A 72,089-nucleotide genomic window follows, 5' to 3' on the forward strand; every position below is an offset into this window, starting at 1 on the left:
GCATTTCAATCACAGATCTAGAAAACCCATTTCCTTTTTTTAATTATTATTATTTTATTTGACAAAGTTAGACCATGAGAGAGAGAGAGACAGAGAGAAAGGCCTTAATTCCATTGGTTGATCCCCCAAAATGGCTGTTATGGCCGGAGCTGTGCTGATCTGAAGCCAGGAGCCAGGTGCTTCCTCCCGGTCTCCCATGCAGGTACAGGGCCTCACTGCCCTCCTGGGCCACAGCAGGGAGCTGGACTGGAAGAGAAGCAACCAGGACTAGAATCTGGCACCCATACAGGATGCCAGCGCCACAGGCAGAGAATTAACTGAGTGAGCCACAGCGCCAGTCCCATAGAAAAGCCATCTCCAAACTAAGTGTAAAATTTTACATTGTTTTGGTATTACACATGCTATTAACATGCTGTCTTTGGCACATTGGATTCAATGGTATATCCTGATTAGGCTGCCATTTTTGATGCTATTTTTCTTTAAAGTTTTGTCTAGCATAGTAAATTATTTTGAGACATTAAAATAATTCTGCTGAAAATAATGTAATATAACAAAACTTCTCTGACCTTGCTCCACTGTGATAGATTTTAGTGAAACTGCAGTGACCAAGTTACAAAATGTTCAACCAAGTTGTTTTTGTGAGAATTATGATCGCATATTAACTCATACAAAAATTCAAGATAGTGTAATAGAAACAATAGTTGAACATTGTGGCTGTATGCATCTCCCTTTATACTATGTATTTAGAAACTGTTAAAAAATCTAAGGTACTAGCAGTTGTGGCAAAACTAGGCAAACTTTGTAGTTGAACCATTGAAAAGGCCCTTCTTACAAGATAGTTACATGACCTTTTCAGGAGTGTGCTTTTAATTAAAGAGATTAATAAAGTGAATAGCTGTTAAAAAATCCAGAAAAGCCCAAATTTTACATTGTGGCTAACTGCATTTATACATCAAGGTTAATGATATCTAGTCCCTGTCTGCATAGATTTAATTTAATTATCCATACTGCATATTGCTTTAATAGCCATGTTAAAAAAAAAACCTACTCTTTACTAAGTAGGGTCAGTTATTGTAACTTAAAAATTAATTTTTAGGGGCTGGTGTTGTGGCATAGTGGGCTAAGCCTCTGCCTGTAGCACTGGAATCCCTTTTGGGTGCCGGTTCAAGTCCTGACTGTTCTACTTCTGATCCAGCTCTCTGCTATGGCCTGGGAAAGCAGTGGAAGATGGCCCAAATCCTTGGGCTCCTGCACCCATATGGGAGACCCAGAAGAAGCTCATGGATCCTGGCTTTGGATTGACATTGCAGCCAGTTGGGGAGTGAACCAGAAGAATTGCAGACCTCTCTCTCTGCCTCTCCTTTTCTCTCTGTGTAACTCTGTCTTTCAAATAAATAAACAAATCTTTTTTTTTCCTAAGGGTAAGGGTTTATTGGGGAAAACCCAGGAGACTAGAGGGAAGGGGTGAAGAAGGACAAAGAAAGTAATAGAGAGAAGAGAGGGGAGCAGGAGAGAGGAGAGAGAGAGGGAGAGAGACAGCAGGGATGAGAAGAGCTGAGAGAGAGAGAGAGAGAGAGAGGAAAGAGTGAGAGAGAGAGAGAAGGGAGAAGAGAGCAATAAGCAAATCTGGAAAAAAAGAAGAAGAAGAAGATGATGATGACAGAAGTATTTCGATACTGCCACCCACATGGGAGTCCCAGATGGAATTTGTTGGTCTTGGGTTTAGACTAGCACAGCCCTGGCTGTTGCAAGCTTTTGGGAAATGATCCAGAGGATGGAAGACAGCTCTCTTTGTTGCTCTGACTTTCAAATAAACAAATAAAAAATATTTTTTAAGGGTTCATAAATAAAATTAAATATATGATTTTATTTTGGTACAGTAAATATTTGGAATTCATAAAATGCATTTTTAGCTTACACACTTTGCATATATTAAAAAAATGTCTTTTTTGCCAAAAAACTATACCAAAGTAAACTCATACTTTTAAGTCTCTTTCCATGTACTTTCCAAATCTCCCCATGTTTCACCCACTGCAATGTAGGGCAGCCACAACTGATGTTCCCATCCAGGCAGTAGACTTACATTCTGAGTATTTATGGAGCCTGAAAATAAATTTTGATGCAATTTTAATTTAGAACCAGAGTGAAAAGTTTGGAATACAGTGAGAGTGGACATGCGTTTTAAGTACTCTTTTTCTTTAGTTTTTTTTTTTTTTTTTGACAGGCAGAGTGGACAGAGAGTGCTTCCTCCTGGTCTCCTATGTGGGTGCGGGGCCCAAGCACTTGGGCCATCCTCCACTGAACACCCGGGCCATAGCAGAGAGCTGGCCTAGAAGAGGGGCAACCGGGACAGAATCTGGCACCCCGACCAGGACTAGAACGTGGTGTGCTGGCACCGCAGGTGGAGGATTAGCCTATTGAGCCACGGTGCTGGCTTCTTCAGGGTTTTAAGCTAGTTGACTGAATAATAAAAACGTATTTAGACAAATATTTCTTCTTAAGTGTTTTTATTGAGTTTTAGAAATCCTGATTAAAACCACTTGCTAGTTAAATATCTTCATTGTCCCAACTTGGAGAAATGAATGTCTAGGTTATACTCCCATGCAGTGTTGGTTAATAGTTTCTGTAATGCCTTTCAAAAAGATTATTGACTACATTTTGCCCTATTTGAAAAATTAAATCAATGAAAATGAAAGATAAATTATGTATGTGGGGATTATCCATAAGAACACCTGTAAAATTTATGATCTGCAATCTCAGTGTGCAAAGTTTTCCTCATTTAGACTGTTTAGCCTTGGCTTTCTTTCCCCTTTATTATGATACATCAGTGTGAATCTTAGAGATTGTCATGCTTTCTCTTGTCCAATGAAAGCTGGGTTAGATTAGCACTTCTCTACATAAGATTCTAGATTCCTGAGTGCTTATTAAGCTAGTTATGGGGGTCTGTGTGCTTGAGTCACAATTTGAAAGAAAATAATTGGTAACTAAAATGTTAACATTATTGTCATTAGCAGTATTACTAAGTATTTTCTTTTTATCTTATTGTTCATTTTATTCTTATTGGCTTATGATATTTTGAAAATTTACAGCATAAAACTGGGAAACTATGGACTGTTGTGCATTTGAAGGTCTATATATTTATTTTAAATTTTATGTCAGTGAACAGTGCTAGTATTTCCTTTGCTTTGTTTTTAAGTACAATCAAATCACACAGGGAAGTGACAGCTCGCAATACATGTACCTGAGTGTAGACAGGCAATCTAAACAGTAAAGTTGGGCACTCTGGGTTTATTGGTAAACAGTGCCAAGTCTATGAGGGAATGGATAACAAGCATCTTTAGCTTCCAATCAGTGAAATTTCTGTTTAAAAGTCCAAAATTTGGGGATTGGCATAGCGGTGTGGTGGTTAATGTTGCTGCTTGTAATGCTGGCATCCCATATGGGCACTGGGTTGAATCCCAGCTGCTCCACTTCTGATCCAGCTCCCTGCTAATAGACCTAGGAAAGTGGTGGAAGATTGCTTAAGTACTTGATCCCCTGCATCCACATGGGAGACCCAGAAGCCTCTGGCTCCTGGCTTCAGATTAGCCCATTTCCAGCCATTATGACCATTTGGGAGTGAACCAGTAGATGGAAGATATCTCTCTCTCTCTTCTTCTCTACCTTTGCCTTTCAAATAAATAAATACATCTTCAGGGAAAAAAGTCTGGAAATGAACAAGTGCAGATGTGTTGTGTTATTTATTTTTAGTCATAATGTACAACCTTAAAATAAGTAAGAAAGGACTCTGAATCCTGGATGGTACAGAAAGAACATGGGATTCATAGGAGATTGCTTAGCCTGAACAAGGGCACATTGAGAAGATTTTGGAAATATGGAATTAAAAGATAAGTATTCTTGCAAAAATATTTAAATCCAGGTATAGTTTTTACAGTCCATATTTTCTATCAATTTTTAAGACTCATCATGTCATCCTAGAGCTCCTCATGAAAACACAGTATTATATTTTTCTAATATAAGAATATTCTATGAGCATCACAGTTACCTGATTTCATGAATATTTATTGTAATTTTTCCACATGTCAGACATGTCCTAGAAACAAAGTGGGGAAGTGACTGGGTCTTTTCTTTGCCCATTCCTTTCATTTAGTCTTGCGCACTCCCTTTAATATTTCATTGACCTACTGGAAACAAAGGCCAGTTGCCCCAAACTCACCTCATTGTCATCTTTTTCTCTGGATTCTCTTATGTTGTCCTTGAATGTTTTACTCTAGAGCCTGAAAATCCTTCAGAAATGTAGTTTTAAAGCTAAGTTTTACAGGCTTCAGTTAAACATGTTTCACTGGAAGATAATATATCTATGCAGTATGTGAATCACATACTGCATTGCTAGAAGAGTGGGTCTGGCAGATAAAATGCAAGACACACTAACACTGTGTGGAACATCATCAAACCAAAAATAACATTGCTTAGCAGAAATTCAAATTTAACTATGGGCTTCATCTTTCTAAATCTGACCACTTTGTTCAAACGACATATAAAAGCTTTTCAAATTAACTAATGAATTGATGACAAACTGCTGCTTATACTGTATCATGATTAGTCCCCTTTTAACCTAGGGTGTGAGGATATTTTGATATTTGCACTTCCATCAACCAGTTATCTATCAGTCCAATTAGTTATACTTACTATTGTGAAGTCTATATATGTATAGGCTTCACAAAATACTTTTTAAATACAGTTCTATCTGTATTACAGTAACATTTTAGGGAAGAGAAAAACTTCCCTTGTCAGCTGTGGCTATTAGTAATTTCAAACTATAGTTTCTAGTTGAAAGACAGGCTCAATGCTTCTATAACTATAATCACTTCTTTATCTTTTCTTGAGTGGCCACAGCTCAAGCACCATGATTCCAAAGGGTAGGATTCCTTGTGTGATGAGACTAGATTGATCACACTATTTGACAAAGTAATTTCATTTCTAGAAGTTTATTCTAAGGAAACAAAAGGAATAGACCACAAAGACATCTACACAGGATGTTATTTACAGTGTTTCTTGTAATAGCAATCAATCAACAAATAAATAGAAAAACAGAGGACAACATTCACAATGCCATCAGAAATGATTAGCTAAGTCAGTGATGGCACATCCAACCAGATTTGTCTCCTAACTAGATCTTACCATTTATTCTTATGCAGCTACTATCCAGTCTCAACAAGATAAATGAACTTTCTAAAACAGCAGAGACTAACAAGAGACCTTAGGGCTTAAAAAATAGTATAGAATTATGTAATATGTGGAAACATTCTTATTATCAGTATTAAAAACCCCACAGAGAAATGAGTCAGAAATGTGAAGAAAATGTAAAACACCAAAGCCAATAAATAGCCATTACACTCTCCCTCATCCTAAGCAGGTGGCTGCAGCCTCCAGGTGGGATTCTCCCAGGAAGACCTGTGGGGAGGCAGGAGGGTCCCAGCAGGTGGCAGGATCCCACTGGTGAAAGGGTGCAGCCCTGGAGGAGGCCCTTGGCACCTGTACCCAGACCTCACCTCTCTGCCTATCTGGAGCAGCCTGGAGTTCCGTCCCTGCTGTAAAGATGCTGATTTGTTGCGTCTTCTGGGTCCTGTGTGCTGACGGCTATGTGAGCTGTCCAATCAGGCGCGGTGACATCACTGCCACATAATCACACTGGATTGTGACACCACAGAGTTCCAAATTCCTGGAGGAGAGAGGTTCAAGGAGGAGCCTCTGCCGCTTGGAGACTCAGGAGCTAGTGTGGCATCCATTGTTCTCTGACCTTTTCCACCCAACACAGCCCATCTCATATGCCTGGGAATGGTGAGTGTGTGGGGCCAGGTGTCCAGAGTGGGGGAAGGGGAAGCTGGTGGTACCTGCTGGCAGGATGTGGGCTCCAAGAGGGCATCCCTGGAACCAGTGGGCCCGATCTCGCTGTACCCATAGCACACTCCTGGGTTCCTTGTGGTCTAGAAGATGCAGTCTGCCCTGGTAGGCTCCTTCCCTGTTCAAAGAGATGTCTAAGCCTCAGAGCCCTCTGTGAGGAGCTGTTTCATGGCAGCCCCACGTCTCCCCCAATCATGCAACGGGGGCAGGGCGTAACCATGGAGAAACAGTGCTGTGTGTATGGTGTGCATGCAGTTGAGGAGTTGTCATTTATAGGATTGTCAGTTCCTCTGTTCTTTGTGTGTGGGAAGCAGGATCTCAGTTTCTAGGACCCAGCCTTCTTGCGTAGCTTTCCAGGAAATACCCCATTAGTGTAAATATGTGGTTTTACTAAGGAGAAACAGTGTAGTGGGGGCAGGGCTGTGGTGTAGAGGGTAAGCTGCACCTGCAGTGCCGGTATCCAATATGGGTGCCAGTGTGAGTCCTGCTGCTCCACTTCTGATCCTGCCCTCTGCTATGGCCTGGGAAAGCAGAAGATGGCCCAAGTTCTTGGGCCCCTGCACCTGTGTGGGAGACCTGGAAGAATCTCCTGGCTTCTGGCTTCGGATCTACCAAGTTCAGTCCATTGCAGCCCTTTGGGGAGTGAACCAGTGGATGGAAGACCTCTGTCTCTCCCTCTCTGCCTTTGCCTCTCTGTAACTCTGCCAACATTGTAGAATGCCTAATGATTTCTAAAATTTACAAGGAGGTGGAAACTCTTTCAGTTTGTTAAAAGCTTTCCTGTGAGACTGTCAATAAATCTTGAGAAAAGTTCCACTTCATTACATAAAATTAATCCATTTTAAGGATTATATAAATTGGTTGTTATATATATATCAAGTAAGTAGCAAACATAGTAGAAAAATGTCTTGAAAAAAATTTACTCAGCTCATGAACAAGTATTCAAAGAAATTTTCCTCTGTCACAAAACAGCAAGTACTAATTTTCCAACCTTAATTTTTCAGAAAGTATAATCTTTAACCCTAGAAGGAGTATAACAATCAGGATGGCTAACTCTATATAGAATTACCACTGTGACATGACCTAAAACAACTCACTTTACTTCTCTGGGACTTAACACTTAGCATCCTCATGTGCAGAATGAGATTGGATAAGACAAGTTGTACTCAAGATAGACATGAAGGATCTCTCAGATTCAATAGACATCAAGGCTCCCTCAGGCTCCAAAGTGGCACTTTAAGGTATCGGTGAAAATGTCAATCAAAGCTTGCATTCTTATACACACATATATTTTAAACTATTTCTGCAAATTCAAATGTGTACCATACCACTGTTCAACACTTGGGGATAATTAATGCATTAACTCATGATGCTAAGTTGAGTTTGGTGCAGCCTTCTTTTCTTAACAGGTCCAGTAATTCACGCTTTTAGCAAATCTATACCAGATTAAAATGGTTAGGTTTATACAAACCTTTGTTTTAATGCAAGCAATGCCTAAATTTTCATGAAAAATTGAGAGTAGATACATCATGAGAGCAGGTGCTAGTCAAATGACTCAGTTGAAAAACTTAGCAAAACCTAGTAGTTAAGCAGTGGTACTATTACATATTTTCCCAATATCATGTTGTAGATAAGATTGGTACTTCTTTGAATTTGTGGTTTATTCTTCTCTGACAACCTGAGTGAGTTTAATTTGTCAGTAGAGAAGTGAAACTGTTGTAAACAGAATTATTGAAGTAATATTAATAATTAGATGAATTTAATTTATCACAGTTTGATACCAAAATATCAGTCTTTTTATAATGTCATTATTAATATCATGTCAATTTCCATTTAAAAGCATTTTTTTGTAAACTAACGATGGATTTCTTAAAAAATAATTTATTTGAGAAGTAGAATCATTGAGAGAGAGAGAGAAAGATCCTCCATCTACTGGTCCACTGCCCAAATGGCTGCAGGTGCCTGGTCCCAGCCAGGGCAAAGCCAAGAGCATGAGGCTCCATCAGATTCTCTTGTGTAGGTGGCTCAGATCAAGTACTTAGGCCATCACCATCAGGAAGCTGGGCCAGAAGTGGAGCTGCTGGCCTCTAACTGGCTCTGATTGGATACCAGTATCACATGCAGTGGCTTAACCTGCTGAGCCAGAGGCTAGCCCCAAACTACAAGGAATTTTATCTAAATTGAACTTTTTAAATTATAAAGAATCTGTTAATACTGTGTCTCCCTGTCACCCTGAAAAAAAAAATGAGGCCAGTGTTGTAGCACCGAAGTGTAAGCCACCACCTGCAAGTCCCAGATGCTCCATTTCCATTTCAACTCTATGCTACTATACTGGGAAAAGCAGTGGCAGATGGCTCAAGTACCTGGGTCCCCGCCACCACATGGGTGACCCAGGTCATCGAGTTCCTGACTCCTGGATTCAGCCAGGTCCAGCCCTGGCTGTTACAGCCATTTGAGAATATTTAAACCATAAAGATGAGAGACCTTACAGTTCATGGAAAAGAAGTATGCTTGTATTTCAAGAAAATTTTGCACCACAATTAACCTACCATTCATTCAATATTTCTTGTTTGCTATTGCCTAATTCAAACTAACTCCATATACATGTAAAGAAATACTTTCTTTTTCTAATGTGAAACAATTTAAGATATATTACTCACCAATTTATGCAATGTACTGCTTCCTAATAGCTCCACTTGGCATTTCAAAATGTCAATTCAGGTATTTCTGGATTATAGTTGTATTAATAAACTACGTTCAAAGATCATAATATTAGTTGTGATACTAATTTAAATATTTTAATATCCCTTAACCTTATACTACAAGTAAGATGGTGTTTTGAGTTTTTTTTTTATAATTAGATCTATCTATGTATCTATGTATGTATGTATGTATGTATCTATCTATCTATCTATGGATTACAGTGTGAGATTTTAGTCCCTGGCTACAATATGTACCGATCAAATCAGAGTAAACAACATTCTCCCTTCTATGACACCACACTTCATGATCAGAGCCTTGAAACACCTTTCTTCCATTTGCTAATAAAGTATGGAATACATTACTCTGGGGGTATAGTCAACCCATCAAGCTATGTAACATTGAAACTCATTCTCATAATCTAACTCTGATTTTGTAGAATTACTCCAAGTGGATTTGACAGATTTTTAATTAATTACTTTGAATGAAAAGGAGACACACAGAAAGATGGAAAGGAAGAATGTGCCCACCCACTGGTTCACTTCACAAATGCCTAATAAAGGTGTGGCTGAGTCAGACCTCAACAACAGTTTAGACATGACACCCCATGCACAAGTGACAAAAACAGAAATAAGGAAGTAGGGCTGCAAAAAGCTAAATAAACAAATTCTGCATACTAAAGAAAAACTGAAAAGAGAAGGTAAGGAATGGGAGAAAATATTGGCAAACCTACTTTTATTAAGGGAGTAATGCAAAGAACATGCAGAACTCAAAAGCAAATATAATTTAAAAATTGACAAGAATCTGATCATTTTTTTCCAATGAAGATATGCAAGCAGCCAACAGGTATTTGAAAAGGAGTTCAGCACTGCTAAACAAGACCACAATGATTATCACCTCAGATATGTAAAAATGGTTATTAACAAAAAGTAAAAAAAAAGATAACAAGTATAAATTAGATGTGGAAAAAAGAGAACACATAAGTTGTGGAACTGAAAATTGGTATTTGCATTAATGAAAACACTCTGGACAGGCCGGTGTTGTGGCTTAGCTGGTAAAGCCGCTGCCTGCAGTGCTGGTACCCCATTTGGGCATCAATTCTCAACATGTAATCTAACTATTCATGTGATTGTCGTCTTCTTCTTCTTCTTCTTCTTCTTCTTCTTCTTCTTCTTCTCCTTTTTTACCAACCTGGATGACTTGTCTGTATATCTTAACCTATCTTACCTGTTTTATTATATCTTGCTGTTATTGATATATTTTCTTTTTTTTAAAGATTTATTTTTTATTTATTTGAAATACAGAGTTACAGAGAGAGGTAGAGACAGAGAGAGAGGTCTTCCATCTGCTGGTTCACTCCCCAGAAGGCCACAACAGCTGAAGCTGAGCTAATTTGAAGCCAGGAGCCAGGAGCTTCTTCTGGGTCTCCCACGTGTGTGCAGGGGCCCAAGGACCCGGGCCATCTTCTGCTTTCCCAGGCCATAGCAGAGAGCTGGATTGGAAGAGGAGCAGCCAGGTCTAGAACCAGTGTCCATATGGGATGCCAGCGCTTCAGGCCAGGGCTTTAATCCACTGAGCCACAGCACTGGCCCCATTGATATATTTTCTTAAGAATTTTTTTTTGACAGGCAGAGTGGATAGTGAGAGAGAAAGACACAGAGAAAGGTCTTCCTTTCTGCCATTGGTTCACCCTCCAATGGCTGCCGTGGCTGGCACTCTGCGGCCTGCGCACTGTGCTGATCTGAACGCAGGAGCCAGGTGCTTCCTCCTGGTCTCCCATGGGGTGCAGGGCCCAAGGACTTGGACCATCCTCCACTGCCTTCCCTGGCCACAGCAGAGAGCTGGCCTGGAAGAGAGGCAACCAGGAAAGAATCTGGCGCTCCGACCGGGACTAGAACCCCGTGTGCCAGTGCCGCTAGGTGGAGGATTAGCCTAATGAGCTGCGGTGCCGGCCCCTTATGTAATTTCATTTGTTATATTAAGCCTTACTTGGGATACTTTCATCTCTGCTTATGAATAGGATACTTCTAAAAAACTTAAATTTTTATTTTAAGTCCTTGTCCCCTGTATCATCATCAAAGTAATGCTGATTTTCCAAAAGAAATTTAAAAAGCACTATGTTCCTAAATTTGTATATGTGAAATGCATGAATTATGTATACCTAACATAAACAGTTTCTAGGTAAAAATAAAAAAAAGTTAAAGAATAATAACAATAAAAATGTTCTCTATTTCACTTTAGTAGATCTGATAAACATAGTTTTGCTTTTTATTCCTTAAAATTTGTACCATTCTGTAAATCCAGACCCAAAATTTTGAGTATGTGACTTTCTTCTTGGGTGATTTCTTGGAATTTTTAAAAAGTGATTCAGCTTTTTTGGATTCTATAGGAATTTTCATATTTTATGTTATATTTGTTTTTTGGATACTTAATTTTTAAAACATAGTAGATTTTGTTCTCTATAGTCAAATTTTTATTCCTCAGAATTTCAGGGGTTTGGTAGTGCAGTAGGTTAAAGCTCCAGCCTGCAGAGCTGGGATTCCACATGGGCAACAATTTGTGTCCTGGCTGCTCCACTTCCAGTCCAGCTCTCTGCTATGGCCTGGGAAAGGAGTCAAAGATGGCCCAAGTCCTTGGGTCCCTGCATCCATGTGGGAGACCCGGAAGAAGCTCCTGGCTCCTGGCTTTGGATCAGCTCAGCTCTGGCTGTTGCAGTCATTTGGGGAGTGAACCACAGGTTGGAAGTTCTCTTTCTGGCTCTACCTCTCTCTGTAACCCTAAAAAATAAAATAAATATTAAAAAAATAGAATTTCACGCATTTCTCTTAGTATCTTTGTAAAAGCTATAACATCTACAAAAAAATTAATTCTATTTTTCCCAGAAACCTTTGATTTAAGGAATATAAACTGCATACATTTCATAATTACAACTTTAGGAACATGGTGATTCTTCCCACTGTAACCACCCTCCCACCCACACTCCCTACCTTCTTCCTCCTTCCTCTTCTCTTGACGCGGAATGCCTTATATAGCAAGGGTGAACATTTAACCTGTTTGGCCCTAGCTGGTTTCTGTTCAAACACTTCAACTCTGTGTAATTATTAATATGCCCTTTTTATGATCAAACCTGTGTCAGAACAGCAAATTATATCTTCACCTAATAGTGACAGTCATGAAATAAATTTCTATTTCCTTGTCTCCTCTATTAGGCTGTAGTTGGAGGGTAGAAATATTATTTATTTACTTTGTTTATCCTCATTTACTCATTCAACTAAAAGACTGACTCTGTCAAGATGCTGAGTTTTAGTGTCAAAGCAAATACGTTCCTTGCCCCCATAAAGTTTACAGTCTGGCAAGAAAGAGCAATTTACCCAAAGAATATTGTCTGACATAGTAAATACTGGTGTGAAGTCAGTGGATAAAGATTTAAGCATTCCTAATCCAGCACGAACGCTAATCAGAAACAGAAGTCCATGTTACCCAGTTATCCACTTGCATTTCTGCTTAAAAAATAAAACATACCAAACAACACACAAATACCTAGGAATGCATAATATTTATATGCTATATCTTGATATTAAAAATAAGAAAAATAACCATGAAATAATAGCAACTTTGAATCTCCTTTCTTTTCTAGACACGTTGTAATCCTACGTGTTTTTCTATAGTGTAAATTATTTTTGTAGGTACTCTTTGTCTCTCTCACATTTTTTTCTCTATGAGAAATCTGAGATTTTAGAAACTGAGCCACAAGACAAAAGAACAATTTCTTAAACCAGTATTATATTTTCATTTGTTTTTTATAAAAGATTTATTTATTTATTTGAAAGTCAGAGATACACAGAATAGGAGAGGCAGAGAGAAAGAGAGAGAGAGAGAGAGATCTTCCATCTTTTGGTTCACTCCCAAATTGGCTGTAAGGGCTGGAGCTGTTCCCATCTGAAGCCAGGAGCCGGAGCTTCTTCCAGGTCTCCCACACAAGTGCAGGGGTCAAAGGACTTGGACATCTTCCACCACTTTCCCAGGCCATAGCAGAGAGCTGGATCAGAAGTAGAGCATCCAGGATTCAAACTGGCACCCAATATGGAGTGCTGGCACTGCAGGCGGTGGTTTTACCTATTATGCCACAGCACTGGCCCCTTGATTTTTTTTTTTTTTTTTGACAAGCAGAGTGGACAGTGAGAGAGAGAGACAGAGAGAAAGGTCTTCCTTTTGCCATTGGTTTACCCTCCAATGGCTGCTGTGGCTGGCGCGCTGCAGCCGGTGCACCGCGCTGATCCGAAGGCAGGAGCCAGGTGCTTCTCCTGGTCTCCCATAGGGTGCAGGGCCCAAGGACTTGGGCCATTGTCCACTGCACTCCCAGGCCATAGCAGAGAGCTGGCCTGGAAGAGGGGCAACCAGGATAGAATCCGGCGCCCTGACCGGGACTAGAACCCAGTGTGCGGGCGCTGCTAGGCAGAGGATTAGCCTATTTCTATTGAGCCATGGCACCAGCCTCCTTGATTGGTTTTTAGCTTAGACTTTTAAATGATATTGCTATGGGAAATTTTTCTAAACACTTTGCACCAGTTTTTGCTATGTAAACTCCATACAATACTATTCCCAGAATTAAATAAGGTATAAATGATATGATGTAAGGCATTTAGCCCCTTAACCTGCCTCCCTGAATACTCAGCTCTGTTAGCTCTGTGTCCCATTCCTTTTTTGTCTCTGTACTTGGTGAATTAAAAGACTGTGTAAAGTGATTTGAAAACAACTCAAAGGGGTCAGCACTGTGGCACTGCTGCCAATTGGGGAGTGAACCAGCAGGTGGATGACCTCACTTTCTACTTCTCCTTCTCTGTGTAACTCTAACGTCCAAATAAATAAATAAATATTAAACAAAAGAACTGTAAACATCAATAAAACACAAATAAAAAAGGAATTCTCAAAACTGGATGTTAAACCATGCCTTCTACACCTCTGTTAAAAGTTACATTGTATTCATAGTCATCCATGATTTGGGAGAAGTTTCCAGGAACAAGGCTGTAAATAAGATTTTTCTGGAAGAGACAGAGGTTATGAGGGAGCCAGGATTTGGGGTAGGAAGCAGCAGTGGGTGTCACTCTATAAATTCTAATTCAGGAAAGGAAGAACAGCAACTGATCCTTGAGATTTTGGGGTGGGAAGGACAGGAAGGAGGGACTTAACAAAAGCCAACGCCCTCTGGTGGTGGGCACCCACCCCAGCCTGTAGCCCTTGGGGAGGGCCAGCTGGTGTCTCTGGGATGCTGCGGCCTGGACTCCATTTCCCAGAGTCCCCAGGAGCTCTGACGTAATCTGCGTTCCAAATGCCTGTGCGCATGCGCATTCTAGTGCCCGCCTGTGGGGCTCTGAGTTGGACCAGAGGGAGTTCATTCCCAAATCAGGGTCAGCCCTGAGGGCTGTGCTGCTCCTTCTCGGGCATTTACTGCATCTCCTGCTCTGCACGTGCGGTCCCAGGCAGTTTCCGAGCGCTCACCCCGAGCCTGCCTCCTGCTGCTGCTTCCCTCTTCATCATCCGCCTGTGAGTCCCACGTGCAGGGACTCTCTGCCCCGCACTCCCCGCTTCGCTCCCCGTGGGTCCAGAAGAAAGGGTACCTGCTCCCGGGACTTGCTGCAGCAGGTTTGGGGTACAGGAAGGGGTGGGGATACGTGTGTGGGAGGATGGGTGCTAGGGCGGCTGGCGACCCCCAGTGAGGCTCACTTCTCAGTGATCATGGCAGCTTTCCCTGAGGTCAGGACTGGAATGCTCTAGGGATGCTGCGGCCTGGACTCCATTTCCCAGAGTCCCCAGGAGATCTGGCGTAATCTGCATTCTGAATGCCTGTGGGCAAGGGTGCACTTGTTCCCGCCAGGGCTGTTCTGTCTCCCACCTCTGCTTCCCAGGCTCCCAGCGCCCAGCCTGTCCCCTGCAGAACATCACTGAAACTGTTCCTAAGGTGCTTTATTTAGTGGTTACAGGAGAGAGAGGGCAGCAGTCTGGAAACCTGCACACCCAGGGCATCTGAGAGCACAGGGAAGCAAGGCAGGGAGACTTCCACTCTCCAGTTAAATAAGCCCGGTTTGTACTGCACTCGGTCTCAGAATGCAGTCTGAGCCGGGCCTCCTGCTGTTTCCTGGGCTGGTTCCTGCGGGGTGGGGCTGCATGGCCTTCAGCTGAGAGCCTGGGGCAGCGGGGGGTGGGGGTGGGAAGGAGGGTCTGACTAGGCTCTGCCCCACTGCTCTCATCCTGCACCTCATCTTCCTGGTGGGGGTCCCTGTGGACACAGCTGCTGGGTGTGGCCCTGAGTGTTCAGCTTTCTCCCAGAGGGAGCTGTGTGAAGCGTGTGCAGTAGCTTTGTGCATTGATCCCATTTCTGTATTTAATTATCAGATTTTCCAATCTGGAATTTGAGGCTGTTACAGAAACCTGGGGTGGGAAACTCCCTTCTTTCAAACAGGCACAAAGAGAGTGGAGGACCCAAGGGGTTTATATTGATGGCCCTGGGCTCAGCTGGAATGATTTCCTGAGAATTAAGCCTAAATTCAACTTTTACAATATTTATAGAATCATCAGCATCATACCTCAGCTGTTACAGCATTGGTGGGTTTAAATGCAGCCTACATGACTTAGGACCACATTTCCAATGGTCGGTGGGTCCAGTATGTTTATAAAAGAGATGCCAGGAACAGATTTATGAGGACAGATTTATGACTGGAGTTTACAGAAGCAGAACTTAGGGTATCTTCCCTCCCTAGACAAGATTTCAGTGGGCAGCTGTTTCACTCGTTAATTGTGAGCATCCACTTTTCAAGGTTTGTGTTGGATGGGGACCACTGCTCTTTCTTTGTCTCAGGTTGTGGCTGTATTTCTTCTAGAAGGCCATGGAATCATAGCTGATGATTTCTTTGGCTGCTTTTCATTTTCTGTCCTCAGCTTTTTTTTTCCCCTGTTAGCAAGGCTGTCAACTGTTTTACCTGCCCAGATCCCTTTGTAAAGTGACGAGTGAACTAAAATTAATGCAAGTCTACTCTGTGGGTCAATAACTGGAGATATGTTTTTAAAGAATTATTTATTCATTTGGAAGTCAGAGTTAAAAAGAGAGAAGAGAGGCAGAGAGAGAGAGACATCTTCCATCCAGTGGTTCACTTCCCAGTTGGCAGTAACAGCCGGTGCTGTGCTGATCTGAAACCAGTAGCCAGGAGGTTTTTCTGGGATGGAGCTATTTTTTAAAATAATTATTTATTTGAAAGGTAGAGTTACAGAATAGCAGAAGCAGAGATAGATGGCTGGAGCTGTTTTGATCCAAAACTAGGAGTCAGGAGCTTTGTCCAGGTGCTTTAAGTGGGTGCAGGAGATGAGGGATTTGGGCCATCTTCCCAGGCCACAGCAGAGAGCTGGATGGGAATAGGAGCAGCCAGGATCCCAACTGGCACCCCTGCTGACACTGCAGACAATAGCTTTACCCACTATGCAACAGTGCTGCCCACTAACTGGAGCTCTTTTTTTTTTTTTTTTTTGACAGGCAGAGTGGACAGAGAGAGACAGAGAGAAAGGTCTTCCTTTTGCCGTTGGATCACCCTCCAATGACCGCTGTGGCTGGTGCGCTGGGGCCAGCGCATCGTGTTGATCCGAAGGTAGGAGCCAGGTGCTTTCTCCTGGTCTCCCATGGGGTGCAGGGCCCAAGGACTTGGGCCATCCTCCACTGCACTCCCTGGCCACAGCAGAGAGCTGGCCTGGAAGAGGGGCAACCGGGATAGAATCTGGCGCCCGGACCGGGACTAGAACCTGGTGTGCTGGCGCTGCTAGGCGGCAGATTAACCTATTGAGCCATGGTGCCAACTTAACTGGAGCTCTTTTAATCTGAGGTTGTATAAAGTGGGGAATTGCAGCATCATGAATACAGATTAGTAACAGTTTTCCTCTGCCCAGTACTTTACAGTTCCCCAGTGATCCACTGAGAATCTTATATTCCACACTGTGTAATTAAGAAGGCCAGTTACTTGTCTTATTTTGGGTTCTGTGTTTAAACCCATGACATTTTTGACATGGGAGGATATTAGTTCTATATTTTCATAGAGACTGGTCTGTGGAAGCATCTATAGAAGTTATAACTGTGAGAGTGGTAAGAAAGAAGAGGGGAAGAAATAAGTACCCCTTACCCCCCACAGAGATGTCCACATAGTAGAGTAGAAGATGTGCCCTTGAAAACTGTTGCTGACTTTATGTGACAAACTGTGTTGGAGTGCTTCACATGTTCTGATAGAAAGGTATTGCCACCAGGCTGCTACTTTATTTATTTATTTTTTGGATTTATTTATTTATATGAAAATCAGATTTACACAGAGAGAGAAGGAGAGGTAGAGAGAGAGAGAGAGAGAGAGAGACCTTCCATAGGATTCATTCCCCCAATGGCTTCATTGTTGTGAACTTTGCTCAGTTCCTGGCCTATACCTTTCCTTTAACGTAGTACTTTGCCATATAGTAGCCCATGAAAAGTGCAGACTGCATAAATGAATGAATATTTTGAGGATGGTGATTTTTTAGAGGAACACCATGAAACAGAAGGAATAAAACAAAACAAAAGTATCCTCAGTATATAGAAGGTATACTGTTTTTGGAAGCCACAGAGAAGAGGGAGAAGAAGGAAAGTAGTGAGACTGGAAAGTTTGTGGCAAAGGTAATAGGCACTGGTCAAGAATTTAACAAGCTCATCAGGAAAACATTAAGGTTTCCTTACTTTCATGTAGACTCTGCCCTCTAGTGGTGAACAGGGTCCTCTAAACCCACTTGTTGCACAAATGAAAACCCAAGGATTGTCTTCTCCCAGAGATGGAGTCTGCTATTGGTTTTGATTTACATTTCCCTAATGGCTAGCAACATTGGGCATATTCACATGTGTCTTGACCATTTAGATTTCTTCTTCTGAGAAACATCTATTCTGATCATTGCCCATTTCTTAACTGTACATTTTGCTTCTTGTTTGGGGATTTTACAGTTCTGTATATGTAAGTTCTGCCTATCAATCTTTTGTCATATTCAGAGTTTTCAATGTTGTCTGCCATTCTGTTCATTGTATCTTCACTCTGATGATTACTTTGTTGTGAAGATGTATCTTAATTTGATAGTCTGTGTAGTTATAAGATTTTCAATTTTCTAAAATTACATAAATATTCTAAAAGAACTGTGAGCAGAAAAAGAAGTCACATCATAGACTGTTTTAAAGTAGGTCTTTCCAAGCTCTAGTTGATACATATTCATATTCTGAGTAAAGTAATGGAACAATTTGGATAGGAAATAAAAGTTGAAAAACAGATGCATTATAAAGTATTCTACTCAGCCGTTAACTCTGTTAGAAAACTTCAAGAATATTGAGCAAATTTACAAAGAATAAAGCTAAATATCTTTCATAACTCATCAGATCCTGTGCTATTTCCCGAGGGCTGCTTTAACGACAGCACAAACTGAGTAACTTCCACAGCAGAAATGTGTTGTCTCATTGTTCGAGAGGCCAGAAGTCCAAATTTGTATGTTTTTATTTTTGTTACTTGTGCTTTTGGAATCTTACCCAAAACTGTTGTCTATGCTAATGCTTTACAGTTTCTCCTATGATTACTTAGTTTTGGTTTTATATTTAGACTTTTAATTCACCTTGAGTTGCTTTTACATAGTATATGAGGTGTTGGGGTATATTTTCAGGCTTCTACATATGGATAACCACTTTCCTCTAGACCATTTGCTAAAGGGATTCTTCTTTCTCCTGTCTGTTTTATTTCCTTTGTTAAATGTGAGTTGCCTGTAGAAACGTCGGTTTATTTTGGCTACCTATTTTCCATTGAACTATGTGTCTGTTTTTACAACAGTGTTAACACTGCTTCTATTTTTTTAAAATTTATTTATTTATTTGAAAGGCCAGACACTTCTTCCAAGTCTTTCATGTGGGTGCCAGCACCCAAGAACATGGGCCATCTTCCACCAATTTCCTAGGTGCATTAGTAGGGAGCTGGATTGGAAGTGGAGCACCTGGTCTCCTAGCAGCACCATATGGGATGTATTCACAGCAGGTCAAGGCATTAACCCATTGTACCACAGCACCAGCCCCTTCCTTATTTATTTCTGCAGTGATCTTTCATTATTCATATTTTTCTACTGCCCTGCCCATTCTTGTTTTTTTCTGGGTCCTGGGGAATGATGGTAGGTTGCTTCTGGGATGTTTGTTTACGTTAGTAGATACTTGGTAATCTAAAGTCATAGTTTTTAGTTTCCATATGTCTCTGCTAATCATGAGGACCTTCTAGATGACTGCAGAAAATGCTGGCAGAAATGAGGATGTATTAATTTGCTAACAAAATACCACAGATAATGTGATTTAAATCATGGAATTTTACTTCTGAGGGTTGTGGAGGTTGAAACTACAAAATCAAGGTCCTAATAGCCTTGATTTTTCCAGAAGCCTATAAGCAGATATTAAAAAGAGAATTAGAAAGAATGACAACAAAATCTGCAGGTACCTATATTTATGTATATATGTATGATATTCAATATTAATAGTTGCTAAAAGAATACTGATGTGTGGGAAATAAAAGCTAAACTTTCCCTTACAATATTGCAGCCTAGACTACATGAAAGATGTCTTTCTAAAATCTTTCACTGGCCCACTCTGTGGCATAGTAGATTAAACCTCCACCTGCAGCACCAGCATCCCATGTGGGCACCAGTTTGAGTCCCTGCTTCTGCATTTCCAATCCAGCTCTTTGTGAATGGCCTAGGAAAGCAGTGGAATATGGCCTGAATGCTTGGGCCCCTGAACCCACATGGGAGACCTGGAGGAAGCTGCTGACTCCTGGCTTCTGGCACCTGGCTTCAGATTGGCCCAGCTCCAGCTATTGTGGCCACTTAAGGGGTGAACCAGTGGATAGAAGATGTCTCTTTCTCTTCCTCTCTATATCTGTAACTCTGCCTCACAATAAATTAATAAATTTTTCAAAAACCTTTCACATTTTAAATTTCTTACTTTTAAAATATTTATGTATTTGAGCCGGCGCCGTGGCTCACTAGGCTAATCCTCCGCCTAGCAGCGCCGGCACACCGGGTTCTAGTCCCGGTCGGGCGCCAGATTCTGTCCCGGTTGCCCCTCTTCCAGGCCAGCTCTCTGCTGTGGCCAGGGAGTGCAGTGGAGGATGGCCCAAGTGCTTGGGCCCTGCACCGCATTGGAGACCAGGAAAAGCACCTGGCTCCTGGCTCCTGCCATCAGATTAGCGCGGTGCACCGGCCGCAGCGCGCCGACCGCGGCGGCCATTGGAGGGTGAACCAACGGCAAAAGGAAGACCTTTCTCTCTGTCTCTCTCTCTCTCTCACTGTCCACTCTGCCTGTCAAAAAATAAAAAAAAAAATATTTATGTATTTGAAAGTCATAGTTGCACAGAAAGTGGAGAGATTGGTCTTCCATCTGACGTTGACTCCCTAATTGGTCACAACTGCTGGAGCTGTGCCTATCCAAAGCCAGGAGCCAGGAGCTTCTTCTGGGTCTCCCACATGTATTCAGGAACCCAAGGACTTGGGCTACCTTCTATTGCTTTCCCAGGCCCTAGCAGAAAGCTGGGTCAGAAGTGGAGCAGCTGGGACTTGAACTGGCACCCATATGGGTTGCCAGCACTGCAGGCAGCAGCTTTACCTGTTATGCCAAAGTGCCGGTCCCACATTGCATCTTTTTAAGATGATACGGGTGTAAGTTCATGAGAAATTATTAGCATAGTAGGAGCCAACAGATATAGATGATTCAGGATGCCTTATTAGGAATGGTGATGCTAATTTTCTTATAAAATAAATAAATATAAAATCAAATATGGTCAGACATAAATGAAGACTAAATTTTATTAGTGGTGATCCAGAAAACACTGATCAGGTCTTTTCCTTCTAGTGTTAAGTTTATATTTTAAAATTCATGTTAAGTGAACAAATTTCATGTAATTTATATATATAGATTTAAGACCAAAATGATACATCCTACTCTATCTTCCTTTGCCTCATACTTCCAATTCCCTCCTTGTTTTATTTTCTTTTAATTTTTACAACTGCATGCTTTGAGTTTATTTTAGAATCACAAGCTTTAACCTTCTACAAAATAAAAAAATTCAGCAAGTAGTAGCAGAAATATCAATGAGTATATTTTCTATACTCTATCAAAGAGTACAGAAGAGGGCTATGAACAATACTCAAATCTCAAAATATCAATTTAACTCAGATGCTACTTTTTGTTGTCTATATATTACCACTAATCAGAGAAAACATATGGTATTTGTCTTTTGGGGACTGGCTTCTTTCACGAAGCATAATTGTTTCCAGTTGCATCCATTTAGTTGCAAAAGATAGGATTTCATTCTCAATTATGGCTGAATAGTATTTTACACTGTATATATAGCTCATATTCTTTTTCCAGTCACCAGCTGATGGACAGCTGGGTTGATTCCATGTTAGCTATTGTGAACTGAGCTGTCATAAACATGAGGGTAAAGATAATGCATGCATATTTGATTTCATTTCATTTGGATAAATTCCCAGGAGTGGGATGGCAGGATCATTATGGTATATCTGTTTTCAGATTTCTGAGGAACTTTTATACTGCCTTCCATAATGTCTGTACTAGCTTCATTCCCACCAACAGTGGGTTAGGGTACTTTTTCTCTACCTCTCCACCAGCCTTTATTGTTTGTTGACTTTTTCAAAAGAATTCTTTATTTGAAAGGTGGAGTTACAGAGAGGGAGAGGCAGAGGCAGAGAGACATATGTATTTTATCTGCTAGTTTATTCTCCATATGGCCCAACAGGTGGTGCTGGTCCAATCTGAAGCCAGAGTTAGAAGCATCTCCCTGGTCACCCAAGTGGGTGCAGGGGCCCAGGCACTTGGGCCATCTTCTACTGCCTTCCCAAGCACATTAGCAGGGAGCTGGATCAGAAGTGGAGCAGCCAGAACTCAAAATGGCATTCATGTGGGATTCTAGTACTGCAGGCAGCAGCTTAACCTGCTGCACAAAACCTCCCTCCCCTGACTTTTGGTTTCTGTATGAGAGCCATTCTAACTGGGTGAGGCAAAAGGTCATTGTGGCTTTTATTTGCAGTCCTCTGGTGGCTATTGTTCCTGAGCATGTTTTCATGTGTCTGCTTGCTAATTGAAATCCATCCTTGGGAAAATGCCGATTTATATCCTTTGCCTATTTCTTGACTGGATTGTTTGTTGTTGAGTCTTGAGCTCTTTCTAGATTCTAGATATTATTCCTTTTTTCAGTTGCCTAGTTTGCAAATATTTTCTTCCATTCTGTCAGTTGCTTCATCTTGTTGAATGTTTACTTTGCAGTTCAGAAGGTTCTTATCTTGATGTAATGCCATTTGAGTATTTATACTTTTCTTCTGTGCTTCTGGGAGCTTTTTCCAAGAAGGCTTTGGTGATGCCAATATCTTGCAGAGTTTCCCTCTAGGAATTTGATGGTATCACATCATAGATTTAGATCATTGATCCATTTACACTGTATTTTATATAAGTTGTAAGGTAGAGAGCTTGTTTCATTTTTCTGCATCAGAAGGTTAAATTTTCCCAGCACCATTTTTGAAGGTTGTTCTTTGTCCAGGGATTTCTTTTAGATCATTTGTCACAAATTAGTTGGTTATGGATTTGTGGATTTATTTCTGGGGATTTTACTCTGCTTCATTCATCTACATGACTTTTTGGTGCCAGTACCAGGCTGTTTTGATTCTAGCTGTCATGTAATAGGTCTTCAAGTTTGGTATTGTGAGGCTTCCAACTTTGTTTTTGTTGTTTAAGATTCCTCTAGCTATTGGGTGTCTCTTGCATTTTCATACCAATTTTAGCATTATTTTCTCTAGATCTCAGAAGAGTGTTGTTGGTATTTTGATTGGGATCATATTGAATCTGTAATTGCTTTTGGGGTCTGGTGCTGTGGTGTACTAGATTGAGCCTCTGCCCCCCACACTGGCATATCACATGGGCATCAGTTTGTATCCTGGCTGCTCCTCTAATGATCCAGCTCTCTGTGAATGGGCTGGGAAGTCAGTGGAAAATGGTTCAAGTACTTTGGCCTCTGCACCCACATGGGAAACCCTGGAGAAACTCCTGGCTCCTTGCTTCAGATCAGCCCAGCTCCAGGTATTGTGGTCATTTGGATTCAATTAGCAATGTTTTTTATGAGGATTTTTGCATCTATGTTCATCAGGGATATTTTTCTTTCTTTTTTTTTTAATTTTTTTTATTTGACAGGTAGAGTTACAGACAGTGAGAGAGAGAGAGACAGGGAGAAAGGTCCTCCCTTTGCTGGCTCACTCTCCAAATGGCCACAGTGGCCAGAGCTGTGTTGATCTGAAGCCAGGAGCCAGATGCTTCTTTCTGGTCTCCTATGCGGGTGCAGGGGCCCAGGCACTTGGGCCATCCTCTACTGCCTCCCAGGCCAGAGCAGAGAGCTGGACTGAACGAGGAGCAACCAGGACCAGAACCAGCACCCACATGGGTTGCCAGCTCTGCAGGTGGAGGATCAACTCAGTGTGCCACGGCACCAGTCCCCATCAGGGATATTTTTCTATAGTTCTCTTTCTCCACTGTATCTTTTTCTAGTTTAAGAATTGAGATGATGCAGGCTTAATAGAAGGAATTTGAGAGGATTGCCTCACTTTGAATTGTTTTTGAATAGTTTGAGAAGAATTGGAAGTAGTTCTTTAAATGTGCAGTAGAATTCAATAGTGAGGCTGTCTGATCCTGGACTTTTCTTTGTTGGGAGGGTCTTTATTACTCATCCAATCTCTGTCTTGGTTTTTGATCTGTTTAGCTTTTCTTTGTGTCTTCATGACTCAATTTTGGTATACTGTGTGTGTCCAGGAATCTGTTGATTTCTTCTAGGTTTTCCAATTTGTTAGCCATCACAACAGATGCCCACATCCTATTTTGCAGTGCTAATCTGAGTTGGGTACTCCACTTCCAAATGAGTTTCATGTTAAAATCCCTGGGAAACAATGGATGATGGCTCAAATTCTTTGATTCCTGTCATCTAATTTGGAGAACTGTAACCTAAATGGGGACTTGAGAACCTGGTCTCGCACAGTTGTAGCCATGTATAAAGTGAACCAGCAGATGGGAGATCTCTGTGCTTCTCTTTCCTTCTTTCTTTGTCTCTGTGTCTCTCTGCCTTTTTTTTTATCATATTAAAATATTTATTTATTTGAAAGCATTACAGAGAAAGGAAGAGACAGAAATCTTCCACCACCTAATTCATTTTTGAGATGACTTCTATAGCCAGAGTGTGGCCAGGTTGAAACCAGGAGCTTCTCGTCTGATGTGTGTGACAGCAGCCCAGGCACTTGGGCCATCTTCCGCTGCTTTTAAGTCCATTGGCAGGGCACTGGATCAGAAGTGGCATAGCTGGTACTTGAACTGGTGCACATACAGGATGCCAATGTAACAGATAGCAGCTTTGTCCACTGCACCACAACACCAGCTCCTCTTTCTGCCTTTCGAATAAATAATTTTTTTGAAAAAGAGCTCAAGGTAGTAAAAGGCATCATGACTGAGCAATGGCAAATATATTGATGCAATCTACTTTTTAAAAGATCTATTTATGCATTTGAAAGAAGTACTAGAAAGAGAGAATGGGAGAGGTTGATCTTCCTCCTGGTTTGTTCACTCCTCAAATGGCTGCTATGACTGTGGCTAAACCAGACTGATATCAGGAGCCAGGGGCTTTTTCCAGGTCTCTCACATGGGTGCAGGAGCCCCAATATTTGAGTCATCCTGTGCTGCTTTCCCAGACATGTTAGCAGGAAACTGGATCAGTTTGGACCCTTAATGTCTATGATAGTCTCCTTGCAGTTAAAGGATTTAGAATATATCTTGATTATGGGTGGGCCAAGTACAACAGCTTCCAGTTGTCCAAGGTTTGGACTAGATGGGTTCTAAGAAATTTTGTTAAAATAGTTATTAATCATAACTCTCAGTTTAAGCTTTTCTTACCAAATTTTCATGTTTGCTGCTGTTAATATCTAAGGGAAAATTGGGTCTCTGGATTACAATGGATGAAAGCATCCAGACTAACAGAAATAAGGTCAACAGGCAGCAGAATGGTGTCCTCTGAACCTAAATAGCTTTTCTTGTTTGGTAGAGGGGTTACCTCCTGCATTATACTGACATACTGACATAGATAGTAGATATTGGAGCCCATTCTTCTGCCAAATGGAGAATGCCACATTTTGGTCCATCATATATTACATACATATATATATATCATATATATATATATATAAAGATTTACTTATTTATTTGACAGATATAGTTACAGACAGTGAGAGAAAGAGACAGAGAGAAAGGTCTTCCATATGCTCGTTTACTCCCCTAATGACTGCAATGGCTGGAGCTGGGCCAATCTGAGCCAGGAGCTTCCAGGTCTCTCACATTTTTGCAGGGACCAAGGCACTTACCATCTTCTACTGCTTTCCCAGGCTATTGCAGAGAGCTGGCTGGGAAGAGGAGCAGTGGGGACTAGAACTAGTGCACATATGGGATGCTGGCACTGCAGGTGGAGGATTACACCAGTGCACCACAGTGCCAGCCCCAGTCCACCCTTTATTAAGGAGACCTCAGTAACCATGCTCAGGTTTTACTGTCCTATATTCACGGCCAAAGTCCTAGCAGACAACATGGTTTGGAGAATCCTAAGCACAAGGTGTGTAGGAACTTCATTTCCCATATGGCACATTTAATAACAAAGATCCAAGAGGGAAATTACTTGCATCATAGTCTTTGAGAACTAATGGGCATCACAGGTGATCTAGAGAATTTAGGAGTTTTGTGAGCGCCTAGAGAGAAAAAGTCACTGGGAGCACAAGGACAGTGCCTAGAGTTTATTTTGATGTATTTTAGCCCCTTTCATCAGAGGGAGGCCCATATAAGCTGGACTGATTTGTAGCAAAGGTGACAATTAATTTTGTAAATGAGGTATGCATTGCACTAAAACCCAAGTAGGATGATTAGGCTTGTATGTACTTGAGAAGTATGTCAGATCATCTCATTCATGGAGCTTGTCATCTATGTGTTGCATGCTTGTGTTCCTGATAAGTGGTGGGTGTGGTTAATTTTTTTTGCAAAAATTCTGTTTGATGGCAAAGTCAATGAGGTGCCCATGTATACCTCAGAAGAAGTATCTTTTCAAGGTGAAGGCAAACTGAGACTGAGGGGCTTTTGGAAAAACTTTGAACAAAACACATTTGCCACACTTGTAATAGTTAAGACACATCATTTATCTATTGAGATGCATCAGATATGTTAACATTAGGTATTAGGTACAATGGACATGGTGGATGACATACAGCAATATGATTTTAGTAATCTATCATGAGGTGCTATTTTTTTTTAAACTGGATTTAGCAGATTAAATTGGGATGCCTAATGGGGAATAGCTGGAGTAATCACCTTTTTGTTAATTAAACATGAGATAATAAATGTTAGTGTATGAAGACATTGAGTTTCCTTTTATTGGGCCATCTTTGTTATTTTAATCTGGGATCTGTGAATTCTCATTTTCCCTAGCCAAGTTGTATCTTAAAAACTTGATTTTATTCCTCATCATGTTAACTCTGCTGCTTCTGGGATTTTTTTAGTACATCTGACAATCAGAAATGTAGACAATAGTATAGTTAAAATGAGATATACCAAGTAAAGTATTTATTTTTCTTCTGATACGTATTTTGGAATTCTTCTAAAATTCCTATTGAGTGCCCTTGTTAAATTTAGTTGAGTCCCTGGTTAAGACTCATTGGAGCCACTCTACTGATTGCACCTATGAAACTTTGTTCATAAATGCATATAGAACCTGGGAAAGTTGATGTATATCTTATGCTGTAGAGACATAGATGGACATCCTTTTTATCCTTTTTCATTATATAATTTAAAAACAAATTTTAGGTTTTCAATAGGATCAAATTATGTACTTTTCAGAAATGTACACATGCAGACCACTATAATTTATGATTTTACGTTTTCCTTCTTCAGATTTTTAAAAAGCTTTATTGACATTAGTGCTGTGATATAGCAGGTCAAGCCCAGCTCTGGTCATTGTGGCCAGTTGGGAGTGAACCAGTGGGTGGAAGTTGTCTCTGTCTCTGCTTCTCCCTATCTGTAACTCTTCCTCTCAGATACATAGGTAGATTGATCGATAGATAGACAAATAAATAAATCCTGTAAATATTTAAAAATAAAAAATAAAGAAGACTGACCTCCCTCAATTTGCAGAATAAAGTCACTGAGTTCAGAGATGATACAGGAATTTGAACAGCACAATTCAGACATTATATCTAGTAAAAACTGACCAAAAGCTGTGGGTCAAGTGTCAGTGCCCATTTACAGTACCACTCAAATCCTCAAGAACTTGATCATATGAAACTTCTCTGGAGACACATGGAGCCCCAGCCATGAGCTCCCCTCCCACCTTTGTCACAACACTTGCCCTCCCTGCCATTGTGGCAAATTCACACACACAGTGAGTGGCAGGCACTGTGCTGACAGCCAGGACTCTTCATGCAGCCCTCACAGTGCTGCCCCTCCTGCCTCTGACTACCATCTCCCTGGTCCCATTTCAGACAATGCTGTCATTTCTGGGCTCTGCTACCCCTGAGATCTGACCTTAACCCAATATTCTTACCTGACACTGGCGTGGCATTCACAAATGATGTAGGAGAATCTCTTGTGTACCTACATCCTTTCTCACATGGTTTTGTAGTTGTCTATGTCTTGTCATCTGTCCCCCAGGACTGGAAGTGCTGTTAGGGTAAGCATTATATTCCCACCATTCATGTTCTGTCACTTACACCCAAGAGAGTACCAGGCATGATGCAGACAAGTCATCCCTGTCTCCCTCCCTTCTCTGCTCCACACTCCCACAGTGCTAAGGGCCCTCAATCTTCTCCTCCTCCACCCCTCCCTCTGCACAGCTACCACCACCATGAGACCCCCACACACCATTCTCCTCCACCCTCTATGACCCCATGTGCTCTTCAGTTCCAGTGGCTCCAAACAGAAAGATGCAGCAAGCTTAGTTCTGTCCATGAAGCCAAGATACTGTGATCCATCATCACTCAGTGAGTTGTGGATGTTGGCCTTGAATGCTCTGATGGTGCTCAGTTCTCCTAGAGCATTGTAGTCTCCCAGAAATCAAATGCCTGCCTGCATATTACATTCAGGTAGGGCCACGGAGCTCCGCAGCACTCTTGTTGGAACCCTTTCAACTTATTCACAGTTCACATCTATTGCTCTCCTCTTCTCTGTGTGCCCAGCCACTCCTGCCAGAGCAGTCAAGACAGAGTGAGTTTATTTAAGAATCACTATGCTGAGCCTGTGGCAGGACACCTCACTTGAACCTTATAATGCATATTTTGGCTATTCTGGGAAAAATTTTTACTCATGTTCTCCTTTATTGTACTTTGAGTACCTGAGGTTGGTGGACACATGAACTCTGAATTTGTGAGGTATTCCAAATTCAGCTTTGAATTAAATAATTCTTTGGGCTTTAAATTTAACTTTTTAAAGACTGTTCTTACAGCCTCTGATTATGCCTTCTGGTTTCAAAGTAACTGCATCATAATGAGGACCATTGTATATAGTAGCAGTTAAAAATGTTTGGCTTGATGATAGAAATAGGGATTACAGATCACATATTCCTATGAGATTGTGTCCTGGATTTATGGGCATTTTATAAGTGGATTGGAGGAAGTATGTAGTACTGATGAACATTAATGTGCTGAGAACACCTTGTCCTTTAATAATACAATCCAAATTCAGATTTACACATGACTTTTCTCCTGCTCTCATCTGCCCTAGTAAAGCATTGAACTCCTGTTGATTCTACCTTTTAGATCTCACTGTAATCTGTTGCTTCTTCTGCATCCCCACTGCCACAGTTCCTTGGTTCAGGTCCTTCTAAATTACCTTTAATAGACTTTTTCATTATCCTCCCTACCTTTTGTATCCTTACTTTTGTGTCCAAAGCTTTTTGTCATTCAGCGTACTCTCCCTGCCTACATCTTGCTGCTGAGTATCTCTTACTCCAATTTCTAGGGAAATCAAGTGGCTGCTAATTCTTTCAACATACCACACAAAGGAATGTTTGATAAATGCTTATTAAAGGGACTGGTGCTGTGGCTAGCCAGATAAAGCCACCGCCTGCAGTGCTGGCATCCCATATGAGTGCTGGTTCAAGCCCTGGGCTCTCCACTTCCAATCCATCTCTCTCTGTGGCCTGTGGCTTGGGAAAGCAGTAGAAGATGGCCCAAGCCCTTCAGCCCCTGCACCCATGTGGGAGACCCAGAAGAAGCTCCTACCTCCTGGCTTCAGATTGGTACATTTCTGGCCATTGTGGCCAATTGAGGAGTGAACCAGTGGATGGAAGACCCCTCTCTCTCTGTCTCTCTCTCTCTGCCTCTCCTTCACTCTGTGTAACTCTGACTTTCAAATAAATATTTAAAGAAATGCTTATTAAATAAAGAAATGGAATGCCGTCCATAGGTAGGGTGAACATTTAACTTGTTTGGCCCAAGATGATTCTGGTTTATACATATCAACAGTGTATAATTATTAATATGCCCTTTTTATGATCAAACTTGTGTCAGAACAACAAATTACATATTCACTTAAGTGTGGCAGTCATCAAATAGATCTCTATTTCCTAGGCCCATCTATTAAGTATTTCTTGGAGCTCAGAAATCTTATGTATTTATTTTGTATATCTTCAAATATTCATTTAACTAAAATACTATCTCTGTCAAGATGCTGAATTTTAATTTCACATCAGATATGTTTCTTGCCCCATGAAGTTTTCCATCTGGCAAGAAAGAACAATCTACCCAAGGAATATTGCCTGACCTTGAAAATACTAGTGTGAAGTCAGTGGATAAAGATTTAACCACTCCTAATCCAGCAACAAATTTAATTCCATGAACTCTAATTCAGAGAAGTAATCATAAGCAAAGAACTTGATGTCACCCAGTTATCCATTTGAACATCTACTTAAAAAATAAAACAATCTAAAAAACACACAAATACCTAAGAATTCATAATACATACATTCCATTTTGATATTAAACATAAGAAAAAATGACCATGGAATAATAGCAATTTTGAATCTCCTCCCTTTTTCAGACAAGTAATAATTATATGTGGTTCTCTACAGTGTAAATTATTGTAGGCACTCTTCTCTCTCATTTTTTTTTTTTGCCCTATGAGACATTTAAGGTGTTAGAAACTGAGCCCCAAGACAAAAGTGTGGGGAGCAACCGGACTAGACTGAGTTACTGGAATTAGGACTTATTCTATGCATCTGCTCTCCCACAATATGGCGCTGGGAGAGAAGTAAACAGCTTCCGCACAGCTGCCTCCAGTTCAACTGATAAACTGTAGGACTTGCTCCTGATTGGAGGAGAGCAGCGTACTCGGCGTGTGGGCAGCCGAGTTGGGATTGGCGGAGGAGGACTATAAAGGAGGAGAGAGACGGCATGCACCAGGAACATCTAAGGGGAACATCTAAGGGAACACCTGTGCAGCCCCCGAGAAGAGCCGGCCGGCGGTGTGCCGCTCCCCTGCGGAAGTGGGGAATGTGGCTAGGGGGAACTGCCCTTCCATGGAGGTGGAAGGGATAGTAGCCAACCCGGGAAGAATCAGCAGCAAACCCGGGGAGGGCCGAGCAGACGAAAGAACAGCGCAGGGTCCTGTGTTGCTCCTCCACGAAGAGGGGGAGCGACACAAAAGAATGATTTTTTTAAAACCAGTATTATATTTCATTGGCTTTTAGCTTAGACTTTTTAATGATGTTGTCATGGGCTTTTTCTGAACTCTTTCCACTCAATTTCCTGTTTGAAAATTGATCATATTGCCCACAGAATTGATCTAAGGTATAAATGACATGATGTAAGACATTTAGCCCCTTAACCTGGCTCCTTGAAGATACTCAGCAATGTTGGCTCTGCATCCAGTTCCTCTGTTTGTCTCTGTACTTGGTAAATTAAAAGAAGGTGTAAAATTTGAAAAGAACAATCAATACAACACAAATAAAAATTGTATTCTCAAAACTGAATGTTAAACTGTGCCTTCTACACCTGTGCTAAAAGTTACATTTTATTCATAGTCATTTATGATTTCAGAGAAGTTTCCAGGGACAATGCAGCAAATAAGATTTTTTTCTGAAAGAAGACAGAGGTTATAAGAGAGTTAGGATTTGGGGTCAATTAGCAGCAGTGGTTGTCACTGTAAGATTTTGCTTCTGGGTCTGGCGCTGTGACAAAACCGCTGCTTAAGTGCCGGCATCCAATATGGGCACTGGTTCAAATTCCAGCTGCTCCATTTCCCATCTAGCTCTCAGCTGTAGTCTGGGAAAGTGGTGGAAGATGACTCAAGTCCTTGGGCCCCTACACTCGCGTGGAAGAACTGGCAAAAGTTCTTGGCTCCTAGCTTTGGATCGGCTCCGCCCTAGTGGTTACAACAAATTTGGGAGTGAACCAGTAAATGAAAGACCTCTCTCTCTCTGTCTCTCTCTACATCTCTCTCTCTGTCTTTCACTTTCTGCCTCACCTTCTCTCCTAACTCTGACTTTCAAATAAATAAATAAATACATCTTTAAAAAAAGAGGAGAGAAAATTCACATATAAAAAGAAAAGATTTTGCTTCTGGAAAGGAAGGACACCAAATGATCCTTGAGATTTTGGGTTGGGAAGGACAGAAAGGAGGGACATAAACAAAAGCAAAGGCCCTCTGGTGGTGGGCACCCACCCCAGACTGCAGCCCTAGGGGAGGGCCAGCCTGTGTCTCTAGGGATGCTTAGGCCTGGGCTTCATTTCCCAGAGTTCCCAGGAGCTCTGGCATATTCTGCGTTCCAAATGTCTGTGCGCATGCGGGTGCTAGTGCCCGCCCATGGGCCTCTGAGTTGGGATCAGAGGGAGTTCATTCCCTGATCTGAGTCAACCCTGGAGGCTGTGCTGCGCCTTCTCCCACATTTACTGCGTCTCCTGCTCTGCACGTGTGATCCCAGGCAGTTTCCGGGTGCTCACTCTGAGCCTGCCTCCTGCTGCTGCTTCCCTCTTCATCGTCCGCCTGTGGGTCCCACGTGCAGGGACTCTCTGCCCCGCACTCCCTGTTTCACTCCCCGTGTGTGCAGAAGAAATAGTACCTGCTCCCAGGACTTTCTGCAGCAGATTTGGGGTACAGGAAGGGTCGGGCACGCATGTGGGAGAAGGGTGGGTGCCAGGGTGGCTGGCGGCCCCCAGTGAGGCTCACTTGCTTCTCAGCGATCATGGCAGCTTTCCCCCGAGGTCAGGACTGGAATGCTCTAGGGATGCTGTGGCCTGGACTCCATTTCCCAGAGTCCCCAGGAGCTCCGAGGATTTCTGCGTTCTGAATTCCTGTGCGCGTGCACGTGCTACTGCCCACCAGGGCTGTTCTGTCTCCCACCTCTGCTTCCCAGGCTCCCCGCGCCCAACTGTCCCTCATGTGCTTTATTTAGTGGTTATGGGAGAGAGAGGGCAGCGTTCTGGGAACCTGCACATGCAGGCAGCTGAGAGCACCGGGGAGGAAGGCAGGGAGACTCTGCTCTCCACAGTTAAATAAGCCCGGTTCCCACTGCAAGTGGTCTCTGAATGTAGTCTGGCCAGTCCACCTGCCGTTTCCTGGGTTGGTTCCTGCGGGGTGGGGCTGCATGGCCTTCAGCCGAGAGTCTGGGACAGCAGAGGGGTGGGAAGGAGGCTCTGACTAGGATCTGCCCCACTGCTTCATCCTGCACCTCATCTTCCTGGTGGGGTCCCTGTGGACGCACCTGCCGGGTGTGGCCCTGAGTGTTCAGCTTTTTCCCAGAGGGAGCAGTGTGAAGCGTGTGCAGTAGCTTTGGGGATTGATCCCATTTCTGTATTTAATTAACAGATTTTATACAATCTGGAATTTGAGGCTGTTACAGAAACCTGGGGTGGGAAAACTCCCTTCTTTCAAAGACATAAAGACAGTGGGGGGTCCAAGGAGTGTATTAATGCCTCCAGGTTCAGCTGGAATGATTTCCTGAGAATTGAGCATCAAATTCAAGTTTCTTAGAATATTTGTAGGATCATCAGCATCATACCTCAGCTGTTACAGCATTAGTGGGTTTAAATGCAGCCTACATGACTTAGGACCACATTTCCAATGGTTGGTGGGTCCAGTATGTTTGTAAAAAAAGATGCCAGGGACAGATTTATGACTGGAGTTTACAGAAGCAGAACTTAGGGCATCTTCCCTCCCTAGACAAGATTTCAGTGGGCAGCTGTTTCACTCATTAATTGTGAGCATCCACTTTTCAAGGTTTGTGTTGGATGGGGTCCACTTTTCTTTCTTTGCCTCAGGTTGTGGCTGTATTTCTTCTACAAGGCCATGCAATCGTAGCTGATGATTTGTTTGGCTGCTTTTCTTTTTCTGTCTTCAGCTATTTCTTCTCCTGTTAGCAAGGCTGTCAACTGTTTTTACCTGCCACTGATCCCTTTGCAAAGTGAAAAGTGAACTAAAATTAATGCAAGTCTACTGTGTTGTCAATAACTGGAGCTATTATTTTAAAGATTTATTTATTCATTTGAAAGAGTTACACAGAGAGAGGAGAGGCAGAAAGAGAAAAAGAGAGAGATGTCTTCCATCTGATGGTTCACTCCCATTTGGCGGCAATGGCCAGAGGTATGCTGATCTGAGCCAGGAGCTAAGAGCTTCTTCCAGGATGGAGCTATTTTTCTTTTAATTATTTATTTATTTGAAAGGCAGAGTTACAAAGTGGCAGAAGTAAAGATAGATGGCTCTAGCTGTGTTGATTCGAAGTCAGGAGCCAGGAGCTTTGTCCAGGTCTCCTACCCCTAGGTGCAGGAAATGAAGGATTTGGGTTACCTTCTTCTGTATTCCCAGGCCACAGTAGAGAGCTGGATGGTAACTGGAGCAGCCAGGATTCCAACCAGCGCCCATATGGTTTGCTGACTCTGTAGAGAATAGCATTTGTAGAGAGTAGTCACTCTTGCCTCTGTGCTGCCCACTAACTGGAGTTATTTTAATCTGAGTTTGCATAACGTGGAGAATTACAGCTTCATAAATACAGAAAAGTAACAGTTTTTCTCCACCCAGGTCTTTACAGTTACTGAATGATCCACTGATTATCTTCCATTCCCCAGTGTTTAATTAAGAAGACCAAATACTTTTTTTATTTTGGGTTCTGTGTTTAAACCCATGACATTTTTGTCATGGGAGGATATTCTACATTTTCATAGAGACTGGTCTGTGGAAGCATCTATATAAGTTATTAATGTGAGAATGGTAAGAAAGAAGAGGGGAAGAAAAAAATGCACCTCTCCACCCCCCCCCCCACAGAGATGGCCACATAGGGTAGAAGGTGTGCCCTTGAAAACTTGCTGACTTTATGTGACAAACTGTGTTTGAGTACTTCACATGTTCTTATAGATAGTTGTTGTCACCAAGTTACTGCTTTATTTATTTATTTGAAAAATCAGAATTACACAGAGAGAGGAAGAACGGCAGAAAGAGTTAGAGATGTCTTCTATCTGCTGTTCACTTCTGCAATTGGCTGCTAAGGCCGGAGCTGTGCCGGTCTGAAGCCTGGAGCCAGGAGCTTCTTCCCAGCCTCCCACATGGGTGCAGAGACCCAAGGACATGGGCCATCCTCCACTGCTTCCCCATGCCAAAGCAGTGAGCTGGATTGTAGGTGGAGCAGCTGAGTTTCAAACCAGTACCCATATGGGATGCTGGCACTACAGGCAGTGGGTTTACTGGCTATGCCACAGCACTGGCCCCCAAGTTACTAATTTATGAAACTCATTTAGAACAATGAGGGCATCTAGAAAGTAAAAATAGAAACTGAATTCCGGTTTGAGGTATTAGGGTGACAGCATTTCTCCTCTTAACCCCAGTGTGTTTGAACTATTTTCCTATGCACTTCCTATCACAGAGCTTGTGAATGGACAAGTAGTTTTGTGTTTTTGCTGGGAAGAGCTGCTTCACACCCATGAAACAACAGTAAAACCTTTTTCTGAGCAAACATGCTGTGTGCCTGTTAATAGGACTTGGAAGCAGCCAAGGATAGGATTCCTAGATTCATCTCCCTAACTGGCTGTCCTTGGCACATCAGTCCCTGCACTGCTGTCAGTTTTGGCAATGTACTCAAAATTTGTAAGAGACAAATATTTCATATGAAGTACATAATCTGGTAACATAGCAGTGATGGCTTTAAGGAAAGATGCCTTGTGAGGAAGAAGTCTGATGGTGTCCGTTCATCTTCCCATTAATTACATTTATGATGTCTACCACAGGTTGGGAGAAAGGAATCCTCTTTCTGAATTGCATTAATGCGGGAACACTCATCTACAGTTTATCAAAGATTTTCTGTGTGAGAGAATTGCCAAAATACTACATTGTGTATGGTTTATTTTTATGATTTATTTTATTTACTTGAAAGGCATATGTACTGAGAGAGAAGTTTAGGCTGAGAGATCTTCCATCAATAGGTTCACTTCCCAAATGGCTGCAATGGCTGTGGCTAGGCTAGGCTGAAGCCAGGATTTAGGAGTTTCTTCCTAGTCTCCACTTGGGGACAGGGGCCTAAGCACTTGGGCCATCCTCTGCTCCTTTCCCAGGTGCATTAGGAGGGGGCTGAGTTGGAAATGGAGCAGCAGATCTTCAACCAGTACTGTGTGGGATGCTGGCACTGCAGGCAGCAGCTTAACCCACTATGCCCACCCGAGGTTGGTTTTTTCACAGGGAATGAACATTTTTTTTTCCCTAACTCTCAAGATAAAGATTATAGTAGATAATGATGTTTGGTTATAATTTGAGTTTCATTAGCTTTTTCTTTAGTGTAGATTTTTGAAATTAGGAGTCCTACTATTCATCTTATGCTCTCCTTGCTTTGATAAATAAAGTTTCTCCTATCTTTCTTTTAAAATACTTTTAAAAATATGTTTTAAAAAAGGCTTACTTTGTGAATTTGAAAGGCAGAAGGGGAGAGAGAGAGAGAGAAGAAAGAAAGAAAGAAAGAAAGAAAGAAAGAAAGAAAGAAAGAAAGAAAGAAAGAAAGAAAGAAAGAAAGACGAGGAAAGCAAGGAAAGAAAGAAGGAAAGAGGAAAGAAAGAAGGAAAGAGGAAAGGAAAGGAAAGGAAAGGAAAGGAAAGGAAGAAGGAAGAAGGAAGAAGGAAGAAGGAAGAAGGAAGAAGGAAGAAGGAAGAAGGAAGAAGGAAGAAGGAAGGAAGGAAGGAAGGAAGGAAGGAAAGAAAGAAAGAAAGAAAGAAAGAAAGAAAGAAAGAAAGAAAGAAAGAAAGAAAGAAAGAAAGAAAGAAAGAAAGAAAGAAAGAAATGGAGGGAGGGATCTGTTTTAAACTTCCCCCAATGGTTGCAGAACTTCCCACAGTGGTTGCAGTGGCCAGACAGGACCAGATTGAAGCCAAAAGCCTGGAACTCTTGGACTTCCATGTGAGTGGGAGGAAACCGACTTTTGGCCCATCTTCTGCTTCCTTTCCCTGGCATATTAATAGGGGACTGGTTTGAAATGAAACAGCTGGGAGTGGAACTGGTGCTCATGGGATGCTGGCATTGTTGGTTATAAATCATGTAAGGCTGATCAGAAATTTCAAGTTGAAAGACCATATTGATTTATTGTTCTTTTAAAGATTTTTTTTTTTTTTTGACAGGCAGAGTGTACAGTGAGAGAGAGACAGACAGAGAGAAAGTTCTTGCTTTTCCATTGGTTCACTCCCCAATGGCTGCTGCAGCTGGCATGCTGTGGCCAGTGCACCGTGCTGATCTGAAGCCAGGAGCCAGGAGCTTCTTCTGGGTCTCCCACATGGGTACAGGAGCCCAAGGACTTGGGCCACTTTTCACTGATATCCCAGGCCACAGCAGAGAGCTGGATCATAGAGGAGCTGAGCCAGGACTAGTAATAGTGCCCATAAAGGATGCTGGCGCTCCAGGCCAGGGCGTTAACTTGCTGCGCCACAGCACCTACCCCAATTTATTGATTTTTGAGCTGTGTATTTGATTAATCACTGCTAACCAATGGAGATAGTGCTGGAGGATATTTGTTCCCATTTTTATGCTGTTAAGTATGGAAGTGTTTTCCTAATTTCATTTTCAAATAGCTCATTGTTAGTATAATGGGATGCTTTTGATTTTTAAAATGTTATTGAAACAATTTTTGATTTTAATGTGTACTAGTCATTCATTATTATAGGGTATACTGCACTATTTGATTAGATGAAAGTGATTATGCTAAACAACTACCATTTCTGTTTCTTCTTCATGATTTGAGGCTACCAGCTCCTCTTCAGTTCTTTACAAAGGACCTAATATGGTATATTATCATCATCTAATGATTTTGTGGAACACTGGCAGTTAGTTGTGAATCACTGTAGTTTGGTACCTGTCATCCAATCCTCGTCTATCCCTAGCCTCTACCCTTCTCTGACAAGAACAATTCTCTGTTCAGATGCATTATTTTTTTTCACTTCCATACGTGATAAGGTACATGTGACATTTGTGTTTCTGTTTCTGGCTTATTTCAGTTAATGTAACCATATTTATTCTTTTTTGAGTCTAAATAATGATCCCTTGTACATTTTTTTATTCATGGACAGCTAGGTTGTTTCCAAATCATGGCTGCAGTGAACTGTGTTATACTGACAATGGGAAAATTGCTATCTCTTTGATATGCTCTTTTCATTTCCTTATAATTTCCTTCTAATAAAATTTTCTTCTAATATATAGCAAAGAGCAAAATAATTCTGTCAAATGGTAGATTTATTTTTCTTTTTTGAGGAATGATCATTCTTTTCTCCATAACAGCTATACTAATTCATATTTTCACCCTCCATGTGTGAGGATTTTCTTTTCCAATATCATCTCTAGGATTTGTCCTTTTTTGTCTTTTTTGGAATAAGATGATAGGATATTGGGTTTTTGTTTTTTACTCAGTTTATTTGTTTATTAAAGATTTATTTATTTGAAAGGTGGAGTTACAGAAGGAAAGACACCATCTGCTGGCTCATACCCCAAAGATTTGCAACAATTGTGGCTGGGGCAGGCTGAAGTCAGGAGCTTCATTTAGGTCCCCCACATGAGAGGCAGGGGCCGAGTCCTTGGTCCATCTTCTGCTTTCCCAGGTGCATTAGCAGGGAGCTGAATTGGAAATGGATTAGCTCAAATTCAAACTGCAACTCACATGGAATGGTGGCATCACAGGTGGCAGTTTAACCCATTTTGCTGCAATGCTAGCCCCTTTGTGAATTTAATTCCTCAAAAAGTGGTCAGTAGTTTTGCATCCATCTCACTTCCTTTCCTTTCTGTTATTATTCAACTTATTGGAGTCTTATTTTTGTCCCCACTACTCCTCTCAAATTGGTCTTCCCAAGGTCATTAGTGATATCTGTGTTGGTTACATGCAATGTATGCTTTAAATACCTCATTTACTGAGTGCACATCATTCACGTAGCACTTCACTGAAGTTCTACTATGCACCAAATCCTCTTCTAAGCACAGAATACAGGCCACTTCTCTCTTAGGAGTTAATATGACAATATGCTAACAGGAAAATGTAAAATATAGTTTCCTTAAGAATAAGTTGCATTATGAAAGTGAAGCAGAGGGGCCGGCACTGTGATGTAGTGGGTAAAATTGCTGCCTACAGTACCGGCATCCCACATGGGTGCTGGTTCGAGTCCTGGCTGCTCAACTCTCTGCTATGGGCTGGGAAAGCAGTGGAAGATGGCCCAAGTGCTTGGGTCCCTGCACCCATATGGAGGACCTGGAGGAAATTCCTGGATTCCAGTGTTGGATCTGTGCAGCCCCAGCTGTTGCAGCCATTTGGGGAGTGACCCAGCAGATAGACCTCCCTCTCTATTTCTCTCTGCATAACTCCAACTTTCAAATAAATAAATCTTTAAAAAATATAACATGAAGCGGAGTAAAGAGATTGAGAACAAAGTGGTTTGGAAGGCAGCATACATTTCTTAGCTCCCTCCTCAAACACTGCACCCTCACCATTCATCACCTCTCATCTCCTTGGCTTTTCTCTATCATTTCAATTACTCTGTTTCAGTTCATTTGCCATTTCTTTTGCCTAAAATTAGATGTGGATATTGCTCAGGTGTTTACCATTGCAGTGCTTGTCCTCCTACTTTACAAATATGTGTAGTGCCTGGGTAAACTCATCTACTCCTCATGACTTAATACTTATTATTTTGTTAAAGAAATTTACATTTCTCCTGAACACAGAACTCATATGCAACTATGACCATCACAGGTTCCTCAAAAGCAATATGAGAAAAATTAAAAGTAAAATTTGCTTTCCCTTTGTTAAAGCTTACCTCAGAATATATCACTGACATTCTTTTTTTAAATATTTTTTTAATTTATTAAATATAAATTTCCAAAGTACAGTTAATGGATTACAATGGCTTCCCCCCCCCCATAATTTTTTTTTTTTTTGACAGAGTGGACAGTGAGAGAGAGACGGAGAGAAAGGTCTTGCTTTTTTGTTGGTTCACCCCCCAACGGCTTCTGTGGCTGGTGCACCATGCTGATCCAATGCTAGGAGCCAGGTGCTTCCCCTGGTCTCCCATGTGGGTGCAGGGCCCAAGCACTTGGGCCATCCTCCACTGTACTCCTGGGCCATAGCAGAGAGCTGGCCTGGAAGAAGGGCAACTGGGACAGAATCAGGTGCCCCGACCAGGACTAGAACCCAGTGTGCCGGTGCCGCAAGGCAGAGGATTAGCCTATTGAGCCATGGCACCGGCCACAGTTATCTTTCATTATTCCTTTTTTTTCATTATTCACTGCCCTGCAACTTGATTCATTCTTGTTTTTTTTCTGGGTCCTGCGGAATGGTAGTAGTTGCTTCTGGAATATCCTTTTTTGTGTTAGTAGATATTTGGTTATCTAAAATCATAGTTTTTAGTTTCTATATTTCTCTGCTAATCATGAGGACCTTCCAGATGACTGCAGAAAACACTGGCAGAAATGAGGATGTATTAATTTGCTAACAAAATACCACAGAGAATTTGATTTAAATTGTGGAATTTTACATCTGAGAGTTGCAGAGGTTGAAAATATCAGATCAAGGTCCTAATAGGCTTGATTTTTCCAGAAGCCTTTCTCCTGATGTGACAGACATATATATCATTTGACCTGCTTAAAAGCACTTTGTTCAGATAGAGTCATATTGGTGGTTAGCACTTCAATGTTTGAGTTTTAGGGAGGCACATTTCAATCCATAACAGCAAAAGGGGCCCTGTGGTCTGGCTGATAGACAGCCAACTCTGGGGAGGACAGAAATTTTGAAAAGAGTGTAGGATTTCTTACAGTATTACTTTCAGTACTAACTCCATCAAAAGTTGTGCATTCATGTACACACAAACAAAAATACCTATACACATTAATGCATTCTACAGTGGAAGTGCCTGATGGTTGTGTACAGGTAACATCAATATAATGCTTCATAAGATGCATATGATAGTCAATATTTATAATTGCTAAAAGATGAATACTGATATGTGGAAAATAAAAGCTAAACCTTACCTTACAATATTGTAGCCTAGTCTACATAAAAGACATCTTCCTAAAACCTGTCACTGGCCCACACTGTGTCATAGTGGAATTAAGCCTCCACCTGCAGCACCAGCATTCCATGTGGGCACCAGTTTGAGTCCCTGCTTCTGCACTTCCAATCCAGATCTTTGTGAATGGCCTAGGAAAGCAGTGGTATATAGCATGAATGCTTGGGCCCCTGCACCCACATGGGTGACCTGGAGGAAGCTGCTGACTCCTGGCTTCTGGCACCTGGCTTCAGATTGGCCCAGCTCCAGCCATTTTGGCCACTTGGGGGGTGAACCTGTGGGTAGAAGCCTCTCTCTCTTTCTCTTCCTCTCTATATCTCTAACTCTGTCTCACAATAAATATTTTTAAAAACTTTGCACATTTTAAATTTCTGATACTCTAAACTAGCACAGGACTACATTATACATTGGAAAGATACATTCAAAAATTATAAATCTAGTGCATTGCAACCAATTTTTAACAAATAATTCTGATTTTCTCAGCATTATGTACTAAATTAATGACATAATGAGTCATTGTAAGTTTTTCAGCTCTTTGAAAGGCAGTGCTATAAAGTGAGAGAGGGAGAGATCTTCCTTCTGATTTGTTCACTCCTCAAATGGCTGCAATGACTGTGGCTAGGCCAGACTGATGTCAGGAGCTAGGGTCTTCTTCCAGGTCTCTCACATGGGAGCAGGAGCTCAAATAATTTGAGTCATCCTGTGCTGCTTTCCCAGACACATTTGCAGGGAACTGGATCAGTTTGGAGCATTAATGTCTATGATACTCTCCTTGCAGTTAAAAGAATTAGAACACATCTCGATTATGGGTGGGCCAAGTACAACAGCTTCCAGTTGTCCAAGGTTTGGACTAGATGGGTTCTAAGAAAGTTTGTTAAAATACTTATTAATAATAACTCTCAGTTTAAGCTTTTCTTACCATATTTTCATGTTTCCTGATGTTAATATCTATGGGAAAATTGGGTCTCTGGATTGCAATGGATGAAAGCATCCAGACTAACAGTAATAAGGTCAACAGGCAGCAGAATGGTGTCCTCTGAACTTAAATAGCTTTTCTTGTTTGGTAGAGGGTGACCTACTGTGTTACCCTGAGACACTGACATAGACAGTAGATACTGGAGCCGAAATAGAGTATGCCACATTTTGGTCCATCGTACATATAGTTTTTAAGGTTTTATTTATTTGACAAGTACAGTTCAGACAGTGAGAGGAAGAGGAAGAGAGAAAGGTCTTCCATACACTGGTTCACTCCCCTAATGAATGCAACAGCTGGAGATGGGCAGATCCGAGGCCAGCAGCCAGGAGCTTCCAGGTCTTCCTCATAGGTGCAGGGGCCCAAGGCCATCTTCTCCAGCTTTCCCAGGCTATTGCAGAGAGCTGCATGGGAAGAGGAGCAGTGGGGACTAGAACTAGTGCATATATGGGGTGCCAGCACTGCATATGGAGGATTACACCACTGCACCACAGTCGCGGCCCCAGTCCATCTTTTATTAAGGAGACCTCAGTAACCATGCTCAAATTTTACTGTCCTATATTCATGGCCAAAGTCCTAGCAGACACCGTGGTTTGGAGAATTGTAGGCACAAGGTGTGTAGACTTCATTTCTCATACAGCATAGTTAATAACAAGGTTCCAAGAGGGGAAATTACTTGCATCATAGTCCTTGAGAACTAATGATCATCATAGGTGATCTAAAGAATTTAGAAGGTTTGTGAGCCCCTAGAATGAAAAAGTCACTGAGAGCACAAGGACAGTGCCTAGAGTTTATTTTGATGGATTTTAGCCCCTTTCATCAGAGGGAGGCCCATATAAGCTGGATGATTTGTAACATCAGTGACAATTAATTTTGTGAATGAGATATGCATTGCACTAAAACCCAAGTAGGATGATTAGGCTTGTATGTACTTGAGAAGTATGTCAGATCATCTCATTCATGGAGCTTGTCATCTATGTGTTGCATGCTTGTGTTCCTGATAAGTGGTGGTTGTGGTTAATTTCTTTGCAAAAATTGTGTTTGATGGCAAAGTCAATGAGGAGTCCATGTTTATCTTAGATGTGTCTTTTCAAGGTGAAGGCAAACTTAGACTGAGGGGCTTTTGGAAAAACTTTGAACAAAAACACATTTGCCACACTTGTAATAGTTAAGACACATCATTTATCTATTGAGATGCATCAGACATGTTAACATTAGGTATAAGGTACAGTGGACATGGTGGGTGGCATACAGCAATATGATTTTAGTAATTATCATGAGGTGCTTTTTTTTTTAAATAGATTTAGCAGGTAAAATTGGGCTGCCTAATGGGGAATAGCTGGAGTAATCTCCTTTTTGTTAAATAAATCTGAGGTAATAAATGTCAGTGTAAGAAGACATTGAGTTTTCTTTTATTGAGCCATCTTGGTTATTTTAATCTGGGATCTGTGAATTCTCATTTTCTCTAGTCAAGTTGTAACTTAAAAAGTATTTTATTCCTCATCATGTTGGACTAACTCTGCTGCTTCTGGGATTTTTTTGTACATCTGACAATTGGAAATGGAGACAATAGTATAATTAAAATGAGATATACCAAGTAAAGTATATTTTTATTCTGATACATATTTTGGAATTCTTCTAAAATTCCTTGTTAAATTTAGTTGAATCCCTGGTTAAGACTTATTGGAGCCACACTACTGAGTACACCTATGAAACTTTGTTCATAAATGCATATAGAACCTGGGAAAGTTGATGTATATCTTATGCTGTAGAGACATAAGATGGAACATCTTTTTTTATCCTTTTTCATTATAAAATTTAAAAACAAATTTAGGTTTTCAATAGGATCAAATTATGATAAATTTAAATACAATTCCCAAGAATTCTTTCCACATTTGAATTTCTCCACTTATACTATGTTTCTTTAGGTTGTAAATATGTCAAGCATTAATGAGGAATTGATTATTATGTGGATATCTCTTGTGGTTAGACAAGTTCTGATGTATCCCCTCCATGTCCCAGGAGGCTGATTTTCTAGCTGATGTATGGATCATCTTCATTGCTTCTAATGGAGGCATGCATTGGTATCTGGGAATCTAGCCTCATCTGCCCATGATGGCAGCAGGTCAGGACCATGGGAAATCTCCTCTGGCCTCCTTCTCAGCATGTGCCATTCCAACCACTCCCACCATCTTCACAGAATTCCTGACTCTGGGGCTTTCCTCATATTGCTCAAGAACTGTGTGGTTGGTTTCTGTGTCTGTGGATGTTAGTGTGAGGGTGAAAGGAACCTTGGAGAGCAGGACAGGTGTCTGTTGGTGGCATAGGTGACAGTCATAGATCTGAGGTGTTAAGTTATGTCATTCAGGTGCACCCTGTAGATCTTGGCTGGCCTAGGAAGGGACACCAATGCCACATTCTCAGTTCTGGAGCTGGAGAAAGGGTGAATAAGGTTGAGATTTTAAAGATATTTTTGTCAAAAATTGGTGCACTGAAACAAGACCAATGTGTCTCCAGTTGTACAGAGGCAGCTACAAAAGTTCTGTAGAAAGACTGTTTCATCCAGAGCCAGCACTGTGGTGCAGTAGGTTAATTCTCCATGTGGGGTGCCGGCATCCCATATGGGCACCATTTCTAGTCCCGGCTGCTCTTCTTCTTATCCAGCTCTCTGCTGTGGCCTGGCAAAGCAGCAGAAGATGGCCCAGGTGCTTGGGCTCCTGCACCTGGGTGGGAGCCCAGGAAGAAGCACCTGACTCCTGGCTTTAGATCAGCACAGCTCCATGCATTGTGTCCATTTTGAGAGTGAACCAATGGAAGGAAGACATTTCTCTCTGCCTCTCTCTCTCACTGTCTGTAATTCTACCTGTCAAATAAATAAATAAAATTCTTAAAATAAGAAAGAAAGAAAGTCTGTTTCATCCAAGATGGCAATGTGATGGAGCTGGGTGTTCAGGCCATTTGAGATGAAACCTGTATGGGTGACTGTCGATTGCAGCTCTGTCACTGTTTTGAACTGTCACTCACATGGGATACAGGCAGCAGCTTTACCCACTAAGCCACAGTGCCAGTCCCCAAAATAACTTTCATTAATGTAAATTTTACTGAATGTAATTAATTTCAACAATAACAAAGTTTTACTGTTTTTTATTGTTACAATATCATTTAATAAAATTTTTGCAATGCTTTCATTAAACCAAAGATAATTTCTGATTAATCTCTGCCACTTAATAGAGGTGGGTTCAGTTGCCATATATTTGCAGGTTTAAATAATTTTTCCTCCTTGAAGTTTATGTTTTCTTTATTTATGTATTCATGATTCTTTATTCATTCTAGCACTCCGTTTTCTACAGTGCAATGTAGAAAGAAAGCCATGAAATTTTCTTTTAAATGCTTGCATTTATGTTTTCTTCCAGGTATGATTCAGGACACCTCCAGATATTTCAAAGAGCAAAGAAAATTAATACATCACCTGCAGATTGTGTACTTTTAAAAACATATTTATTTTATGCATTTGAAAGACATAGTCACAGAGAGTAACAGAAAAAGAGAGAGAGAGAGTCTTGCATCTGCTGGTTCATTCCCCAAAAGGCCACAAAGGTCAGAGCTGAGCCAATCTACAGGCAAGAGGCAGGATCCTTCTGCATCTCTCACATAGGTGCATGGGTCCACGCCCTTGAGTCATCCTCCAGTACCTTCCCAGTAATATTTGTAGGAGCAGGATTTGAGGTGGAGAAGCCAGGACTCAAACTGGCACTCATATGGGATGCTGGCTCTGAGGGCTGGGGCTTTATCCCACTGTGCAATAGCACTGGCCCTGTAAGTGTTTTTTTTTTTTTAATTATTCTCAGGTTGCTGTCAGTTTTCTTTTTAGATTTATAATAATTTGTTAATAAAAATGGAAAAATAAAGATAAATTTTATTCTTAGGGAATATATAAAAACAAGACAAATGAATTTGTCATGACTATCAAGCATTGAAGTAATCTAACATAAGGCAATTTGGTCTCATCTTTCTGTTGCCATAGCAAAATACATATTATTTATATTTTTAAATGAGGCTTTAAGGATAATATTTGAAATTGGGGGTCCTGATGTCAAATACAGTCATTATTGTTATATAGATGATGTAGTGGGCAGTGTTTCAGTACCACCCTGGAAATAAACACTGAACATTCTGCAAGGGTAAGAGTTAGCTAGTGCTAAAACACAAATCAATTGCATTTATTTTTTTAATTGTTAGAGTAATGCAGACCTTCATAATTTGGGGAGCTGACCTTGATTCAGAGATAGCATATCTATTGCAGGTTCTTTCATGTTTTAAGTTTTTATTTAAAAATTTATTTTTTATTTTAAAGTCAGTTACAAAGAGAGAGAGCAGAGAAAGAGAGGAGAGATCTTCATCTGCTGGTTCACTCCCTGGCTGCCCACAATGCCCCGAGCTGTGCTGATCTGAAGCCAGGAGCCAGAGCTTCTTCTCAGTCTCCCACATGGGTTAAAGGACCCAAGGGTTTGGTTCTTCTACTGCTTTCCCAGGTCATAGCAGAGTGCTAGATCAGGAGTGGAGCAGCTGGTTCTAGAAATGGCACCCATATGAGATGTCAGCACTTTAGGCAAGGGTGTTAACCCACTGCACCACAGCTCTGGCCCCAAGATTTATTTATTAACTTATTTGAAAGGCAAATAGAGATATGGAAGGATGGGTAGTAAGAAAGAGTTACCTTCCATCTACTGGTTCATTCACAAATGACCACAGGCATCCCATGTGGAGCACCAAGGACTCAAACTGTTCACATGGGATGCCTGAATTGCAGGTGGAGGGTGCAGGCTTATCTGCTGCACCATAATACTGGTGCCTACTACAGGTTCACGAACAAATCTCTCTGCATTTCCCTCAGTCACAAATGCAGATTATAGTACAGAATTTCTCAAGGAAATTTCTTTGGAAATTTGATGCAGAGATAGAGTATCTGAGCTGGCTTCATAAACACTAAGTTAAGTCTGTAATGTCTCTTTTAAAATATTTTTTTCTCTGCCATAATTGCATTGACTGTGCATGGTGTTTTCCTGGAAATTCTCTGTTCACAATCTCTTCATAGCTTCCCTGATGGTTTCTTGTCTTTTTCCCTGAATACTTCTACATTCTTCTGAACATTGCTCATTCCAGAGTGACTATTGTCCCCCTTTCAGCCTACTGTGCAATTGCCCTTGACATAGTCAGGCCTTTCTGAACAGAAATTCCTGTTTGCCTCCAGCTTGGGCATTTTTCACAGCCTTTATACCACAGATATGATCCCCTGTTGAATGCTTCTGTGTGGCTGTCCAAATGCTCAACAAATCTGAAATGAAATGGCATCCTTCCTTCTTCCTCCATATGCATGCAGAAGTTATACAACTGCCATTTTTTGTTATGTGACAGAGTTGACATGTTGACCAGGAATGTTCTATCACAGGTGATGATAGCATTTGAAGACCTGGCTGTGTACTTTACCTGGGAAGAATGGCAGAACATGAACCAAGCTCAGAAAATCCTGTACAAGGATGTGATGCTGGAGACCTACAGCAGCCTGTTCTCCTTGGGTGAGTGACACTCATCACATGCCCAGTGGTAACATTTTCTCACTATTTGACAAATAAGTGAGCACTATTAATAAACTTTATAAATGAGGGACAGGAATAGAATTTGAGTCCATGAAGAATCTGATTATATACCATCTGAGAAGGAATTCAAATTGGAACATTTGTTGCATAGCTCCTGGACCAAGCTGTTCACCTTTAATTAACCCAAGATAGTGATTTCACAAAGTGTTACATTATTTCCATTAATAGGGCACTGCATGACCAAACCTGACTTGATCTTGAAGTTGGAGCAAGGAGCAGAGCCCTGGATGGGGAAAGAATGCTTACATCATAGCCTTCCAGGTCAGTGTGTACATAATGGTCAGGGAGGCCAAAGTAGAATCATTGCAGCAGATGTTGAGTGGTGCTCTTTCTATGAATTTTTTCCAAGTCTTACTTCAGACACAGTTATTCTACAGTATCTATGGAGATCAGTATCTCTATTAAAGGCAAAGGAAATGAAGTTTCATGTGTAAATCCGCAACTGATCGAAATCTCCAGAATTGCATATTATCACAGAGAAGTGTTTATGTAAAAAATGAAAGGAGGTCACTAGGGATGACAACTTCACAATGAGATAGAAATAAATTTTCAAGAAATTAAGCAGATTCTGGTCTACAGAAACACATTCTTTAAATTTCTTGTGAATGTATACCGAAGGTGGTACATTGGAACTTTCTGCAACTGTTGTAGTTCTCAGAGGCTGAGGATATCAGGTTTCCTTAGAAATATGGGGAAACAGTAATAGAGTGCATATAAAACAGTTTTTCATTAGAAAAATTCCACAAATGCTGTTTCCCTGGGAAGACAGAACATGAGATAACCACAGATGCAAATCTTGTCCCTTAAATGTGATCCTGCTTGGAATACAGACGCATTAAACTCTTCTCCACCTGCAAGAAAATGATCCAGTAAAAGTTTCCCATATTGATGTTTGAAATATCAGAGAAGTACAAAACAGACAATTTTAGAAAAATGAACTGGAATGAATAGGACAAGGAAAAATTGATTTCTTGGCAATAGGTGATTATTTTTACTAAACATATGTCCTTTCTTTAAAATCTTATATAGTTGTTTCACCTTTGTGAAAGGCAGAAAGTCAGTGAGAGGAGAAACAGTGAGAAAGAGATTTCCTATTAGCTACCTCCCCAGATACCTGCAACAGTTAGGTCTGACTAATTTGAAACCAAAAGCCTGGCATTCCAACTATTCTAATCTGATGTATCACAGGGTCCCAAGCACAAGAGCCATTATCTCCTGCCCCCTGGTATACATTAGTAGAGAGCTGTATTTGAAGCAGAGTATCCTGGGCTTAAATTGGCACTGTTTTTGGATGCAGACTTTCCAAGCAATGACTTGTATTCATTTTGTTAATTCTATCCCTCTTAAATACAAGTAACTTCATTCCTTTTACATGAGTATGCCAGGAAAAAGAATTATATTTGATTTATTGACAGCACTGTTTTTTTTTTTTTTTTTCTCACTTCAGTTGCCATGAAAAGGGATGACCTGATTAGGAAAAACCAGAAAAGTCAGGACAAAAATCTGAATCAGAATGTTATGAAAAACAATAAGACATCAACTCCCAAAATAATTGAATTAAGAAAAACACTTCATTTAAGTTCAAACCATATTCCAAAACTGAGTATCAAAAAGAGAATCTATTCAGGAATGAAACCTGAAGAATGCAATGTATGTCACAATGTGTATCTGCACTGTGGGCCTGTTCAACTACAAACTGGAGAAAAATTTGATGCTACTAATGTACCTGGGAATGCTCTCCAGATCTGTGAGGCTCTTAATCAACAGCACAAAAATCAGACTGTGCAACAGGCATTTGAACCAATTGGAAAAGGGAAAGTCTTCAAAAGAAAAAATATATTTTGTAAATCTGAGAGGCGTTTTATGGTAGAAAGTAGTACATCAACTGCCACTATTGGTAAGACAACTCAAATAGAACATGATTTCTATAAAAATTCTAACCTCAGTATGCATCAACAAAGTCCCAGAAGAAAGTTTATGAATATAGTAGTTCTTTGGAACCTGTCATTGATCAATCACCTCTTAAAATAAATCATAGACCACATATAGGGAAGAAACCCTATGCATGTAAGCCTTGTGGAAAATCATTCAGTTATAAATTCTGCCATGCAATTCATTATGGTACTCACGTAGTGGAAAACTCTCATGTGTTTAATGAACATGGAGAAGCCACTTACCAGAAGTCACATCTCATAAATCATCAGAGAATTCACTCAGGTGAGAAACCTTATGAATGTAATGACTGTGGAAAATCCTTTATGTGGAAGTCACACCTCATAAAGCATCAGATAATTAACACAGGGAATAAACTTTATGAATGTAATAACTGTGGAAAAGCTTTTGGCCTTAAGTCACACCTCATAAATCACCAGAAAATTCACACAGGAGAGAAACCTTATGAATGCAGTGACTGTGGAAAAGCCTTTCACTGTAAATCAGTCCTCACAAAGCATCAGAGAATTCACACAGGGGAGAAACCTTATGAATGCAAAGAGTGTGGGAAAGCCTTTGGCCAGAAGTCACAGCTCATAACTCATCAGAAAATTCACACAAGGGAGAAACCTTATGAATGCAGTGACTGTGGAAAAGCCTTTGGCCAGAAGTCCCATTTCATAAATCATCAGAGAATTCACACAGGGGATAAGCCTTATGAATGTAATGACTGTGGAAAATCCTTTATGTGGAAGTCACATCTCATCCTACATCAGAGAATTCACACGGGGGAAAAACCTTACGAATGCAATGACTGTGGTAAAGCCTTTAGCCGGAAGTCACAGCTCATAACTCATCAGAAAATTCACACAGGAGAGAAACCTTATGAATGCAATGAGTGTGGGAAAGCCTTTGGCCAGAAGTCACACCTCATAACACACCAGAGAATTCACACAGGGGAGAAACCTTATGAATGCAGTGACTGTGGAAAAGCCTTTCGCTGTAAATCAACCCTCACAAAGCATCAGAGAATTCACACAGGGGAGAAACCTTATGAATGTAATGACTGTGGTAAAGCCTTTATGTGGAAGTCACGTCTCATCCTACATCAGAGAATTCACATGGGGGAAAAACCATATGAATGCAATCACTGTGGTAAAGCCTTTAGCCAGAAGCCACACCTCATAACTCATCAGAAAATTCACACAGGAGAGAAACCTTATGAATGCAATGAGTGTAGGAAAGCCTTTGGCAAGAAGGCATACCTCATAAATCATCAGAGAATTCACACAGGGGAGAAACCTTATGAATGTAATGACTGTGGAAAAGCCTTTGGGAAGAAGTCACACCTCATAAATCACCAAAGAATTCACACAGGAGAGAAACCTTATGAATGCAGTGACTGTGGAAAAGCCTTTCGCTGTAAATCAGTCCTCACAAATCATCAGAGAATTCACACAGGGGAGAAACCTTATGAATGTAATGACTGTGGAAAAGCCTTTGGGAAGAAGTCACACCTCTTAAATCACCAAAGAATTCACATAGGAGAGAAACCTTATGAATGCAGTGACTGTGGAAAAGCCTTTCACTGTAAATCAGTCCTCACAAAGCATCAGAGAATTCACACAGGGGAGAAACCTTATGAATGCAAAGAGTGTGGGAAAGCCTTTGGCCAGAAGTCACAGCTCATAACACACCAGAGAATTCACACAGGGGAGAAACCTTATGAATGCAGTGACTGTGGAAAAGCCTTTCGCTGTAAATCAACCCTCACAAAGCACCAGCGAATTCACACAGGGGAGAAACCTTATGAATGTAATGACTGTGGAAAATCCTTTATGTGGAAGTCACGTCTCATCCTACATCAGAGAATTCACATGGGGGAAAAACCGTATGAATGCAATGACTGTGGTAAAGCCTGTAGCCAGAAGCCAAACCTCATAACTCATCAGAAAATTCACACAGGAGAGAAACCTTATGAATGTAATGACTGTGGAAAAGCCTTTCACTGTAAATCAACCCTCACAAAGCATTAGAGCATTCACACAGGGGAGAAACCTTATGAATGTAATGACTGTGGAAAAGCCTTTGGCCGGAAGTCCCATTTCATAAATCATCAGAGAATTCACACAGGGGATAAGCCTTATGAATGTAATGACTGTGGAAAATCCTTTATGTGGAAGTCACATCTCATGCTACATCAGAGAATTCACACAGGGGACAAACCTTACGAATGCAATGACTGCGGTAAAGCCTTTAGCCGGAAGTCACAGCTCATAACACATCAGAAAATTCACACAGGAGAGAAACCTTATGAATGCAATGAGTGTGGGAAAGCCTTTGGCCAGAAGTCACACCTCATAAATCATCAGAGAATTCACACAGGAGAGAAACCTTATGAATGCAATGAGTGTGGGAAAGCCTTTGGCCAGAAGTCACACCTCATAACGCATCAGAAAATTCACACAGGGGAGAAACCTTATGAATGCAGTGACTGTGGAAAAGCCTTTGGCCGGAAGTCCCATTTCATAAATCATCAGAGAATTCACACAGGGGATAAGCCTTATGAATGTAATGACTGTGGAAAATCCTTTATGTGGAAGTCACGTCTCATCCTACATCAGAGAATTCACACGGGGGAAAAACCTTATGAATGTAATGACTGTGGTAAAGCCTTTAGCCGGAAGTCACAGCTCATAACTCATCAGAAAATTCACACAGGAAAGAAACCTTATGAATGCAATGAGTGTGGGAAAGCCTTTGGCAAGAAGGCATACCTCACAAATCATCCGAGAATTCACACAGGGGAGAAACCTTAGGAATGCAGTAACTGTGGAAAAGCCTTTGGCTGGAAGTCATGCCTCATAAATCACCAGATAATTCACACAGGAGAGAAAGCTTATGAATGTAATGACTGGAAAAGCCTTTCTGAAGAAATCATGTCTCATCCTACATCAGAGAAGTAACACAGGGGAGAAACCCTATGAATACAATGACTGGGAAACCATTTGGTCACAAATCAATCCTCATAAGTCATCAGAGAATTCACACAGCATAGAAAGATTATGAATGTAATGACTGGAAAAGCCTTTCTGAGTAAGTCAGCTCTAGCACCCACATCAGAGAATTCACACAGGGGAAAAAACTGATGAATGTAAAGACCCATAAGTCAAACTTCAAAAGGCATCAGAGAAGTCACACAGGGGATAAACCTTCGGAATGCAATGACTTGGAAAAGCCTTTGGCCAAAAGTCAAGCCTTGTAAATAATTAGAGAAGCCATACAGGAGAAACCTTATGAATGTAATGACTGTGGAAAAGTTTTCTTTGCAAATTTCTATGCAAATCAGAGCTCAATGAACATCAAAGAAGTCACAGGAGAGAAACTTTATGATGGCAATAACTGTGCAGAAGCCTCTTCATATGACAAACATCACAAAGCATCAGAGAATTCACATGGGGAGAAATGTCATGAATAATGGTAGTAGAAAGCCCTTTGTTATAATTTTCAACTAATAAAACATCACAGAATTAACAGGGAATTTTCCACACAATTGCCTTTTTGTGCAAATTGCTTTTCTTTAAATAACAGAATCCATCAAGGGAGAACAATAAGATTATAATCAGTGTGGATATGCCTTTGGTGCCAATTATACCTCATCAAGCATAACAGAATTCACATGGGGAAAATCTTATGAATGTAATGACTCAAAGTCTTTTACCATAACTTAGCCCACATTGCGCATAATCAAATTCATACAGGGAAGAAAACCTTTGAAAGTAATCTTGTGGAAAAGCCTTTACTTAGAAGTCATACCCCACAAGACATCAGAGAATTCACATGGGGGAGAAATCTTATGAATGTAATGAGAGTTGGAAAGGTCTGCCAAAATCTCAGCTTACAACATCAGAATTCACAAAGTGGAGATCTTATGAATGAAATAAACATGGGAAAGCTTTTTGTCATAGGTCATACCTCATAATCCATCATCTAATTTGAACGGGGAGAGACTTTGAAAATATAATAAGGGATTGGCTCTGTGGCTCATTTGGTTAATCATCCCCCTGTGGCACCGGTATTTCATATGGGCACCGGGTTCTAGTACTGGTCACTCCTTCCAGTCCAGGTCTCTGCTGTGGCCCGGGAAGGCAGTGAAGGATGGCTCAAGTCCTTGGGCCCCTGCACCAGCATGGGAGACCAGGAGGAAGCACCTGGCTCCTGGCTTTGGATCGGCATAATTCCAGCTGCAGCAGCCATTTGGGGGAGAACCAATATAAGAAAGATGTTTTTCTCTGTCTCTCTAACTCTTTCTGTCATAGAAAGAAAGAGTGAGAGAGGTAGGGAGGGAGGGAGAGAGAGAGAGAGAGAGAGAGAGAGAATGTATATATTGAATGTGGAAGAGTTTCCCTTCAAATAATGTAAGTATTAGGACAAAATTTTCTGCTGGAAATCACATCTTATCCAACAGGGACGCATGTAACGGAGAAAGCTTATAAATATTAATAGTGTTAAAAAAGCATTTGTCACAAATCTATCATACATCAGAGAATTCAGATGGGGGTTTCTTTTTTTTAACTTTTATTTAATAAATATACATTTCCAAAGTACAACTTTTGGATTATAGTGGCTTTTGCCCCACATAACCTCACTCCCACCTTCAACAATCGAACCTCCCACTCCCTCTCCCATCCCATTCACATCAAGATTCATTTTCAATTATCTTTATATACAGATCAATTTAGTATATACTAAGTAAAGATTTCAACAGTTTGCACCCACAGAGAAACACAAAGTATAAAGTACTGTTTGAGTACTAGTTATGCCATTAATTCACATAGTACAACACATTAAGGACAGAGATCTTACATGGGGAGTAAGTGCACAGTGACTCCTGTTGTTGATTTAACAATTGACACTCATAAATAGATGTCAGTAATCAACCGAGGATCTTGTCATGAGCTACCATGGCTATGGAAGCCTCTTGAGTTCACCAACTCTGGTCTTTTTTAGACAAGGCCATAGTCAAATTGTAGGTTCTCTCCTCCCTTCAGAGAAAGGTACCTCCTTCTTTGATGGCTCATACTTTCTGCTGGGATCTCACAGAGATCTTTCATTTAGGTCACTTTTTTTTTTTTTGCCACAGTGTCTTGGCTTTCCATGCCTGAAATACTCTCATGGACTTTTTAACCAGATATGAATGCCTTAAGGGCTGATTCTGAGGCCAGAGTGCTGTTTAGCAGGACATCTACCATTCTATGAGTCTGCTGTGTATCCTACTTCCCATGTTTTATGGTTCCTTCCTTTTTAATTCTATCAGTATTAGCAGACACTATTGTTTATATGATCCCTTTGACTCTTAGACCTATCATTATGATCAATTATGAACTAAAAGTGATTACTTTGACTAGTGAGATGGCATTGGTACATGCCACCTTGATGGAATTAAATTTGAATCCCCTGGCATGTTTCTAACTATACCATTATGGGTAAGTCCAATTGAGCATGTGCCAAACTGTACCTGTGCTCCCTCTCTTATTCCCACTCATATTTAACAGGGTCACTCTTCAGTTAAACTTAAACACCTAAGAATAATTGAGTGTTAAATAAAGAGTTCAACTAATGGTATCCAGTACAACAAAAAAATATCAAAAGTAATAAAGTAGTAAGATTTCCCTCGAAAGTCAGGACAAGTGGTGATCAAGTCATTGTTTCTCATAGTGTCCATTTCACTTCAACAGGTTTCCTTTTAGGTGCTCGGTTGTCACCGATAAGGGAGAACATATGATATTTGTCCCTTTGGGACTGGCTTATTTCACTCAGCCTGATGTTTTACAGATTCCTCCATTTTGTTGCAAATGACCGGATTTCATTTTTTTTGACTGCTGTATAGTATTCTATAGAGTACATGTCCCATAATTTCTTTATCCAGTCTACTGTTGATGGGCATTTGGGTTGATTCCAGGTCTTAGCTATTGTGAATTGAGATGCAATAAATATTAAGGTGTACATAGCTTTTTTGTTTGCCAATTTCATTTCCTTTGGGTAAATTCCAAGGAGTGGGATGGCTGGGTTGAATGGTAGGGTTATATTCAGGTTTCTGAGGAATCCCCAGACTGACTTCCATAGTGGCTTGACCAGTTTGCCTTCCCACCAACAGTGGGTTAGTGTCCTTCTTTCCCCACATCCTCACCAGCATCTCTTGTTGGTAGATTTCTGAATGTGAGCCATTCTAACCGGGGTGAGGTGAAACTTCATTGTGGTTTTGATTTGCATTTCCCTGATTGCTAGTGACCCTGAATAATTCTTCATGTGCCTGTTGGCCATTTGGATTTCCTCTTTGAAAAATGTCTATTGAGGTCCTTGGCCCATCTCTTAAGTGGGTTGTTTGTTTTGTTGTTGTGAAGTTTCTTGATCTCTTATTTTTTTACTTTTATTATTTTTCTTTTCTTTTTTTCTTTTTTTCTTTTTTTTTTTTTAGTCAGGCAGAGTTAGACACAGAGAGAGAAAGGTCTTCCATCCATTGGTTCACCTCCCAAATGGTCACTATAGCTGGCACACTGTGCCGATCCAAAACCAGAAGCCAGGTGCTGCCTCCTGGTCTCCCATGCTGGTGCAGGGCCCAAGGACTTGGGCCATCTTCCACTGCCTTCCCAGGACACAGCAGAGAGCTGGACTGGAAGAGGAGCAACTGGGACTAGAACCCCAAGTGCTGGCGGCACAAGTGGAGGATTAGCCTAGTGAGCCTTGGTGACGGCCAATCTCTTAGTAGATTCTGGTTATTAAAACTTTATTGGTTGCATAGTTTGCAAATTTTTTTTTCCCATTCTGTTGGTTCCTTTTCACTTTCCTGACTGATTCTTTTGCAATACAGAAACTTCTCAATTTGATGTAATCCCAATTGTTAATTTTTGCTTTGACTGACTGTGCCTCTGGGGTTTTTTTCCAAGAAGTCTTTGCCTGTGCCCAGATTTTGTAGCATTTCTCCAATGTTCTCTAATAATTTGATAGTGTTGGGTTGTAGATTTAGATCTACATGTTGACTGGATTTTTGTATAAAGTATAAGGTAAGGATCTTGCTTCATGGTTCTGCATGTGGAAATCCATTTTTCCCAGAACCATTTGTTGAATAGACTCTCCTTGCTCCAGGAATTAGTTTTAGCTCCTTGATCAATTAAAAGTTGGTTGTAGATGTTTGGATTGGTTTCTGGTGTTTCTATTCTGTTCCATTGGTCTATCCATCTGTTTCTGTACCAGTACCATGTTTTTTTTTTTTTTTTTTGACAGGCAGAGTGGACAGTGAGAGAGAGAGAGAAAGGTCTTCCTTTTGCCATTGGATCACCCTCCAGTGGCCGCCGCGGCCGGCGCACCATGCTGCACTCCCATGGGGTGCAGGGCCCAAGCACTTGGGCCATCTTCCACTGCACTCCCTGGCCACAGCAGAGAGCTGGCCTGGAAGATGGCCAACCAGGAGAATCCGGCGCCCAGACCAGGATTAGAACCCAGTGTGCCGGCGCCACAAGGCAGAGGACTAGCCTAGTGAGCTGCGGCGCTGGCCCACCATGCTGTTTTGATTACACTGCCCTGTAGTATGTCCTGAAATCTGGTATTGTGATGCCTCCAGCTTTGTTTTTGTTGTACAAGATTGCTTTAGCTATTCGAGGTCTCCTGTGTCTCCATATGAATTTCAGCATCATTTTTTCCAGATCTGAGAAGAATTTCATCGATATTTTGATTGGTATCTCATTGAATCTATAAATTGCTTTTGGGAGAATGCACATTTTGATGGTATTGATTCTTCCAATCCATGAGCATGGAAGATTTTTCCATTTTTTGGTATCCTCTTCTATTTCTTTAAGGTTTTGTAATTCTCATCGTAGAGATCTTCGACATCCTTGGTCAAGTTTATTCCCAGGTATTTGTTTTTGTAGCTATTGTGAATGGGATTGATCTTAGCAGTTCTTTCTCAGCTATGGTATTGCCTGTGTACATAAATGCTGTTGATTTTTGTGCATGGATTTTATTACCTGCTACTTTGCCAAACTCTTCTATGAGTTCCATTAGTCTAGTAGAGTTCTTTGGATCCCCTAAATAAAGAATCATATCATCTGCAAAGAGGGATAGTTGACTTCTTCCTTCCCAATTTGTATCCCTTTAATTTCTTCTTGCCCAATGGGTTTGGCTATAACTTCCAGTACTATATTGAATAGCAATGGTGAAAGTGGGCATCCCTGTCTAGTGTAATGAATGTGGAAGACATTTTCTGGGAATTCAGGCTTGTATGAATATAGAATTCACAACAGGTCATATTGTTTGAATGCTGTAAGTATGAACATTCCATTAGCCAGAAATTAGACATCAACAGACTTCAGAGAATTCATAAAGTGAAAAATCAATGTAATGAATGTGAAAAAAATCCTTCTGCTATAAGTCAGTCTTCTATTCACACGAAGAGGCTCAGAAGTGAGAAAACTTGCAAAAAAAGAAAAGTTTTATACGACCAGTCACCTCTAGATGGTAAACTGATAACTCACACAAAGGCATATGAATGTAATGGAATTGGGAGTACCTTTACTATAAAGCAAATTTCCAGAAAACAAGATTACATTTACAGAAAAGTCTCTGAAACTGTGAAGTGTCTGGAGGAATTGTTTTTTTGGAATCACACCTCAGCAAGTGTGATGAATTGCCATGAAGACTGGTTAACCATTCTTGAGAGATTTTTTCTCTTATATATTCTTTTTTAGTTTCCCATTATTATGAATGGAACCAGACAAATGAACTGTGTTTTCATGTATAAAGTTTGCTGACAAATATTCAACAATTGCAGCATTTATTACAACAGTTATTTCAACAGTTTTTTGAAATGCCATCTTAATTATAAATTTATTTGTTGTACATTAGTTTTGATGTCTGTCCATGATTTTTGCCCAACATTATTGTAGTGCAAACGAGTGATGTTGATATAGGGTAAGTTAGATAGTTTAAGTTCATGATCTGGAAGCCACACTTTACCCACTTCATGCTCCTATATCCATCTACCTGTCAATCAGATGACCCCTTCTCCAGGAAATATTTCTCCTTACCCAGAACATGGAGGTGGTACCCTGTGCTTTCTAATCACCTATAAATTTGGGTAAAGAGGAGGTGGGATCTTCTCCTGGAGCAACAGCCAGCAGGGCATGAAAATCACCTTCATCTTCTCTGGCCCACTCTCCAAAGAAAGTCCTCATGTGCCTCTGTATTTTCTTCACTCAGAACTCAATTTCCACAATATTGCTAAGCTCTCACCTAAATATGTGTTTTTATCATGGAAACTATGAATATTATGTTTGAAAAATTTTACATATGTGCTTATGTTGAAGACTTTGAAATGAGTTAGCTTGGGTTTACCATGTAACCCTGGCTATAATCACAAGTGCCAATAAAGTCACTCATGTCACTCAGCTCCATCACTTCCTAATTCATGACCCTGGACTGCCTCTCTGAGCCTGTTGGATCTCCCCTCCTGCTCAGTGAGGCCTCAAATTAACTAGTTACACACTGCTGAGAGATGGAATCATCACAAAAATGTGGAGATAGCATGGACCATAACTGGAAACAATCCTTGGTCCAATGTAGGCTTTGTTCCTAGTCTGCCCCATGAGATCTAGTCACTACCTCCACACCCACTGTCTGCATCACTCATGGAGAAGCAGGGTTCTTCATGGGGACACAAAACATGTGACCTTATCATATTCTTAGGACACACCATTGACAGTTCATATTCTACAACTGGTGGATCACATCCCTTTCAAAATTCTGACCTACATACTCCTTTACTTTTTTTTCCCACTAGTTATATGAATCTACCTCCAGTACCTACACCCCCTCAGACTATTATCAGTGGAGGGGACCACCACAACACATCCTCTTTTTCAGTATATATGGGAGAACTCATGTCAATGTGAGGTAAAAGTTGCTGCCTTTCTCAAACACTGATCTTGCTGGAGGCTTTGTTTTGGCTGTACCCTGGTAAGATTAATTGCAATCAGAGGTTTCTTTTTTTCTGCAAGACTCCTATATGTTAGCATTAATAGGGTATGATTCCTGTTATAGGGTTGGAGCCCCCATTACCCACCACTATCGTCTCAGACAGGATGTGGCCAAAGACTGCTCAGTGGCTTTTTAGAATTTTTTGTTTGTTTGTTTTACTGTTCAATAATACATGTCAGCAATTCCCACAAGAGATTGCTTTTGCAGACAGCTAAGCTATGTGCTTGAGATGGTTATCTACATATGCTTAGGTGCCTCAAGGAATAACCCTATTACTGCAATTTCCTGATTTTATGATGTAAAAACAAAGTAGAGCTAGGAGTCAGGGTTCACTTGGGACAGGATTCCAGTCAAGTTTGCATGTGTAATAAGTTCTGTGTCTTTCTTCCCGAATATCTCATGTGTGACTTGGTTTTCTTTGGTCTCTTTTCTGTAACATTTGGTTTCCTGACCAGGAAGGTGAATGAGCTGTCACATTGTGCCATTTGTACAGGGGGCAAATGGATCAGAGGTGACCACTGCAGGACAGATGACTAGACACCATTTCCAATACTTTTGGAGAGAATCCTCCCTATGCAAAAACTTGCTGTCACTCTGACCACTGCTGCTCATTCAGACTCACAGAGACTTGGGGCAGTTGGACCCAGAAACACCAAATGAGATAAGAATCACCTGTTACCAGAGTCTGAGACATGCCTGACCCTATGGGTGGATGGCAGACTCTCCAAGAAATATTTATTTTAGGTTTCAAGATAGGACTCACCTTTAGAGGGAGGGAATGTTTTACACTCTGAAAGGTGTTTGAATGTATGGCTGCTTTTGCATGCATTGGCAGTTTGAATCTGTTGTCCCCAGTAGAAGCTATGAGTTATGAGTGGGCCAGAAACTGAAGTTCTCTGGTGATCCTCATATGGTCAAGGGTAGTTGGAGTCACATTCTGACATTGCTACAGTGAATTATCGCCTAAATCCCAATAAGGAATGTGCTCAAATAGGCATCTGGCTGATCTTTATTGGAGGCACAACTCCCTTGTTTATCCTGTGTCTACAATCATAGTATGGTTGCCTAACGGATGGGTCCCTTTCTGTGTTAGACATGTTAAAACATTTTAAAACAAGTTTTGTGAGGATTATGGAATCAAACCAATCTGTGTTACACTTAGAACCTTGTGTAGGTTTGAGTGGCCCACTTTCAGTATTGGCTGGCCCTCAGAAGGAATGAAACATGTTGCCATAGATCAAATAGTCTGAAGAGTCCTTACAGAACATCTCAGATACCCATATCAATTTCCCTAGATCAAATCATGGCTGTCCATGGCTTCTTTTGGTCTGGGATCCAATTTCAGTATCCATGCTCCACTAGCAGGGCTTGTGGACACCTAGCCACCCCTGGATCTGTCCGAAGCAATTCTACCTCCTATGGCTCCATGTTTCCCAACTCCCAGTAAATCAATGTCTCTGGGCATCACAGAACAACCTTCTACTAGCCCTGCAGATACCATTGAGAAAGACAAGGGCACCCCCTGTCATTGAAGCAATGGCAATGTTCAGCCAGCAGCTGTCATGATCTACAATCAGGCATTCAACACTACCAACCTTTTAAATTGGAAACATCATATACCCTCTTCCTTGGAGTAACTGCAGGCACTTTAATTTTATTTGAGACCATTTTCCAAACCCATCATCTAACATAGAGAAACTATTGCCAACACCCCCAACCCTGTTCAATGCTGAAGAGAGATGGAAAATTCTCAAGGCCCACAAATGGACTCAAAAACAGTACCCAGCTTGGACATTCCATCCTGACACATAGGTCCCCCAGGTTGTTCCTAGCCAGGTTCCATACTGGAAAGTTTACCAGCCAGAAGAAAGAGCCCTCCTAGATCACTACTGAGAGATACTCTTGAGGGGTCTCTGGGTGGCATCCAGAAAGCTCACCACACAGCCAAAATTATAACTGCCATCCAGAAGATTAATGAGGTACCAGAAGATTTTTATGAGTGGCTAGTTGAGGCATTCAGATTTATTCCCCTTTCAACCCTGAAGCCCCAGAAAATGAACAGAAGGTCAGCAGCACTTTTGTGCTCAAAGTGCCCCTGACATTCATCAAAAGCTCCAGAAACTCAAGGGCTTTGCAGGCATGAATGCTACTCAGTTTCTGGAAGTGGCAAGCAAGGTCTATGTTAACTGAGACCAGAATTATGATCCAAGGCAGGTGGCACTTGGCCTACCACACCCCTCTCCAAGTACCAGAACTCTGTTGCCCTGCACCTATAGTAGCAGGGAGGATCAGAACAGGGGCCCATTGTGTATCTTTAGTGCTGAGGCTTGCCATATCTGGTACTCTCATGTTCTGTTCATTGCAGTGTTTGACATAGTATGAGGCACTTGGCAATTTGCATTAGATTTAAGTGGGTATTCATTATACTAACTGTAACACAAAATGAGAAGGCTTGAAAGTTGTTACAAAATTATGCTGGTGGAAAATGACTGGCAGGAGGTGGAGGCTTATGGGGACTTGATACCTTGACAACAGTGGCTCATCTGGGTCTATAGCACACTTGGTACAGACATGTCTTCTTCAATCATGGCTTGGAAAAATCAAGAATAGCCAGCAATAGCAGTTTTAGATTATTTGTGGGTAGTGAGGGTTTGAGGATGCTGAGACTGGATGCTCTTGACAGGGGGAACTTAACTGTAACAGGGCTGGCAGAGCTCCATCATGCCACTGTTGTCCACTGCCTCTCCCTCCATGTTCTGTAGCAGTTAGAGGCCACCAGTGTGTCCAGCATCTGACTGAACTGGTGTTCATTCTTTAGGCAGAAGGCACCCTTGGAAGAATGGGAGGATTCTGGATCCAGGTATGTGGGAATTGCACTTTTTGTGTCCTGCTGATATGGGGACAGCCATCCCCATGTGTGTGGCCCTGATCTCTACTATCTTCTGCTGAGACTGATGACAGTTGATCCCTTAGTGCTGCCTATTGTGTGCTGAGACTGTAAATTTCTCCCATTCCTTAATATGACCTTATGGGGTGAGTGGGCATGTGCAATTTGTGTGTCTGTGTTTGGATCATGGGTCTTTAGGCAGTCAGCACTGACCTCAGTAGTGGGCAGTGAGGCCTGCAATGAATGCACTAAACAGATGAATTCTGTGAGTGTGGCAGTTTTAGTGGAGGCTACCCAATGCCAATTGGGTGAGAAGCTGCCTCTTTGTGGACAAGGGAGGTGAGACATGGCCTCTTCCTGTTTAGCTCTCTGACACCTCTATCGGATTAGTCACCCTTCCGGGTGTCTAGCACCTGTCATCCACCTGTCTCTAAGGCTGTCTGTGCTTCTGAGCAGATGGATAGGAGCTCTGTAAGGAGAAGTGTATTGTGATTCTTGGAGCTGTGTGATGTTGAGAGATTTATCTGCCAATTTCAAAGAGGTCTGGCCTCTGACAGCTGGTGGCTGTGGAGTTTGAAATGATGAGCTGAGACACAGCCATCTTCATTTGGTGAGAATTGCTGGATAGCTCCAACCAGTGCTTTTTATTATTTAATCTAGTATTCAACTAGTACATAACAATTAGGAATGCACAGCCAGACTAATCACTGTAAAAGAATAACAAGCAAGTGCAAACAAGTGAGATAAGTATCATGTGATATATGTATTTTGGGAAGCCAAATTTCAAGTTGCTCCTGGTAGTGATGTTGCTCCTGGCTCATCTTCTATGCACTTGGGGTATGATAAGAAGATTTCCTAAAGCAATATCTATTAATAACACAATCTGATTACTGCAGCCACATCCCAATTCAGAATGTATACCTTCACAAGGCCTGCTTAGGTAGAAGCAGGGCTGAAGCCATGTCCAATATTCAGGAAGCTATGTCCTCACTGTGAACACTTAGGCAGTATCCACTACATCCCCCTCTTTCGTTGTTTTAAACAAAGTGTGAATATCTTGTGAGACCATGGTAGAAATGCAAGATAGAATACATGTTCCAAAGAGACAAGCAATACCAAGAATTAAACCAGGCAACATGAAGGGTAATAACCAACTGAGCCGGGAACTAATTAAATGCCACCATTCTGGAGCTAAGTGGAAGTGTAATACTTCCTGTTTAATCTTGCCTATTTCTTTTTGGATCAGATTAGATTTATTAGTAATATTAAAACAAAAGAGCCCAGGAAATTGTTGACATCTAATATGTTGTTAAGCAACAAGTAAGTGTTTGTCAGTAATATGATTGTTTGAAGAAGCAGGGATTACAATCTTTTCAAGTGTTGATCAAAGATAGAATGAGCTGAAAGAAGCAGCAAATCTGGATCAATGAGACCATAGCATGGCTACCATAGAGAAGCAATTGTTTTAACCAGATGAATTTTGGCAGGCATTCTGTAACAAAATTCCAAACATCTGTCTCTCTCTGTGAGAGACAAAAGTAGGAGATATTAACCATATTTGGAAGCTATTAATTTAATAAAAATAGGCTTATAGCTTTTGTTCTTTCTTTCATAATCTTTGAGTTCTTCACACCTTCTCTAACATGCTTAGGTCTTTCTATCTTTTTTCTTTCTTTCATGGCATTCTATCACTTCCTCACACCTTCTGCAACTTAATCCTTTCTACATTTTTGTTTCTTTTCCATTCTAGTGTAGAGGAAACTAGCCATTAAGATACAGAAATTCTTACAAAACATGTCCTTCATTTAAGAAATATTTTCCTTTTTTACCTTCCTTACCAAGAACACATTCTTATACTTTTTATTCATTTTCTCATGTGCTGATTTCCTTGATTTACATTTGAGCCTTAGATATTTTCAAGCAGTTTTCAATTATTTTTCATGACACATATTGCATTTTTTTTCAAGAGAGGGTCTTGATCACAATATCCTTAGATGAGAATAAGGAACAATAACATAAAGTGGGGCCTGCACTGTGGCGCAGTGGGTTAGCACCCTGGCCTGAAGCATTGGCATCCCATATGGGCACCAGTTTGAGACCCGGCTACTCCACTTCTGATCCCGCTCTCTGCTATGGCTTGGGAAAGTAGTAAGAGGATATCCCAAGTCCTTGGGCCCCTGCAATCACGTGGGATGGGAGTGGGAGTAGGAGATGGGATGGTTTGTGGATGGGAGGGTGGTTATGGGGGGAAGAACCACTATAATCCAGAAGTTATACTTCTGAAATTTATATTCAATAAAAATGTTCTACTAAAAATAAAGAGTTATTCCCAAGTTCCTAGCAGCCAAATCTACAATAGAAAAGATGTCCATAAACTGAAGTGTGGATAAAGCAAATTTTATATATACATAAAATAATGAATCAGCCACAAAATTGAAATCCTGAGATTTGTGATAAAATGGATGCAAATGGACATTAATATGCTAACTGAAAAGACAGAGTCGGAGGGCAGGCACTGTGGTGCAGTATAGGTCAATTTACCACCTGTGGTGCAAGCAACCCATATGGGTGCTGATTCTAGCCCTGGCTGCTCTTCTGATCCAGCTCTCTGCTATGGCCTGAGAAAACAATGGAAGTTGGCCAAAGCACTTTGTCCCCTATATCCATGTTGGAGAAATGGAAAAAGATCCTGGCTCCTGGCTCCTGGCTCCTGGCTCCTGGCTCCTGGCTTCAGATCAGCCCAGCTCTGGCCATTGTGGCCATTTAGGGAGTGAACCAGCAGATGGAAGACCTTTCTCTTGTCCCTCTCACAGTCTATAACTCTACCTCTCAAATAAATAAATAAAATCTTAAAAATTGAAAGACAGTCCCAGAAGGAAATATATCTCACATCTTCCATTATTTGTAGCAATTAATAAAGACTATGCACATTGCATAGACATATTATGTGTATATATAGAAATACTGTTTATTATATACCTGTTCCCCCATGTTATGATCATTGCCATGAATCCATTTTGTGATTGTGTAAAATACCTGCTTTCACCAAAGTAAATGTAAAATAAATTTTTATGAGCTGTAGTCAACTACTGTGCTGTGGAACATTAAAATATTTATTTTACATTTTGATACTCCTTACCCAATCTTTCTGTAGGCTGTCTCCATAAACCCTAGTCTCTAATAACCATTATTATTCAGGTCTATTGTTACTAAACTTCCACATAAGAGGGATAAAATGTGGTCTTCAACTTTCTGTGTCTGATTTCACCTAACATAACAATCTCTAGCTAAATCTAATGTGTGGTTAATGTTAGGATTTTATTCTTTTTTTTTTTTTTGACAGGCAGAGTGGACAGTGAGAGAGACAGAGAGAAAGGTCTTCCTTTGCCGTTGGTTCACCCTCCAATGGCCGCCGCGGCCGGTGCGCTGCGGCCAGCGCACCGCGCTGATCCGATGGCAGGAGCCAGGAGCCAGGTGCTTTTCCTGGTCTCCCATGGGGTGCAGGGCCCAAGCACCTGGGCCATCCTCCACTGCACTCCCTGGCCACAGCAGAGAGCTGGCCTGGAAGAGGGGCAACCGGGACAGAATCCGGCACCCCGACCGGGACTAGAACCCGGTGTGCCGGCGCCGCTAGGCGGAGGATTAGCCTAGTGAGCCGCGGCGCCGGCCTAGGATTTTATTCTTTTGATGGCTGAATAATAATATGTTGTTTTTATACATTGCATTTTCTTCAGCTATTTATGCATCAATAAACACCTGGGTTAATTCCATACTTTGCTATTGTGAATTGTGCTGGACATGGGAGCTCAGGTATCACTCTTATGTGTGTATTTCATTTCATTCAAACATAGGACTAGGTGTGGCATGGTTGGGTCAAAGATCAAATTCACTTTGAATTTTGTGGGGAATATCCATACTGGTCCCCAAAATAGCTGTACTTTCATCCTCACAATTTATGAAGGCTCCTTTTTCTCAACATCCTCACCAGCATTTAATTTTTGTCTGAGAACAGCCACTCAAACTATTCAAAACAACTGAAAGGGAGGGAATCCTCGCAAACTGCTTCTATGAGGCCAATATCATCTTAATTCCAAAACTTGAAAAGGATACAAGAAATAAAGATAACCATAGACGAATATCCTTGATGAACAGAGATGCAAAAATCTTCAACAAAATACTAGCTATAGAATCCAAAAAACACATCAGGAATCATTCATTCACCTGGACCAAGTGGGATTTATCTTTAGTTTGCAGGATTGATTCAACATAGGGAAATCAATAAATATAACACATCACATTAATAGAAGAAAATTTGATTATACCAAGAGATGCAGAGAAATCACTTGATAAAATACAACATCCTCTCAAGATAAAAACCTTTATTCTGTAACACAATTAAGGTAATATAAGAGAAGCCCACAGGTGGCCTCAAACTGAATGGGGGAAAATATGGAAGCATTTCTACTGAGATCAAGAACCAGCAAGGATGTCCAGTTAACTTTTCTGTTCAATATAGTTCTTCAAGTTCTGGCCAGAGCCATTAGGCAAGAAAAAGTAATCAAAGGCATATCAATTGGGAAGGAGAAAGCTGAACTATCTCTGTTCACAGATGACATGATTCTATATATAGTAAAACCCAAAGACTTCACCAAGAGATTATTGGAATTCATAAGAGAGTTTGATAAAGTTGCAGAATATAAAATCAACATGCAACAAAATACTAGCTATAGAATCCAAATTTCCATGGCTAAGAAAGAACTTGCAAGATCTGTAACATCCAAAACAGTTACAAAAATTTAAATACATTGGAATAAATTTGACAAAGTATGTAAAAGATCTCTACAATAAAATTTATAAAATGTTAAATATAGAAATAGAAGAAGACACAAAAGATGGAAGACTCTTCAATGTTTGTGGATTGGAAAAAATAATATCATCAAAATGTCCACACTACCCAAAGCAATTCACAAGCTCAGTGCAATCCAAATCAAAATACCAGTGGCATTCTTCCCAGATATAAAGAAATGATGCTGAAATTCATGTGGAAACAAAAGAGACCCTGAAAAGCTAATGCAGTCTTCTTAAGCAACAGCTAACATGAAACCAGAGGTATCACAATATCAGATTTCAAGAACATACCGGACAGTTGTAATCCAAAAAGCCTGGTACTCACACAAAATAGACATGTAGACAAATAGAACAGAATAGAAACTCTAGAAACTAACCCACATATGTACAACCAACTAATGTTTCACAAAGGAATTAAAATCAATCTGCAGAGAATGAGTAATCTCTTCAACAAGCAAAGCTGGGAAAATTAGATCTATGCACACAGAAGTATGAAACAAGACCTTACACTTATACAATAATCAATTCAAAATGGATCAAAGATCTAAATCTATGGCATCATAACATCAAATCATGAGAGGTAAATAAATGTTGGTGCAACTCTGCAAGACATCAGCATAGCCAAAGACTTCTTGGAAAAGACCCCAGATGCACAGGCCATAAAAGCAAAAGGTAGCCAAGTGGGATTACATTAAGTTAAGAAGCTTCCTAACTGCAAAGGAAACATTTAACCAAGTGAAAAGGCAATCAACAGAATGGGAAAAAGTATTTGCAAATTATGCAAGAAAGGAATAATATCAAGAATTTATTAAGAGCTCAAGAAATTCAACAACAAAACAAGCATTCCAGTTAAGAAATGCACATAGGACATGAACAGGCATTTTTCAAAGATAGAATTCAAATGGGCAACAATGAAAAAATGCTCAGGATCACTAGCCATCAGGGAAATGCAAATAAAAACCACAATGAGAGCTTGGTGCCATGGAGTAACATGTAAAGCCACTGTCTACACTATCAGTCTCCCTATTGGCAGTTTGGGTCCTGGATGTTCCATTTCTGATCCAGCTCCCTGCTTATGCAACTGGGAAAGCAATAGAAGATCACCCAATCCTTGGACCTCTGCACCATGTGGGAGGTCCAGACGAAGTTCCTAATCTATGCCATTGGCCTGGCAAAACCCTGATAATCGCAGCTATTTGAGAAGTGAACCACTGGATGGGAGATTCTCTCAGCCTCTCCTTCTATGTAACTCTTTGAAATAAATGAATAAATCTTTAAAAAATAATTCTACAACAGGCCATCATTTATCCCAGTTATAACAGCTATCAACAAAAATTTTAAAAAAAATTGGCTAGGATGTATGGTAAAGGGTACTCAAATACACTTTCGATGGGAATGTAAAGTAGTACAATCATTTTTTAAAAAGACAGTATGGAAATTCCTCAGAAATCTGACAATTTATCTTTTTTTTTTTTTTACAGGTGGAGTGGACAGTGAGTGAGAGACAGAGAGAAAGGTCTTCCTTTGCCATTGGTTCACCCTCCAATGGCCACCATGGCTGGTGCGCTGTGGCCGGTGTACTGCACTGATCCAAAGGCAGGAGGCAGGTGCTTCGCCTGGTCTCCCATGGGGTACAGGGCCCAAGCACTTGGGCCATCCTCCACTGCACTCCCTGGCCACAGCAGAAAGCTGGCCTGGAAGAGGGGCAACCGGGACAGAATCCGGTGCCCTGACCGGGACTAGAACCCAGTGTGCCGGCACTGCAAGGCGGAGGATTATCCTAGTGAGTCGCGGCGCTGGCCGACAATTTATTTTACATGACCCAGACATCCCACTCCTGGGAATTTCACTAAAGGAAATAAAAACAGCACATGAAAATGTTCTCTCTATCCCCATGTTTATTGCAGCTGAATTCACAATAGCTAAAATGTTGAATCTACTCAGTTGTCAATAATCTGATGACTGGATAAAGAAAATGTGATGTACATACATTATGGAATACTGCTCAGTCATAAACAAGAATCAAATCCTGTCTCTGTAATAAAATGGATGGAACTGGAAACCATTATGCTTAGTGAAATAAATCAGTCCCCAAAAGACAAATACTCTGTTTTCCCTGATATATTTAAACTAATATACAGAGTATAAAATGTAATATTTACAAATGAGTGAAATTAGCATTTTGAGATCTGATTTTTCTTTATGGTCCTTGTCTATACAGTGAGAAACAGTTTTTCCTACTTTCTATTTGTTGAATTCTTTACTTATTGGAGGGTTAACCTTGGGATTATAACATAAACTGGCCAGCGCCGTGGCTCAATAGGCTAATCCTCCACCTTGTGGCGCCGGCACACCAGGTTCTAGTCCCAGTCAGGGCACCGGATTCTGTTCCGGTTGCCCCTCTTCCAGGCCAGCCCTATGCTATGGCCCAGGAGTGCAGTGTAGGATGGCCCCAGTGCTTGAGCCCTTCACCCCATGGGAGACCAGGAGAAGCACCTGGCAGCTGCCTTCGGATCAGCATGGTGTGCCAGCCACAGCGTGCCGGCTACGGTGGCCATTGGAGGGTGAACCAATGGCAAAAGGAAGACCTTTATCTCAGTCTCTCTCTCACTGCCCACTCTGCCTGTCAAAAAAAAAAATAAACTAAAAGTAGGTTATTGTAAAATTTGAAAAAAAAAATAAGAAAGGAAGGAAAGAGGGAGGTTGGACACATGGGTAGAAGAGAGGGTAGAATGGGAAGTATCACTCAGCTCCTAAATATGTATATATGAAACACATGAAGTTTGCTCACCTTTTAGAAGTAAAATATTTTTAAAAATAAAAATAAATTAAAAGAAAATAAAGATTACAATTGGATTTTCAATAGTATCAAAAGGAATAAAGTACTTAGGAATAAAATTAACCAAGGAAATAAATCTAAACACTGAAACTTAGAAAGGATTATACAAATAAATGATCATACAAATGAATGGAAATTTATCCTGTGTTCATGGATTTATATATATATATATATATATGGAGTTTATATATAATATACAATTTTATAATATATTATACATATTATATATCATTATATATATTTATATATTGTATGTGGCATTTATATACATTTCATTTGTATATTTCTATATTATATATTTATGTATTATACATTTATATTATATTTTTATATAATATGTAATTAAATATTTATATATTATATATTTCATATATATTTATAAATGAAATCATAAGATTCTAAGTGAGCTATAGATTGAACTGATTCTTTATAACACCCTAATAGTTACTTTTAGCAGAAAAATTTAAAAATTATAGAGAAAATTCATATGGAATCTTAAAGGGTCCAAAGACTCAAAATATTCTTGAAAAAAAGATCAAGGGACCGGCACCATGGCTCAATTGATTAATCCGCCTGTGGTGCTGGCATCCCATATGGGCACCAGGTTCTAGTCCTGGTCGCTCCTCTTCCAGTCCAGCTCTCTGCTGTGGCCTGGGAGGGCAGTGGAGGATGGCCCAAGTGCTTGGGCCCCTGCACCCGCATGGGAGACCAGGAAGAGGCACCTGGTACCTGGCTTTGGATCAGTGCAGTTCTGGCCATGGTGGCCATTTGGGGAGTGAACCAGGGGAAGGAAGACCTTTCTCTCTGTCTCTCACTGTCCATATCTCTACCTGTAAAATAAGAAAAAGAAAAAGGAAAAGAGAGGAGAGGGGATCAAAGGAAATCAAAACTGGAGATCTCACATTTCCTTATTCCAGAAGGAAAAGTAACAAAAAGTATCATATTAGCATAACACAGACCAAAGGAGTGGAATAGAGAAGCTAAGAGTGGGCACTTGGCCTCTCAGTCAAGATTCTTTTTATGATGCAGACATCCCATTTGACAGTGTTTGGCTTGAATAATCAGCTCTGGCTCCTGACTCCAGACTTCTTATCAATGCAAAACAAGGGAGGCAATGGTGAAGGGACAAGAACTGGGGTCCCTGCAACCCACAAGGAGGCAAGGACTGTGTTTGCACCTCTGGCTCTTGCTCCAATTCCAGTTCCAGGCCAGACCTGGTCATTGTAGACATTTGGCGAGTGAACCAGAAGATAGCAGCTCACTCACTCGCTCTTTTTCTCTCCTTCCCTCAAATCAAAAAAATTGTAATATTAAGGTTAAATATATAATAAAATAAGCTATGCTAATAAAAGAATATCAAGATTTGATAATTTCACTGATATAGAAAAACTGACTAAATTGAGCTTACGAGTAAAACCCTAAACTAACTATAACTGATGAGAATCTCCACCACAGGAAGAACACCTATGGAAAATCTGCAGTAAATTCTTATAAAATGTGAACCAGGCACTGATACTTTAACACTTCCATTCAACCGTGTAGCAGAGGACTATGCTAAAGAAATTCAAACAAACAAACAAAAAAACCCCTCCAGGTTGTACACAGAAGAGCAAACATGACTTGTAATGACTAAGATATATCTTGAGAGCAAAAGACTGAGTATTCACTAAAAACACAAAGTGAAATTCAGTGATGTTCAGAATATAAAATATATAAGCATCAAATATGTTCCTGTATACTAACAATGAACGTTATGAAAATACAATTAACATTAACATTCAAGGTAGCATCAAAGTGAAAATACCACTAACAAATTTAAGAAAAAACCTTGGATTGTATACTGGATAATACAAAATATAAGAACATACAATTCTGGGAGGTCCTGATGATTCATGGACAATGTTTAGTATGAAAGAACTATGATATTTAAGAAATGTTGCACCCCAATTAACCTAACATTTAATTCCACATTGCTTATTTGATATTGCCTAATTCAAATTAATTGTGCATATAGTTAAAGAAATACTTCATTTTTCTTATGGGAAACAATGTAAAAGATGTATTTATCACCAATTGAAGGTAAAGTGCTACCTCCTAATTGCTCCACTTAGCATGACAAAATATAAATTCAGTTATTTCCAGATTATGTTAATCTTGATAAGCTATATCCAAAGACCATAATATTAGATGTGATACTAACTTAAATGTTTAATATCATTTAACATTATACAGCAAATAAGATGATGTTTTGAATTTATTTCTTGAAAATAATGATGTATAAGTATGGGCTACAGTGTGAAATTTTAATACACGCATACAATGTGTACTGATGAAATCAGAGTAAGCAACATTTTCCCTTCTTTGACATTACACATCATTATCAAAGCCTTGGAACACCTTTCTTGTATTTGCTCATAAAATATAAGAATAGATTACTGTGGACTATAGTCAGCCCACCATTCTATATAACACAAGGTATTGAGTCCTATAATCTCACTCTGATTTGGTACCAATTACTCCAAGTAGTTCTTACAAATTCCTTAATTAACTAGTTTGAAAGAAAAATAGATACACAGATAAACAGAGAGGGAAAGATAATACTCCCATGCACCATTTTACTCACATATGTCTAAAATAGCTGTGGCTGTGCCAGACCTCAACAAT

The 72,089-nt window shown here is 40.7% G+C and overlaps 1 protein-coding gene across 1 annotated transcript; it reads left to right on the plus strand.

The window, feature by feature from the left end:
* The first annotated feature begins 13,875 nt into the window (after positions 1–13,875).
* LOC100340298 (uncharacterized) lies at positions 13,876–54,829 on the plus strand. Its single transcript, XM_089317032.1, is given in 7 exon segments — positions 13,876–14,148; positions 16,130–16,241; positions 46,680–46,806; positions 47,056–47,148; positions 48,335–48,873; positions 48,918–51,733; positions 51,735–54,829. Coding segments are annotated over 6 exon segments (3,780 nt in total). The 5' UTR covers positions 13,876–14,148; positions 16,130–16,190; the 3' UTR covers positions 51,889–54,829.
* Positions 54,830–72,089: the final 17,260 nt, after the last annotated feature.

This window comes from Oryctolagus cuniculus, chromosome 17 (assembly GCF_051225735.1).
Source record: "Oryctolagus cuniculus isolate XC-2025 breed Fujian yellow rabbit chromosome 17, ASM5122573v1, whole genome shotgun sequence".
Classification (NCBI taxonomy): domain Eukaryota; kingdom Metazoa; phylum Chordata; class Mammalia; order Lagomorpha; family Leporidae; genus Oryctolagus; species Oryctolagus cuniculus.